Raw genomic sequence first — 71834 nt, 5'->3', positions numbered from 1 at the left:
TATAGGAATTGGAAGAGCAGATGAATGCAAAGAAACATGGCCAAAATAAAGTGAAACCATATGAAAGCGTGTACAGTTAGAATGTTATTCTGCCACTAATGCACTTGGTCTTGTTTACGTGCATAGGATTTTGAAAAGTAGGTCCAGGTGGATGTTTTGCTTCATTCCTTTCAACAAAATGCATGAATAATTGAATAGTAGAGTGCCATTGGAAAATTCCCTATTGCTATGTTTTTCCGTTGAACCAAAATAGCCCTAATGGATCGACATGAATGAATAGTAATAAGTGATGCAACAAGTGTACAACCTCTTTGCCGTAGCCGTGTCGACCTCAGCATCATTGGGTTGGTCGCTGAAGCAGTTGAGGCAGAGGTGGCTATCGGAGGTGTGGAGGAAGATCTAAGGAATCTGTAGACGGTGTCCAGGGCACTGCTCTGTTGTGATGGATCGTTCTGTCGTTGGAGCAGTTCCGGTGAGCCGTAAGACGTCAAGGCTGAAGAAGCACAAGACAGACATTGTCAATCTCAAGTGGGATTCTAATAGCATCTCCAATAGATGATGTAAAATAGATGTAAAATTTACATCACCAAAAACCGCCTGACTACAACAGATGAGGTAAAAACTGTTGACTCTGAACTTAAGTGTCGAAACTGAAATTTACTGTGGAATATGAATGTTATTGTCGAAACTGAACGCAATGGTAGCAGAGAGGCACTTGACATGTAGTTTAGGGAGGGCCTGCAGTTCATATTCAACCTGCACCCCCCCTGAATCGCAAGCCACCACCGGCCGAACCGCCAGCCCCAACGCCGCCTCGCTGCCCCGAAAAAACTCCCCACCGCCGGTCCGCTGTCGCCCCGGCCAGCCCTCTAGGCCTCCCACCCCCACCCTGAACCCTAAGATAGATAGTGGGGTACCTCTCCGGCGAGCCCCCGTCCCCGTTGCGGGTGGTTCTTCCTTAACTCCGGCGAGCCCCCCCCACCCCCTAAAAATTGACTGACCCAAAAGTCGATTCAGTCGACTGAAGTGTAGCTAACTCGGAGCAGAGCAGCAGCACGAGCGAGGGGGAGAGCAGCAGCAGTGCGAGCAAGCAAGAGCAGGAGCAGGAGCAGCTGGGCGAGGGAGCAATCGAGCGAGAGCCGGAGCAGCAGCAGCGCGAGCGAGCGAGCAAGAGCCGGAGCAGCAGCAGCAGATCCGGCTGGTATGGATGCCGCCGCCACCGAAGGGGCCTCACACTGGGGGAGAACCGCCATGGAGATGTCGCCCGCGGCGCTGGCTTCAAGGTAGCCGCTCCATGGGGGTGCAGGATGGAGCACCGTCGGCGCTGAGAGGTCGAGTTAAGGAGAAGGTGTGATGCGATGAGTGTACAACCTCTTTGGTGGCGCCGAGTAGGCCTCGGCTCGTCCGAGGAGTCGGTGAGGATGTTGCGGTTCCGGTGGAGCAGGTTAAGGCGGCGTTGTGGGGATGGAGCAGCCGCGATAGACGAGGCGATCGTCGGAGCAGCTCCTTGGAGGTGGAGGACGAGGCGGCTGAACCGGCGGGATGACGAGATGGACGAAGGATCCTCATCCGGGAAGGTGGACGAGGGACGTCGAGCTGTTGCGGTGGACGACGTCGTCGGGGAAGAGGCTCCGGCTGGGCAGCGGTGAGGTGGCGGATGGAGGAGGGTGGAGTTTCACGGCTGGAGCGGAGAGGTTATGGTGGCCTGGGATTTCGAATGGCAAAAAGGAGGCGATGGGAAGGGGTGAACCATGACTTAGGGACGCGCTTGTCCAAAATGTAGGGTGTGCTACAAAAGTACCCCCACCGATTTGAACTAGCGGCCCTTTCGGGTCGGGGTTAGAAGGGGATTTCGCGTGTCGGGATTTGGCAGCTGGAGGGAGTTTTCGCGCGCGTTGTAATTTCGGGATAGCAAGGCGCGGATTGTGAAGGCGCCAGTTTTGGGAGCACGATATCTGAATTTTCGGGAACAAGGCGCGGGTTGAATTTTAGGGACAAGCCTAACGTGTAATATTGTACTTCTACGTACCAAATCAATTCGCACTTCCCTCAACCAAAAAGAAAACGAAAAACTTAAAACTATTCACACCACACAAAGAGAGAGTCTTGCCCCATTTTACTATAAAAATGCTATTGAAAGCTACTCCCTCCTTCCATCTATATAGGGCCTAATGCGTTTTTTGATGCTAACTTTGACCAAATATTAGAGCAATAATATATGACATGCAACTTACACAAAGCACACTGTTAAATTTGTCTGTGAAAGGTTTTTTCAATGATATAATTTTCACATTGTGCATGTCATGTACTATTAATCTTGTCAATAGTCAAAGGTGGTCTTAAAAAACGCATTACACCCTATATAGATGGAAGGAGGGAGTATGAATCCATGTTATGTCCAATTAATTTTTTTCGTTTGCTGTATAATGCATGTAACCTACTCATACCAACATTTTAGTGCATTCCAAATGTCTATACTACCGCTGCAATTCGAACTGAATTTGAATTCGTTTCTCTATTTCAATAAGAATCTACAATCATGATTGTTGCCAACTTCAACCATCATTCGTGTTTTACCTTAATAACACACTACATGATTACTATAGAGATAGATATGAACTATGTGTACTACATGAACTCAAATTCTATTTTTTGAACACACTTGATGTTGATTCCAAGTAATAGTATATTTAATGTACTAACTATATATTCATAATCTAAACCATGTTCCATACGTACACCGTGTTTATCACACATAATATAGTGCTCCGCCCCCTACATTATGACAAGTATTTAGACCTGAGCTGCAAAAGCCACACATTAGCCCAAATTATAATCAATGTTCTATATATTATACGTAGTACTAGCAAGATGCCCATGCGTTCCACAGAACATCAACGTGATCAAGGGGAGGCCTAATTCGCAAATATGGAGAGGGGTGTGGGTATCTTTTTTCAAAATTGCCATAGTTTTCTTCCTATCCGTTAGATATAAATCGGATGGCCTATATTGTAGGATGGTAGGCACACCATCATCAACAACTTCGTTTTTTATAAGAGTAGAGATAAAATATGTTATATATAGTATAACATGTTCATAACCACACCATGTGTATCACCGTTATATATATTCACACATGCATCAGTTTAAAACACTATGATAAATTCTTCAAATATCCGAATTCGCTTTTTATAATGAAGTATGATCTATATTCGTCTTTTACACCCACACAATCCTCTTATCTTTATAGCTAGCACTAACTTTCTCTCGTGCATGCACACGCCCGCATCCCTCTCACCCTCCCTCAGCATTCTCTAGCTCCATCGCGCAAATTCGTATTTTCACTTTAGGTCGTTCACCCATGGTGTGTGTAGGCCCCCCAGCTCCTTCTTTACAGCACACATCGATCGATATGCCTCTCTAGCCAGGTGTGCCTAGCACAAACACAAGCTTCCCCTCTTCTCTTATCACCGTCCATGCCTCACTCCCACCACTCTTTTCATCGATCTCGTACTCGCACACTCCTTCCCCCTTGATATAGTATGACTCTCGCACCACCTCCTAGATGCATCCCTCTCTCTCTATCCTTCTCCCCGTGCCTCATTTGCTTCTAACACACACATGCATGTATATCGATCGATCTCCCAACATATACCTAGGTCGACTTTAACTATTCCCCCCATCGATCGACGTACCTCACAAGTTATGTCTCTCCTTTCTCTGACAAAGGACGATTGATCTTCCTATGTAGTTACATCTTCTTACCACAGCCATATCGTCCCCCCTCATCATTCGTGCATGCCTCCTGACCCGTCACTCACACGCACGTGCATAGACAGGCAGCCATCCCCTTTCTTATTGATATTGCAGGCGTGCCCTCCATTTGTCTAGCAAGCCTATCCCACCATTTGTTAGAAGCAACTCCACTACCACCCCCTCCAACACTCTAGCTCTGTCTCTCTCCCAACCTTATTCCTCTCCTACACATATGCATGGATGCCGATCGATCTCCCTTAATACATAAGGTAGATCGATCTTCCTTAATACATGAGGTAGGCCTCTCTCCTCCTCCACACATATACCAGCCATTGTACCTCTATAGTTAATTAGGCCTCCCTCCCCCCCCCACCACACACCGATAGTCGAGCATTGTAGGTAGGTATCCATGCCACAGAGACAAACTGCACTTGTCCCCTCTCACGTTCCAGTAGGCCAGCCACTCTATATCTTTGACATGGGCACACACAAATTCGATGGCACTCTTTATCGATCGCGCGCGCACACACACACACATCATCCCTCTCTTCGATTCTATGGACACCTCAAGCCAATGATACCTCCACTCTCTTCTTGTGGATCGCCCCCTCTCTATTTATGATATATCCAGGACTCTATTTCACACACATTGCATATGTTACATTTTTTGATTGACCCCCCCCTCCAAAAAAACTCTCACGAACCCACACACTATATCTCTCTATGTTTGTATCTCCCTCACACAACCCCACGTAGGTGGTGTATGTATACAAGAACAGAATAGGTGCACCGTGCACGTACTCACGCTTCGTGCCCAGCCACACCCGCGCGGGTACACGGTGGAGCTCATTTCTATATGAAATGGCAGCCCACATGCTAATTTGAACGCGTGTAGAGGTTGTTTACCTACAGAAGTCATGTACCACGCGTGCACGAAACAAAGTTCGACTTGATGCGTTGGCGCGTTATTTTTAAATAAAGTTATATCGCTCAATGGCACGTACACAGAATATAAAACGATTTTTATGGAGAAAAAGGTAGTCCGCTCCACTATATACAATGGAGCATGCCTACCTGGTTTGTCTCTCTTCAGAGTATCTCACACAAGGCTTCAGTGGCCTCTCTCTCTCTCACTATTGGTCACTGATCCGGCCGCATCCCGCCCACTGGCGGAAAGGGAGGATGTGCATCGTTTTTCCGTTCGACGGCACCGAGGCAGCATGTCCCGATCTGCGGTACACACCATTCTCTCTGACCAAGCTCCCACGCGGTAGGGCCTACGCCACCTGCTCGATGTCGCAGCATGGGAAGATTCCGCTCGCCGCCGCTCACCTAGTTACTTCCTGACGACCTCCAGGTATCCCCTCCGGCCTTGCTCCACTGCCCGTCTTCCCACGTCGCTGCATGTGGATCTTCCATAGTTCTTTGCCCAAAACGTAGCTCGTCCGGCGTACTTTTCATATTGCAATCTCGTCATCACACCATCTTAGACAAACACAACTGTGTTGTTATCTTCCCTTAGGACAAGGAATATGCTTCTTTTTTGTCGTTGCATGTGTCATCAATTGTTATTGGCCAGTAATTATTTCCTTTCTACCTCTTTTTTGCAAACAGGGCTATCCATTTCACCTCGTTGCTATCGCGACCTTTTGGTGAACTGCACAAATCACTTTGTTCTTAAGAGTGTTTTGTGCAGCTGTACTAAAATGTCACACGAGCAACGTCTCTACATTTCAGTGCGACTGCACAAAGGGAGATTGGTTTTGCTCTATCCTCCTCATCCAACTCCGAGCCAAATCTTCTCCAACTAGTTAGTCTTAAGAGAGACCGCAAAGGTGACCGGCTTCCATTTATGTGTTTATTGTTTCATCAGCAGTCCTCTATTATCGTAATCACACTTAATATCTTTGGAACAGGGACGCTCAGCTCTATTTTAGTGGAACTGCACAAAATGATCGGAATGTTGCATGCTCCAGACAGCTACTTTTTTTCCCAACATGCCTTGTTGATTTAGACAGAGCTGGGGGGACGTTGCTGCCAACGAAAGCATGGATCAATTTTAATTTAACACCTTCTCACAACTTTGTCTTCAGTTGTGATGTAAATATTAGCTCTGATATGCTAATAATTGAGATGCATTAGCAAGGAAGTTAGTTTTTTTATTGTTTCTGAAAGAGCATCGATGGCAAGACACACGAAACAAAAGCTGAAAGCTCACACCATTGTAAGATTTCATGTCGCTGGAAAATTATTTATATAGCACATCAATTATGTAAACAAATGCTGGAAGCTTGATAGCATTGCCAGAAGCCTCTTCAGCATCCGGGTCCATGTGCCATCCACAAAATTATACTCCTTCGTTCCTAAATATTTGTCTTTTTACAAATTTCAAATGGGCATATTTTAGAGTGTAGATTCACTCATTTTGCTTCGTATGTGTACTCCCTCCGTTCCTAAATATTTGTCTTTCTAGAGATTTCAACAAGTGACTACATGCGGAGCAAAATGAGTGAATCTACACTCTAAAATATGTCTATATACATCTGTATGTAGTAGTCCATTTGAATCTCTAAAAAGACAAATATTTGAGTAGTCACTCGTTGAAATCTCTAGAAAGACGAATACTCCATAGTATATTTAAGAACCGAGGGGGTAGTGCACAGCCGCATGGGAGACTCAGCCCGGTCATTGCGCCGCATTAATAGTGAGTAATGAGCAGTCAAATCATAAGCCCCACCTTTCCCACTGTAAGTTGCTCAGAAGAAGCAACTATCAATACGCTCTTCTTTGAATCCGCTCATACTACTCCATCCGTCACTATTTATAGAGCGTGCTTCAGAAAAAGAAAAAAACTCTAGGACCAAGGCGACTAGCAATCGGCCTAAAAAATAGCATTGGTAGTTATAGCACGGCATCTATTACTAGAGGAAATAATGCGTACACACATGCATGCAGTGCTTCCACCCCGGGTACACACAGGCATGCACTTACTCCACTTCGTAGTACATCGAGAGAAAATTTTGGACTTGATTGTGGTAACCACGCCCTAATTAATTGAGCATTAAACCAAACGCGTCTAAAGTCTCTCTGGTGGTGGAAATGCATTGAGAGAAATGCATCATAATGAAGCGCGCCCTATAAACTGTGATGGGGGAGGAGTAGTATGAAGGTGCAAAACCAAGTACGCGTATGGCCAGTCGGTCAACGCACCTCCTCTTGACATATCACTCACATGTGGGACCGGAGTGTGAGCAAACCGATCTCAATTGACGGCAAAATGGCCAACCCACCGTTCCTTGAGAGAGACGAGGAGCGAGAACACACAGACGGGCTCGCACGGAGGCCAAGATATATTCGAGCATGGTTGATCAATATCATCATTACATGTTGGGCTGCCGTTTTCCGCCCTTCTCCGGAATAAATGTGTACTTTATCAGAGATTAAAAAATAAGAGTACAAACGCTCCACCATGCGGTTCTAGTAGTAGTACTACTCATACTACTAAACCTTGCGCTTGGCTCTTCGCCTCTTCGTAAAGTCGAACAATGATGGTACTCCGCATGTTTGGTACTACAGTGTATGCCTCTGGCAATCTGACACTGAATGAACTGATGCATGTCCACCGCCTGGGCGAGGCTAGGTTGCATTAGTCAAAAGGCGTAAGCGAGCTTCACCTTGTCCTGCAAGCTTCTCCTGTTCTGCGAGTTGACGGGACACACCAAAAAGTAGTGCTAGTCCATACTCCCTCCTTTCCGGTTAATATGGCTTAATCTTTTACGGGTAAATGAGAGAGCTTTATTCATATATAATCATTCTTAGGACGATCAGCCAAGACACTGGTCATTAGGAAGCGAGGTACCCCGCAAAAAAAGAAGTAGGAAGCGAGGTGTTTCATCAAGCCAGCTCTCGGCCACATTCAAAGTGCAGCAAGCACGGTTCGCACAAAGATGCGCTGCAAGGTTTGCTGACCTGTTTACATGCTGAATAACAAAAAAAGAGGAAATATTACCGAGCACTCCTATTTGTAACAGGATATGAGCCAGAATTAAGCGAGAATTGTGGCGAGTGTTCCATGCAATCAACTTCCATTATCACATGCGAGAACCCTCGAAAAGAACCAAATGTGTTGAAGATTGCTTTATCACATTTTAAAAATATAATAAGAGTGCAGACGCTCCTCCATCCGGTTCCTAGTACTAGTATAGTACATACCTCTATAGACTATAGTAGTAGTAGTACTAGTACTAGTAAACTTTGCACTTGGTTGTTCGCCTCTTCGGGAAGTCGAACAATAATAGTACTAGTATAGTGTATGTTTTTTGCAATCTGACACTGAATTAACTGTTGCACATCCACCGCCTGAGCGAGGGAGAGCTTGCATTGGTCAAAAGTTTCTCCTTGTCCTGTGAGCCACCGCGCGCAAGCTTCTCCCGTCCTGCAAGCTTCTCCTTGTTCGGCAAGTTGACGGGGCACAGCAAAGTAATGCTAGTCCATACTGCCTCCTCTCCGGTTAATATGGCTTAATTTCAAACGAGATAAATACACTGTATGTCACTATATATTTGTAAAAATACGGTCAGTGGACTTCATAATATGCTCATTGCGCTCAATATATACATTTCCCGGTGTTTATACGGTCACTAGCTCACCCTGGCTGAGTATGTGTGTGCAAGCATGTGTAGGTTGAGCACTTGAGCGTGACCGTGTGTGTTCCGTCGTGTGCTCGGATATGCATGCATTAGGGCGTCGCGCACGTTTTTGCATCCATGTGTACGTGTGACTGTTGCATACACGTAGGGGGAGTACGTGTAGGGGCCACTAAAGGAGCAGTCAAATCACACAGTAAGTTAGTCGGAAGAAGCAATCATCATTTCACTCTTCAATGACACGTACGCAATATAAAATGGTTGATATGGAGAGAAAAAGAAAACTACTATATATACACTAGCAGGAGCCTAAGCTACAAGCCTGCTTGCTTGGGTTGCTCTCTTCACAAGCATAGAACGACGGTGGCCACACCGCTGGTCATATATCTGGCTTGATCCCACAGCTAAGAGAAGGGAACAATGTTCTGCGTAGACGTGGTCGACATCGGCGAGGGAGAAAATCCACAGTCGGTGCGTCCCAATCGGGGGTCACCGCGGTATGGGCCGATGCCGCGTCCCAACCGCCCTTCTAGCTACAGCCCGACGTCCCAGGTAGTCCATCTTCCTTTTGGAGCCGGCTTGCTCCACTGCCACAGCTCCCCACGTAGCTCCATCTCCATGTCGATCTTTCTCTACTTCTATCGGCTTCTACTTGTGATGAGTTTCTGTCTCATGAACTAGTGCCAGTACTATTATTCTAATCACACTTCTTCAATATCTTTGCCATCAGGGATGCTCAACTCGATTTTAGTGGAACTGCACAAAAGCATCGTATGATCCGAGGGTGACAGCCGTCTTTCCTTCGACAGGTTCTACCTGGCCAGGAAATTAAATCCTGTTTAGGGTTTAGGGTTTAAGTCGTAGTGACCCCATTAGTAGTTTTTCTTTCGTACACGCTCTCACAACTTTTGTCTTTAGTTGTGAAGTAAATATTGGCTATGATCTGTGAATCATTGAGATGCATCAGCATGCGTGTTAGTTTTCCTTTGTATTTAATGGAATGGAAACGGAGAGAAACCAACGTTTCGTTTCGTTGGATCGCGCCATCAAGCAAAACCAACGTTTAAATCACGTCTATCGCGTTCGTGTCTCACCCTCCTCCACGGCTCGAACCCACACGGTCGCTCGGCATGCCACTCACCGCAAACCGAGTATACGATAACTTCCCCACCTGCTTGTCGATGGATCGCACCATGGAGTACTAGCACTACTGGAAGAGATTGACGAGTTGGGGGAGGACAGCTAGCTGTAGCACGGACTCCCAAGAACTTTTTACATGCATGTTGTGGCCGGCTATTGCGACCTTTGAACGCGGAGCGGTCGCGTGCACTAGGAAGCGGCACGGGCGACGCTTTCTCGGCCGGCGCGCCGCTTCAATGACGGCGCCAATGAGAGGTCGCGTCCACTCTGGCCGGGCATGAATGCGGCACTGACCGTTTCGGGCGGGAAGCACGCGCGGGTGATGAAGAGGGTTCGGGTTGGTCAGGAGCGGCCGTGGCAGCGGTCCGAACGCCCGCTAACAAGAGATGTTGTATGATACGTCTCCAACGTATCTATAATTTTTGATTGCTCCGTGCTATATTATCTACTGTTTTGGACTATATTGGGCTTTATTTTCTACTTTTATATTATTTTTGGGACTAACCTATTAACCGGAGGCCCAGCCCACATTTGCTGTTTTATGCCTATTTCAGTGTTTCGAAGAAAAGGAATATCAAACGGAGTCGAAACGGAACGAAATCAACTGGAGAAGTTATTTTTGGAAGGAAACCTACCAGATAGACTTGGACCCTACGTCAGAAGATGAAGGAGGTGCTCACGAGGGTAGGGGGCGCGCCCCCCTTCCTCGTGCCCCCCCTTCGGTCCACCGACGTACTCCTTTCACCCATATATACCTACGCATCCTAAAACTTCCAGAACAGAGATTATATCGGGAGTTCCGCCGCCGCAAGCCTCTGTAGCCACCAAAAGTCAATCGGGGCCCTGTTCCGGCACCCTTCCGGAGGGGGGATCCCTCACCGGTGGCCATCTTCATCATCCCGGCGCTCTCCATGACGAGGAGGGAGTAGTTCACCCCCGGGGCTGAGGGTATGTACCAGTAGCTATGTGTTTGATCTCTCTCTCTCTCTCGTGTTCTTGATTTGGCACGATCTTGATGTATCGCGAGCTTTGCTATTATAGTTGGATCTTATGTTTCTTCTCCCCCTCTTTTCTCTTGTAATGGATTGAGTTTTCCCTTTGAAGTAATCTTATCAGATTGAGTCTTTAAATATTTGAGAACACTTGATGTATGTCTTGCCGTGCGTATCTGTGGTGACAATGGGATATCACGTTCCACTTGATGTATGTTTTGGTGATCAACTTGCAGGTTCCGCCCATGAACCTATGCATAGGGGTTGGCACACGTTTTCGTCGTTATTCTCCGGTAGAAACTTTTGGGCACCCTTTGAGGTTCTATGTGTTGGATTGAGTAGATGAATTGAGATTGTGTGATGCATATCGTATAATCATGCCCACGGATACTTGAGGTGACAATGGAGTATCTATGTGACATTAGGGTTTTGGTTGATTTGTGTCTTAAGGTGTTATTCTAGTACAAACTCTAGGGCTGTTTGTGACACTTATAGGAATAGCCCAACGGATTGATTGAAAAGAATAACTTTGAGGTGGTTTCGTACCGTACCATAATCTCTTCGTTTGTTCTCCGCTATTAGTGACTTTGGAGTGACTCTTTGTTGCATGTTGAGGGATAGTTATGTGATCCAACTATGTTATTATTGTTGAGAGAACTTGCACTAGTGAAAGTATGAACCCTAGGCCTTGTTTCAAAGCATTGCAATACCGTTTACGCTCACTTTTACCGCTTGTTACCTTGTTGTTTTTATATTTTCAGTTTACAAAAACCTATATGTACCATCCATATTGCACTTGTATCACCATCTCTTCGCCGAACTAGTGCACCTATACAATTTACCATTGTATTGGGTGTGTTGGGGACACAAGAGACTCTTTGTTATTTGGTTGCAGGGTTGCTTGAGAGAGACCATCTTCATCCTACGCCTCCCACGGATTGATAAACCTTAGGTCATCCACTTGAGGGAAATTTGCTACTGTCCTGCAAACCTCTGCACTTGGAGGCCCAACAACGTCTACAAGAAGAAGGTTGCGTGGTAGACATCATTGTACGTTAATATTGCCGCGTATATAATTAACAACGTAAATAATGTGCCAGTTGGACAAATATGATTGGAGATGGCGATGGAAATGGAATTTTACGTAAACACGGATATGCATGTCTATGTCTATGTGTGTGTGCGCGACGACTCTCGCGACCTGAAAGCGGGGGCCTGTTTTTGATCGAGTTTACTTTCTTGGTACATTAAAAAATTGTCCGCCAGTTTTCGTTTCTTTTTTTCGGGAACGCGCGTATTCTATTTAAAACCACTGCTATGGAGAGATTTTTTACTCCATTATAGCCTCTTATTTGATAGAGTTTCTCGTGTCTCGCTCTCTCACCCTATCCATATCAAAAAAAGATGACAGTGCTCACACTATCTCTCTCCTCACCAGTGGTCATAGATCCGGCCGAATTCCTTCTGCTGCGGGAGGTGAGGAGGTGCAGCGTTGACGTTGTCGCCGTCGGTGATGGAGGAAGCCAATGCGCACCGTCCTCTCGGAGCCGGCGCTGGCGCGTACGAAGGTCCTCCACGCCCTTGTTCGCTGTCGTCGTGTGGGCAGATCCCGCCCGCCCGCCTAAGCGACATCTCACCCACCTGAGGTATAACTTCTTGTACTAGTCCAGCTCCCCAGGTCGCTGCATGCGGGTTTTCTTCTATGCGACTACTCCCCAGCTCCCCATGTATAGTAGCTAGGGTTGTTCTGCTGGTCCAACATCACCTACTATTATAGAGGAAATGTCACTCAAAAAGTTGTCCTGATTTATGCCTCGGTGGAGGTATACATGTTGTTTCGACAAAAAGTACATGGTGGTTGTGCAGTCATTGTCCATATGCTCCTATTGCTGATGCTAATCTAATACTATCACTGGTTAAATGAAGAAATGATTTTTTTCTTGGGTATCCTGGTTTAGTTCCCATCAAGATAATCATGATGCTTCTGTTTGTTGGTGTACTTTTCATAATTCTTATTGACAATTGAGATGTCATTGTTAATCTTGTAAAACAAAGTAACAACACTATATCCCTTTTTATATTTTTGGAAACAACGATGCGTATCTCCATACCCGGTCATGTCTTCCTCAATTTTAGTGGAACTGCACAAAATTGGATGGCCATTGTTGTTCCGCCTCACTGTCCTCTGCCACGTGGTTCTTCCTTCCTCGAGCTTGATTACTGAGAAGAAACAGACCACAGTGAGGATTTGTCAAACTTCATAGGTGCCTCACCCAAACTTGATGCCAAATGGATGATGCATCACCACGATGACCTATCGATGCTCATGGTTGCTCCTCATGGTTGCGTCGGCTGGTGAAGCTGATCGATTTTCAATGAAAAACAAATTGTCTTCCATCAGTGCTCTTTGCTTGTTACCCACAAAGATGATATCCTTCGTCAGTTCACCTTGGTTGCGTTGGAGACGCAGTCGTCTTTCACGTTGGTGCAATTTTATCACACAATTGGCTACGAACCAAATGTTTCCTCGAAGAAGGATCGACGTTGGTACTAAGAGCATAAGTTTTGTATTGATTTCTAAGCCTTCTCACAACTTTGTCTCCATCTCCCCTGTAATTTTATTTGTCCAGCTATTAACTTTGATTAAAAAAATGGTGTGGACTAAAAAGCCGGATGGACGTAGTAGCCCTCCATTTTTATTTACTCTGCATATCAAATTTGACTGAAGTCAAACTTTGTAAAGTTTGACCAAGTTTAGGCCGAACACAACAAACCATAATTATTAGAGAGGGCAAACTATACATACTCTCAAACCTTTCCTATAACCGAAATTAAAATTCTTTATTTGTACACACTCTCACACGTTTTCGATAATTTGGCGCATGTGTGGTTGTTCACTTAAGGGAGGGTAGTGTACCGCACGTGAAGGACAGGAAGTGCGACCAGGACGCGTGGATCGTTAGTTCATCGAAAGTACTCCCTCCGTTCCTAAATATTTGTATTTCAAGTGGTTTGAAATGGACTACCACATACAGATGTATATAGACATTTTTTACAGTGTAGATTCACTCATTTTGCTCCGTATGTAGTCATTTGTTGAAATCTCTAGAAAGACATATATTTAGGAACAGAGTGAGTAGTAGTTTTCTTCACTGGTACGTTAAATAAAGAGTTTCGTTTCGTACTTACATAATTTAAAATGATTATTATGGAGAGAATAAGAAAACCACTCCACTATATATTAGTCGTATACACGAGTACTATATGGACGCAGCTTCATTGACTTTAGTGCACCTGCCTTTGGGTTTATGATAGGTGGGCCAGCCCACCTGTCATACAGCCAAAAGCAGGTGCAGTTAAGGCACCGGAGCTCAGTCCATACTATAGTATATATATAAGCTGGAGCCATAGCGCTTGTTCGCTAGGGTTTGCACTCTCCACACTCTCGCCGCACTACATATATACACACGCCGGAGGCTCAGCGTTCCTTTGCTAGGGTTTGCTATATTCACAGTCTCTCATCCTCTCTTCACCAGATCTAGACAAGACTGCGTTGGCCTCTTGTCTCTCTCTCCCCTCTCACAGCTGGTGAAGGAGGCGTCCGGATCCCGTCGCACCGGGAAGGGGAGGAGGTGTAGCATTCACTCTATCGCCTTCGGCGAGGGAGGCAATCCACTTACGGCTGCGATGTTCTCTTTCACCAAGCGCCTGTGCGGGAGGGCCACCGACCCATTCTTCCTCGCTGCCGTACGTAGTGTGGGAAGATCCGGCCTCCCGCTGCACGCCTTGCCACATCCCGACGACCCTAAGGTATAAGTTTCTTTGAAACCGTCATTGCTCTAGCTGCATGCAGATCTTTTTTGATTCTGTAGTAGAATCTAGGTCTTGGTTCAAAGAGGAAAGAAGGGTGCGGTGGGGTGGAGCATGAATCTAGGACGTGGTTCAATGAGGAAAGGAGGGAGGGAAAGTAGTATAGACTAGCTATCCAGCCGCTTTGTTGGTCGAAAAGGGAAAAGGGGGGTAACCCAGTACACACATCTGTAAGGAACCGATCTCTTTGTTGAAAAGGGAAAGAAACTGGGGGGTTGGGTAGTTTGTGCAGGACTAGATTTGATGCCCTCACATAGGAAAAAGTTTCAAAGAGAACAAATATGGTACCAACGCAGATATGCTGCTTGGCTACATACTCTACATCACCCATTTATACGTGTGGACGCACATGGTGCTGGCATGTCCCATGTCCCATGTCATGTCCCATACAACTATTTTGCTGTTGTTAATCTAAGAATGCTGCTGGAAAATTGAAGCAATGCCACTGTTAAAAGTAAATTACATTCTTAACGAATGTTGTTTTAAGAGAATGTCTCTGTTAATATGAATCAATGCAACCGTTTCAGAAATGCTACTGTCCTACTTAGTTTTCCATCAAGATAAGTTAGATGCATCTTTCTGTCGCCATTTGTTTCATCCTCCTTTATTGGCCAGTAATTGTTTCCTTTTTTGCCTCTGTTAAAATAGGGATATCTATTCAACTTGTTGCCTAGCAAACTTAAACGTCACACCGATGACTTTGCTTGATTTCAGTGCAACTGCACAAAACGAGATTGGATTTCCTATTCGTGTTGGCAGATTCGTAGGTGATCTTGTGTGCGTCATGACAGGTTGGTACTTGCCTTCATCCACATGATCGTGCAGTGTGTTTTGAGATGTTGTGCTACTTGTATTGGTACTGTTTTAAATAAATGTTGAATTGAAGCTATTGTATTGCTCTCTTTTCCCATTAAGTAGTGAACAAAAATGGTATCAACCCAGACATGATGATTGTTGCTTTGTTACAACAAACTCTATTAGGGATTGGCGGGAGTACCATTTCTATTAGGGATCGGCGGGAGTACCATTTCTGTTAGGGATCAGCCGGAGTACATGTTTAAGAAATGTATTGTTCAGATAATGTCTCTATTATTATACATCAGTTACAGCATTTTACAAATGTTACTATCCTGCTTTGTAGTTCTTTCTACATGTTTAACCAAGGTATTGTTAAGATAATGTCTCTGTTAAAATAAATCAGTCGCATTGTTTTAGGAATGATACTTTTCTTCTTTGTCGTTCTTTATACGTGTTGAAACAAGGCATTGTTAAGATAATGTCTCAGTTAATATGAATGAATCACACTGATTGAGAATTGCTACTCTCCTGCTTTGTTCCCCATTAAGATAAGGTAGATCAGTAGATGTTTTTCTTCTGGGAGTACAAGTCATCAACCATTATTTCTCAGTAATTATTTCCCTTATACCTATTGTTGCTTATAGGGACATCAAAATTAAAGCTCGTTTCTATTCTGACTTTTATTTTAGTTGAACTGCACAAAAGGAGCCAATGTGTCTAAGGCAAACTGTTGCATTACTGGGTCCAATTGGTCGTTCCACTTTGCAGAAAGAAGCAGTCACTGTTTGTGCTACATTACAGAAGGAATGATCGAGAAGCTTTACAGAGTATTATTAGACGCTGGTGACATGACTAGTCTGCAAAGAGCATAGACAACTCTACAACACGTGGAGTGCACTGGGCAAAAAGTGTCCAAACAAGTACAAGAAGCCAGGACAGGACTCCACGACCATAGACTTTACATATTTGAATGAGAAAAGCTTGTCAAAGTTTAATCATTGATGTTAGCAAGAAGACATTAGTTTAATATATTGGAATTGGAAAACCTTATCAAATTTTGCTCATTGATGTTAGCCAGAAGACATGCGTTTGATATTTTTGAGTGGGACGCCCTTTGCTGTGAGTAGCGTCGATCGTTTTTTCCTATTCCTGTGTTCAGTTTAGAAGTAAATAGTTACTCCGCTGAGATATTCCTGTGTTAAGAGCTTGTTCTGAATATTGTCTATGTAATGCCAGGCCTTGTGTTTGATTGCAAAGTTGAGCTTGGAATGTTCTGACATGCGGCATCACGAGCTATTCACCGTGCCTCCTGAGAATAATGCTTCGTATTGTTTTGCATGTCGATCTAATGCCAGTGATTTGTTTGTTAAGAAGATCATCCTCTTCTGTTGTTTCCGTGCTTAAGAAGCTCATCGTCTTATGTTTCATTCATAGCCTATACGGCAAGTCGGGTAGGTTAGACGTGAAACCATATGATCTTCCGACCAACTCATCATCTTAGGCTGTGATTGGATCGTCGTTTTCCAACCAAAACCGCTTGTAAAACTGACGCTTGTAAATAAAAGCAGATGGTCTCGGGCGAAGCGCTTGGTTGGTCGATTTTGACTAGTAAAATATACACTGGTCTCTCAAATTACACGCGTAACCCGCCGGTTTTACTTACAGACCTCGGGCCCTCGGTTTCATTACGCCTGTATTTTACACGTTGTTTCCGATGACGAGTAAATTACACTTGTATCTTAACACAGGTGTGAAATAAACCAGAGCTCCCAAGCGCGGCATTACCGTTTCATGCCGTCTCAGTCTCTCGAAGGTGCTCATAGGTGTCCGATGATCCTGGCTTCCTGAATGAGAAGTGGGCGCTGTATCAGACCATCCGTAGGGCCCGCGAGGCCCTCTCCGTCGTCCTTCTAGTTGTTGCGCTCGCCGTGGCGCCGAGCATTGTTAACATGGTCAATGAACATGAGGATTCAGGAGATGACTCTATTTTGACTGGATGACAGTAGGGACTCACTAGGGCCATAGCTGTACGTACGCAAGTGCCTCCTTATTATGTACAACTATATTTTTTTGCTTCCTCCTGGTTTCCTGACATCACGGTCCCACACCATTGTCAACCTATGTAGTCAATATAAACGAGAGAATTGCATAAGGTGCGGCCGACAGCTGGGACCAAGCAGCTCGAGCAGTATTTATGTTTTTGAGGCGTGAGCACAGCAGAGTTGTTCTTGGCGATGTTTTCGTTGTTGTTCAGAGGAGAGCAGGGTATTAACTGGGCGGGCTATGGCCCGTCTAGTCCAGGACAGATATCCAGCCCAGATATTATTATTTTTCAAGATGAAAATGGCTAGACCAGCTATACGTTTTTTGAGGAATACCCATGCAAGGTCAACTTGTTATTCTCTGCCCCGCTGGGGTGCAAATCTTTTCTAGGAGGGATGCATTAGGCTTAACAGGAAAATGGGCTTTAAAAATAATAAATGGGATATAATTATAAAAACTGGACAGTAACTATAAAAAAATGCACCAAACACGAAATTAGTTTATAAAATATTATTTATGGATTTTGAAAAATCTTAATTTTTAATTGTTGCACGCGCAATGTTTCGTTGGATTTTTACATAATACAAATTTATATTTAATCTAACTAGAAATTTCGGGATAAAAATATTTTGGATCCCATCAAAATGTGGGAAATTTTATTGAATTCTGTCTTGAACGGTTGGTTGAAATTATTAATCGTTGTCCTAGCTAGAAAATGGGTTGTACTTTTAACAAACTGTAAATGGACTATAGTAAATTCCATTAGAATTCAAAAATGGGTTGTACATTCTTACAAATCACAAATGGGCTATAAGTTCTCTGCCACACACTTGTGGGCCTACTAAGTTGACGCGTCCCCTAAAAAAAAGTTGACGCGTATGCAAGGCTTTGTCAACTTATTATAGTCAACACACGGTTCTAGCAGCAGTGGCCGTTGGATGTCTATCCAACGGATGTCGTGCTTCTTCTTCAATCTCGAATATTCTAGCTTCGGCCGCCCAAAAAATGATTCCTCCCCTTGACATTTGGGGTGCACTTTTTCAGAGGCTAGCCTGTGGGCCTACTAAGTTGACGCGTACCAATGGCTTTGTCAACTTAGTCAATATAAACGATTCTAGCTGCAGTGATCGTACGATGTCCATCCAACGGCCGTAGTGCTTCTTCAACCTCTGGTCTTCTTGCTCCAGCTGCCCAAAGCAGCGCCGGTTGTGTCGCCTCCTCCTGCCTCCCGTGGCCGGCTGTGTTGTCGCGGAGGCCTCACCGCCCCCTACTACTCCCACCGCTGGCCAGGCCATTCCTCCACTCACCCACGTCCCCTGTTATTCTACGGCGAAGGAAGCCTCACACCGCAGCTGAACCAGTGAACCCTCGTACTCCTCTCTGCGCGGGCTTTCACTGCCGCGTCTTCCCCGGCTCCACATCGTCCCCTTCCTAGGCCTCGCCGTCGTCCACCGCCCTGGTGCTCTCGGCGCGGCGTGGTCAACATGGTCAGGGAACGACTTCCATCGGAAGAGTACTGTACGTGGAGAGGCTGACAACTGGGTCCACGACAGCCGCAAGGAAGTGCCTCCTTATTACGCGCAAAATAATTATTCCTCCACCTGACAGCATGGACCCACTGGACAGGCTACCGTATTTCGCGAAAAAAACGTTTCCCCCCTGACTGCTGGGACCCATCAGCTACATCTTCGCACGTAAGGAAGTGCATCCGGGAAAAAAACGATTCGCCCCCTTGACTGTTGGGACCCACCAGCTACATCTTCGCACGAAAGGAAGTGCCTGACAGTCGGGATCCACCTGGTCGAAGCGTACGTAGCGTTGTCATTCTGGTCGCCAACGTGTACGTACATACTGGTCGATGTAGACGCGCACGTGTCGTAGTAGAGGCGCACACGTAGCATGTACACGTACGTACAACGGCCAGGGTGCAAGAAAGAAAATACGGCCACGTACGTACATACGGACGGGGTCTCGAACGCCTACTCGAGCATACGTACGGCCAGGGATCGTGTACATGGCTGGGTCGGAACGGAGAAACAGCCTCGTCGTCGTGTTCATGGGGAGCCAACCGGCTGGGTCAGAACGGAATGCATCGTCGTGTTCATCGGGAGGGTTTGGACGGAACAGCCGATGGAAACGAGGCCTGGAGTATCGCAGAACAGAGAAAATGGCCTTGTGTTCGACCGGCCACGGTCCAAACGAGATCCTGTTCTTCGAGAGGGGTCTGGCGTAACGCAAAACGGAGGAAACAGACTTGTGTTGGACCTCATACGGTCCAAATGGGGTCCTGTTAATCGGGAGGGGTGTGGCGTACCGCAAAACGGAGGAAACGGACTTGGGTTGAAGCGCTACGGTCGAAACGGGGGGTCATGTTCATCGGGAAGGGTGTGGCATACCGTAAAACGGAGGAAACGGACTTGTGTTGGAGCGCTACGGTCGAAACGGGGGACCTGTTCATCGGGAGGGGTGTGGTGTACCGCAAAACGGGACTCCACGGGATACTGTTCATCTCCACTGTCGACTTCCTCCAGCCTCCACGGGCTACTGTTTATCCACCGTCGACCTCCTCCAGCCTCCACCTGCGACTGTTCATCCACGGGCTCCTGTTCATGCAGCCTCCACCACGCGCTACTTCATCGGCTACTGTGTTGGGGAACGTTGCAGAAAACAAAAATTTTCCTACTCGTTTCACCAAGATCATCTAGGAGTTCATCTAGCAACGAGTCATTGGATGCATCTACATACCTTTGTAGATCGCGCACGGAAGCGTTCAAAAGAACGGTGATGATGTAGTCGTACTCGACGTGATCCAAATCACCGATGACCAGCGCCGAACGGACGGCACCTCTGCGTTCAACACACGTACGGGACGGGAGACGTCTCCTCCTTCTTGATCCAGCAAGGGGGGAGGAGAGGTTGATGAAGATCCAGCAGCACGACGGCGTGGTGGTGGATGCAGGGCGTCACAGAAGCAGGGCTTCGCCAAGACTACGAGGGAGAGACGTAACGGGGAGAGAGGGAGGCGCCAGGGGCTGGTGTGTATCCCTCCTCTCCCCCCCACTATATATAGGGGTGCCAAGGGGGGGGGCGCCGGCCCTAGTAGATGAGATCTACTAGGGGGGGGGGCGGCGGCCTAGGGTGGGGGGCTTGCCCCCCAAGGCAAGGGGCGCCCCCTCTAGGGTTTCCCCTCTAACCCTAGCCGCATGGGCCCTTGGGGGGTGGCGCCCCAGCCCACTAAGGGCTGGGTTCCCTCCCACTTCAGCCCATGGGGCCCCCCGGGATAGGTGGCCCCACCCGGTGGACCCCCGGGACCCTTCCGGTGGTCCCGGTACAATACCGGTGACCCCGAAACTTGTCCCGATAGCCGAAACAGCACTTCCTATATATAATTCTTTACCTCCGGACCATTCCGGAACTCCTCGTGACGTCCGGGATCTCATCCGGGACCCCGAACAATATTTGGGTTACTGCATATACATATCTTCTCAACCCTAGCGTCACCGAACCTTAAGTGTGTAGACCCTACGGGTTCGGGAGACAAGCAGACATGACCGAGACGACTCTCTGGTCAATAACCAACAGCGGGATCTGGATACCCATGATGGCTCCCACATGCTCCACGATGATCTCATCGGATGAACCACGATGTCGAGGATTCAATCAACCCCGTACGCAATTCCCTTTGTCTATCGATATGTTACTTGCCCGATATTCGATCGTCGGTATCCCAATACCTCGTTCAATCTCGTTACCGGCAAGTCACTTTACTCGTACCGTAATGCATGATCCCGTGATCAGACACTTGGTCACTTTGAGCTCATTATGATGATGCATTACCGAGTGGGCCCAGTGATACCTCTCCGTCATACGGAGTGACAAATCCCAGTCTTGATCCATGTCACCCAACAGACACTTTCGGAGATACCCGTAGTCTACCTTTATAGTCACCCAGTTACGTTGTGACGTTTGGCATACCCAAAGCACTCCTACGGTATCCGGGAGTTACACGATCTCATGGTCTAAGGAAAAGATACTTGACATTGGAAAACTCTAGCAAACGAACTATACGATCTTGTGCTATGTTTAGGATTGGGTCTTGTCCATCGCATCATTCTCCTAATGATGTGATCTCGTTATCAATGACATCCAATGTCCATAGTCAGGAAACCATGACTATCTGTTGATCAACGAGCTAGTCAACTAGAGGCTCACTAGGGACATGTTGGTGTCTGTTATTCACACATGTATTACGATTTCCGGATAACACAATTATAGCATGAATAAAGACAATTATCATGAACAAGGAAATATAATAATAATGCTTTTATTATTGCCTCTAGGGCATATTTCCAACAGTCTCCCACTTGCACTAGTCAATAATCTAGTTACATTGTGATGAATCGAACACCCATGGAATTCTGATGTTGATCATGTTTTGCTCTAGGGAGAGGTTTAGTCAACGGATCTGCTACATTCAGGTCCGTGTGTACTTTACAAATCTCTATGTCTCCATCTTGAACATTTTCACGAATGGAGTTGAAGCGACGCTTGATGTGCCTTGTCTTCTTGTGAAACCTGGGCTCCTTGGCAAGAGCGATGGCTCCAGTGTTGTCACAGAAGAGTTTGATTGGCCCCGACGCATTGGGTATGACTCCTAGGTCGGTGATGAACTCCTTCACCCATATTGCTTCATGTGCTGCCTCCGAGGCTGCCATGTACTCCGCTTCACATGTAGATCCCGCCACGACGCTTTGCTTGCAACTGCACCAGCTTACTGCCCCACCATTCAAAATATACACGTATCCGGTTTGTGACTTAGAGTCATCCAGATCTGTGTCGAAGCTAGCGTCGACGTAACCCTTTACGACGAGCTCTTCGTCACCTCCATAAACGAGAAACATTTCCTTAGTCCTTTTCAGGTACTTCATGATATTCTTGACCGCTGTCCAGTGTTCCTTGCCGGGATTACTTTGGTACCTTCCTACCAAACTTACGGCAAGGTTTATATCAGGTCTGGTACACAACATGGCATACATAATAGAACCTATGGCTGATGCATAGGGGACGACGCTCATCTCTTCTATATCTTCTGCCGTGGTCGGACATTGAGCTGAGCTCAATTTCATACCTTGTAACACAGGCAAGAACCCCTTCTTAGACTGATCCATATTGAACTTCTTCAATATCTTATCAAGGTATGTGCTTTGTGAAAGACCTATGAGGCGTCTCGATCTATCTCTATAGATCTTGATGCCTAATATATAAGCAGCTTCTCCAAGGTCCTTCATTGAAAAACTTTTATTCAAGTAGGCCTTGATGCTGTCCAAGAGCTCTATATCATTTCCCATCAAAAGTATGTCATCTACATATAATATGAGAAATGCTACAGAGCTCCCACTCACTTTCTTGTAAACGCAGGCTTCTCCATAAGTCTGCGTAAACCCAAACGCTTTGATCATCTCATCAAAGCGAATGTTCCAACTTCGAGATGCTTGCACCAGCCCATAGATCGAGCGTTGGAGCTTGCATACCTTGTCAGCATTCTTAGGATCGACAAAACCTTCCGGCTGCATCATATGCAATTCTTCCTTAAGGAAACCATTAAGGAATGCCGTTTTGACGTCCATTTGCCATATCTCATAATCGTAGAATGCGGCAATTGCTAACATGATTCGGACGGACTTCAGCTTCGCTACCGGTGAGAAAGTCTCATCGTAGTCAACCCCTTGAACTTGTCGATAACCCTTAGCGACAAGTCGAGCTTTATAGATGGTCACATTACCATCCGCGTCTGTCTTCTTCTTAAAGATCCATTTATTTTCTACGGCTCGCCGTTCAACGGGCAAGGCAGTCAAAGTCCATACTTTGTTTTCATACATGGATCCTATCTCGGATTTCATGGCTTCCAGCCATTTTTCGGAATCCGGGCCCGCCATTGCTTCTTCATAGTTCGAAGGTTCACCGTTGTCTAACAACATGATTTCCAAGACAGGGTTGCCGTACCACTCTGGTGCGGAACGTGTCCTTGTGGACCTTCGAATTTCAGTAGGAGCTTGATCAGAAGTATCTTGATCATTATCATTATCTTCCTCTCTAGTCGGCGCAGGCACCTCAGGAACATTTTCTTGAGTTGCGCCATTTTCCTGTTCAAGAGGTAATACTTCATCAAGCTCTACTTTCCTCCCACTTACTTCTTTCGAGAGAAACTCTTTCTCTAGAAAGGACCCATTCTTGGCGACAAAGATCTTGCCTTCGGATCTGAGGTAGAAGGTATACCCAATAGTTTCTTTTGGGTATCCTATGAAGACGCATTTTTCCGACTTGGGTTCGAGCTTCTCAGGTTGAAGTTTCTTGACATAAGCATCGCATCCCCAAACTTTTAGAAACGACAGCTTAGGTTTCTTCCCAAACCATAATTCATACGGTGTCGTCTCAACGGATTTCGACGGAGCCCTATTTAAAGTGAATGCGGCAGTCTCTAAAGCATAGCCCCAAAAAGATAGCGGTAAATCGGTAAGAGACATCATGGATCGCACCATATCTAATAGAGTGCGATTACGACGTTCGGACACACCGTTACGCTGAGGTGTTCCAGGCGGCGTGAGTTGTGAAACTATTCCACATTTTCTGAAGTGTGTGCCAAACTCGTGACTCAAGTATTCTCCTCCACGATCTGATCGTAGAAACTTGATTTTCCTGTCACGTTGATTTTCAACCTCACTCTGAAATTCCTTGAACTTTTCAAAGGTTTCAGACTTGTGTTTCATTAAGTAGATATACCCATACCTACTTAAATCATCAGTGAGGGTGAGAACATAACGATAGCCACCGCGAGCCTCAACACTCATTGGACCGCACACATCAGTATGTATGATTTCCAATAAGTCGGTTGCTCGCTCCATTGTTCCTGAGAACGGAGTCTTGGTCATTTTACCCATAAGGCATGGTTCACACGTGTCAAATGATTCATAATCAAGAGACTCTAAAAGTCCATCAGCATGGAGCTTCTTCATGCGTTTGACACCTATGTGACCAAGGCGGCAGTGCCACAAGTATGTGGGACTATCATTATCAACCTTACTTCTTTTGGTACTCACATTATGAACATGTGTAGCATCACGTTCGAGATTCATAAAGAATAAACCATTCACCATAGGAGCATGACCATAAAACATATCTCTCATAAAAATGGAACAACCATTATTCTCAGATTTAAAAGAGTAGCCATCTCGAATTAAACGAGATCCCGATACAATGTTCATGCTCAAAGCTGGCACTAAATAACAATTATTAAGGTTTAAAACTAATCCCGAAGGGAGATGCAGAGGCAGCGTGCCGATGGCGATCACATTGACCTTGGAACCATTCCCGATGCGCATCGTCACCTCGTCCTTTGCCAGTTTCCGCTTATTCTGCAGCCCCTGCTTTGAGTTACAAATGTGAGCAACTGCACCGGTATCAAATACCCAGGAGCTACTATGGGCACTAGTAAGGTACACATCAATTACATGTATATCACATATACCTTTTGTTTTGCCGGCCTTCTTATCCGCTAAGTACTTAGGGCAGTTCCGCTTCCAGTGACCGCTTCCCTTGCAATAAAAGCACTTAGTCTCGGGCTTGGGTCCATTCTTTGGCTTCTTCCCGGCAGCTTGCTTGCCGGGCACGGCAACTTCCTTGCCGTCCTTCTTGAAGTTCTTTTTACCCTTGCCTTTCTTGAACTTAGTGGTTTTATTGACCATCAACACTTGATGTTCCTTCCTGACTTCTACCTCTGCTGATTTCAGCATTGCAAACAACTCAGGAATGGTCTTTTGCATCCCCTGCATGTTGAAGTTCATCACAAAGCTCTTGTAGCTTGGTGGAAGCGACTGGAGGATTCTGTCAATGATCGCATCGTTCGGGAGATTAACTCCCAGCTGAGACAAGCGGTTATGTAACCCAGACATAGTGAGTATGTGCTCACTGACAGAACTATTTTCCTCCATCTTACAGCTGAAGAACTTATCGGAGACTTCATATCTCTCGATCCGGGCATGAGCTTGAAAAACCATTTTCAGCTCTTCGAACATCTCATATGCTCCATGTCTCTCTAAACGTTTTTGGAGCCCCGGCTCTAAGCTGTAAAGCATGCCGCACTGAACGAGGGAGTAGTCGTCAACACGTGTCTGCCAAGCGTTCATAACGTCTTGGTTCTGTGGGACGGGAGCTTCACCTAGCGGTGCCTGTAGGACATAATCTTTCTTGGCAGCTATGAGGATGATCCTCAGGTTCCGGACCCAGTCCGTATAGTTGCTGCCATCATCTTTCAGCTTAGTTTTCTCTAGGAACGCGTTGAAGTTGAGGACTACGTTGGCCATTTGATCTACAAGACATATTGCAAAGATTTTAGACTAAGTTCATGATAATTAAGTTCATCTAATCAAATTAATGAACTCCCACTTAGATTAGACATCCCTCTAGTCATCTAAGTATTACATGATCCGAGTTAACTAGACCGTGTCCGATCATCACGTGAGACGGACTAGTCAACGTCGGTGAACATCTTCATGTTGATCGTATCTTCTATACGACTCATGCTCGACCTTTCGGTCTTCTGTGTTCCGAGGCCATGTCTGTACATGCTAGGCTCGTCAAGTCAACCTAAGTGTTTGCATGTGTAAATCTGTCTTACACCCGTTGTATGTGAACGTCTGAATAAAACACCCGATCATCACGTGGTGTTTTGAAACAGCGAACTGTCGCAACGGTGCACAGTTAGGGGGAACACTTCTTGAAATTATTTATGAGGGATCATCTTATTTACTACCGTCGTTCTAAGTAAACAAGATGCAAAACATGATAAACATCACATGCAATCAAATAATAAACGTGACATGATATGGCCAATATCACATAGCTCCTTTGATCTCCATCTTGGGGCTCCATGATCATCTTGTCACCGGCTTGACACCATGATCTCCATCATCGTGTCTCCATGAAGTTGCTCGCCAACTATTACTTCTACTACTATGGCTAACGCGTTTAGTAATAAAGTAAAGTAATTTACATGGCGTTTCTCGATGACACGCAGGTCATATAAAAGAATAAAGACAACTCCTATGGCTCCTGCCGGTTGTCATACTCATCGACATGCAAGTCGTGAATCCTATTACAATAGCATGAACATCTCATACATCACATATAGATCATTCATCATTCATCACAACTTTGGCCATATCATATCACAAACCACTTGCTGCAAAACAAGTTAGACGTCCTCTAATTGTTGTTGCAAGTTTTACGTGGCTGAATTAGGGTTCTAGCAAGAACGTATTCTTACCTACATTAAAGCCACAACGTGATTTGTCAACTTCTATTTACCCTTCATAAGGACCCTGTTCATCGAATCCGCTCCAACTGAAGTGGGAGAGACAGACACCCGCCAGCCACCTTATGCAACTAGTGCATGTTAGTCGGTGGAACCGGTCTCACGTAAGCGTACGTGTAAGGTTGGTCCGGGCCGCTTCATCCCACAATACCGCTGAAGCAAGAAAAGACTAGTAACGGTAAGAAGGTTGACAAATCTACGCCCACAACAAATTGTGTTCTACTCGCGCAAGAAGAACTACGCATAGACCTAGCTCATGATGCCACTGTTGGGGAACGTTGCAGAAAACAAAAATTTTCCTACTCGTTTCACCAAGATCATCTAGGAGTTCATCTAGCAACGAGTCATTGGATGCATCTACATACCTTTGTAGATCGCGCACGTAAGCGTTCAAAAGAACGGTGATGATGTAGTCGTACTCGACGTGATCCAAATCACCGATGACCAGCGCCGAACGGACGGCACCTCTGCGTTCAACACACGTACGGGACGGGAGACGTCTCCTCCTTCTTGATCCAGCAAGGGGGGAGGAGAGGTTGATGAAGATCCAGCAGCACGACGGCGTGGTGGTGGATGCAGGGCGTCACAGAAGCAGGGCTTCGCCAAGACTACGAGGGAGAGACGTAACGGGGAGAGAGGGAGGCGCCAGGGGCTGGTGTGTATCCCTCCTCTCCCCCCCACTATATATAGGGGTGCCAAGGGGGGGCGCCGGCCCTAGTAGATGAGATCTACTAGGGGGGGGGGCGGCGGCCTAGGGTGGGGGGCTTGCCCCCCAAGGCAAGGGGCGCCCCCTCTAGGGTTTCCCCTCTAACCCTAGCCGCATGGGCCCTTGGGGGTGGCGCCCTAGCCCACTAAGGGCTGGGTTCCCTCCCACTTCAGCCCATGGGGCCCCCCGGGATAGGTGGCCCCACCCGGTGGACCCCCGGGACCCTTCCGGTGGTCCCGGTACAATACCGGTGACCCCGAAACTTGTCCCGATAGCCGAAACAGCACTTCCTATATATAATTCTTTACCTCCGGACCATTCCGGAACTCCTCGTGACGTCCGGGATCTCATCCGGGACCCCGAACAATATTCGGGTTACTGCATATACATATCTTCTCAACCCTAGCGTCACCGAACCTTAAGTGTGTAGACCCTACGGGTTCGGGAGACAAGCAGACATGACCGAGACGACTCTCTGGTCAATAACCAACAGCGGGATCTGGATACCCATGATGGCTCCCACATGCTCCACGATGATCTCATCGGATGAACCACGATGTCGAGGATTCAATCAACCCCGTACGCAATTCCCTTTGTCTATCGATATGTTACTTGCCCGAGATTCGATCGTCGGTATCCCAATACCTCGTTCAATCTCGTTACCGGCAAGTCACTTTACTCGTACCGTAATGCATGATCCCGTGATCAGACACTTGGTCACTTTGAGCTCATTATGATGATGCATTACCGAGTGGGCCCAGTGATACCTCTCCGTCATACGGAGTGACAAATCCCAGTCTTGATCCATGTCACCCAACAGACACTTTCGGAGATACCCGTAGTCTACCTTTATAGTCACCCAGTTACGTTGTGACGTTTGGCATACCCAAAGCACTCCTACGGTATCCGGGAGTTACACGATCTCATGGTCTAAGGAAAAGATACTTGACATTGGAAAACTCTAGCAAACGAACTATACGATCTTGTGCTATGTTTAGGATTGGGTCTTGTCCATCGCATCATTCTCCTAATGATGTGATCTCGTTATCAATGACATCCAATGTCCATAGTCAGGAAACCATGACTATCTGTTGATCAACGAGCTAGTCAACTAGAGGCTCACTAGGGACATGTTGGTGTCTGTTATTCACACATGTATTACGATTTCCGGATAACACAATTATAGCATGAATAAAGACAATTATCATGAACAAGGAAATATAATAATAATGCTTTTATTATTACCTCTAGGGCATATTTCCAACATACTGTTCAACCAGCCCTCTCCACGGGCTCCTGTTCAACCACCCCTCCACGGGCTACTATTCATCCAGCCCTCCATCGTCTACTGTTCAACCAGACCTCCACGGGGTCGTCCTGTTCAACCAGACCTCCATGGGGTCGTCCTGTTCATCCAGCCCTCCACGGGGTCCTGTTCATCCAGCCCCAACCGGCTCGATCGATCGGGGTCCTGTTCATCCAGAGGTAACACCACGGGGTCTTGTTCATTCACCCCCACCGGGAACTGTTCATCCACCCCCCAGCAACACTCACTGTTCATCCAGAGGCAGCATCGATCGGCTTCAGTTAGCAGCAGTAACGAAGGAATCGCTCGATCGGGTTCAGTTAACAACCATCGATCGATCGCTCGGATTCAGTAACGCGTAGCCTGCAGTGCAATCGCTCGGATTCAGTAGGCGAACGCCTCGCTCGATCGGGTTTAGTTAGAGCCCAACGTCTCACACCCACGCGCGTGCGTGTATGAGAGAAACGCGCAAACCTCCATGCATCGCTCGGCCCACCACCCACCGTAACCGGGAACACCCAGATATTTTCCTCGCCCTCGCTTCTATCATGATTTTTTCCGTCATGGACGGCCCAAAGAATGTCATCCAGCTGCGTCTCCGGTCCGCCCAGGACGAAAAGCCCATTTTCTGTCATGATTTTTTGTCATAGAAGTAGGAGCCCACCACATCTATGATGATATCGGGTTTTGTCACAATTATCATCATAGAAGTGTCATAAGTATGACAGGAAAAAAATCGTTCGGCCCAAAATGTCACGGATGTGTCTTTTTTTTGTAGTGTCAATTTGTGTGTATGTGTGTTATGTACATTGTTGTGATGGAAAAATAATCAGTATTATGATATTTTTGCATAGTGGTGTTGGATTGAATGATTTATAGTTAACTCAAGCTATTATAACTCACTCACCACGGGCATCCAAACATTGAGCTAATTTGCACATTCAATTGCGAATGTAAAGGAGAGAGAGGGAGAGAGGGGGAGAGAGGGGGGGAGAGAGAGAGAGTTATGGGTTGTCGACGACCATAGATTGGTGATGGGTATTGGATTTGGCGGCGTGGAAACTGTAGTGACATACTATGGTGGTGAGTGCCTTACTGATGAAGTACAATGTCTATTTGGATTTTTCTTTCTCTGTCCTGCTTCGTCTTTAAGAATTATTGGTATGAGTGTGTGTTTTTAATTTATTTTTTTGACTAATATTTGTGATTATACGTCTTAAATGATAGTTAAATAAATTATTAGTCATGTCCTTACTTTCTTGTATACATACACCATTGAAATGGTATAACTTTTCTATAAACTCATTTTAGTAGAAAGTAGATTTTTAATGTTTTAAATTCATTCAGATTTATGTTTTGTATACATGTGGTTTTTCATCTGTATTAAGTTTACAGCACAGCGAGAAAAAGATACTTGAGAGGTATGTGGTGAGTGAGGGTGGAAAGGAGATTCAATTCAAAGTACATGTGTGGTGGAAAGGAGATAGTTGCATGTGTCGTTGACGAGGTGATGACCTTGGAGTAGGAGGCGAAGACGCGAAGAGGGTAGGTGAAGAAGTGTGCTTTAATGGGAAAATTGTAAATAATACTCCTAATGTCCATGAGGGTTATAAAGAAATATACTAGACATGACAAAATTGATGTTCAAAAGCCATAATATGTATGTTTTGTTGTAACGCACGGGCAATTAACTAGTAAGGAATAAATAATGATGATGTGGGTGCATGTCTTCTCGTTTCTTTTGGTCACATGCTGGACTCTCTTGCTTCTCTCTCTTCTTCAGTTGACGGCGTTTCCGGCTGTAAATTTCGCAGACGTAAATGTTGCCGGGCATCTCGTCTTCGCTGAGTGATTCATCCATCGTGTACCCAGCCGCATCCACCCTCCAACGACCAAGGTCAGCATGCCCGTCCCACGCCCGATATCAACAAATCAAGCAGGAGCCCGCTGGCGGCGCGACACACCAATCTTTACCATCATCGTTTTGTCTTATTTTCGGATGTGTTTCGTTGAGTAGTAGTAGAAAGAAGAGACCTTCCAGTGTATCCGAGGAGTACTATTACATATTACTATAAGCTGGGCCGGTCCAACCGAATATTAGGCCCGGTGCAAATCGAAATAAATATAATCATTTAAACTAAACAATAGTGCTTATTTATAAATAGCTTTTTGTGAAAACACAGTTATATATAATTTTAACATATTGCATCTTAAAAGTATTTAAACCAAATTCACTTAAATATTACAAAATAATAAATTAAAAATGTACTCCATCTGTCCGAAAATACTTGTCATCAAAATGAATAAAAGGAGATGTATCTAGATGTATTTTAGTTCTAGATACACCCCTTTTTATCCATTTCGATGACAAGTATTTCCGGACGGAGGGAGTACATGTTTTATCCGATTAATTTGTGATTGTTGCATGAATATAGCATATAGTATGTTTGTACGTGCATTCTTAAACAGAAGCACACTTTTTTCAGCCCGAGGTCTTCTTATAGATCTCTATAGTGTATCCCTAAAAAAATTACTAGATCTCTACAGTGTATGGTATATGAAATATCTTGATAGCGGTCTTTGATTAGACTTAGGCAAATAAAGAAATCTAGATTACGCAAGATGTTTACGAGGACGTTTTCACTTAATCATTGACGTAAATAAAGAAATGTAGATTACACCGGGGCACGTCCTTCTGGTACCATTTTGTTTCTCATGCGAGCAAGTGACACGAATCACGAATGGGGTGATTGGGTTGGGGTCGCTGGTGATGGGGAAAGTGGATGGATGGACGGGTTCGTGCGCGCCACTGCCAGTCATCATTGCGTATAGCCCGGCCGGGACAAAAGGAGCACCGCCGCGATCCGGAGGGGCCCCGTGCGGCCTGGAATCGAGCTTTCCCACGGCGGATCGAGATCGAGATGGAGCCACCACATGTCTGCCGCCGGTTCCCTGAAACTTTCCCTCCCTCTTGGCTGGGCTCCTCCTGCGACGTCAACCAACGGAAGAAACTTCCACCGCTCCCACCCACCAGTGTGCCTCACAAGTTCACTTCACCCCATCTCACCTCATCGTCCAGCAGTAGCCATCGCCGCCTCACCCCCACCTCTTCCGGTCCAGTTCACCCCTGCTTCCAGCCGCTTTCCTCCCTGCTCTGTGTGCACTGTAGCCGCGCACGCGCGCGCCTGCCCTGCCTCTAATGGCGGTGGTCCCCTGGCTCCGGCAGACGCCTCGGTTTCTCTGTTTCTTCACGCTCCCTCCTTACAAACTGACCCCCCACACTGCAAGCTCGCCTCTCCCCACGCTGGCCACCGGGATGAGCTGCGGCGGTGGACACGCGGGTGGCGGCCAGAAGCCGGCGCCGGCAAGGGCACGCCCTCGCCGCATCCCCAAGAGAGGGGCGGTGCTGAGGGGAGCCGTTCGCGGCGCGCTCCGCTTCCTCCTTTCCCCGGTGAACGGCGCACCCGCGGTCGGCGGCCGCGTGCGGCCAGCTCCCCCGCCCGGACAGGGAGGAGGCGACGTCGCGGCGGAGCAGGGGAAGTAGGCGGGCGGCACCGTATCGTTCGCCGGGTTCAGTTGAGTGAGCCAACCATTTGATCCCGGCCGTGTCCGTTAGCCACGATTCGCTTCGTGTTGTGTAAAATGCTGCTGGCTGCTGCCGCAGCGTTCGTTGCTCGCCACATCCATGTTTTTGCTGTTCGTGGCGTTCGTACGCGGTCGGCATCAATCAACTGCTGGCTGCTGCCGCAGCGTTCGTTGCTCGCCTCATAACAAAACTTTCTAAGAAGATTCAGCTAGATGAAGTCGCTCAAAAAGAAAAGAAAAACATATAGTTGCTCGCCTCGTTCTGGAGAAGTTCTTATTTCTTTTTGAGATTATATTGGTATCTGTCTTAGTGCTAAGGAAGCGGAACTTCGAGCAGCCATCTTAGACCTTTACATTGGTATCACTCTTTACAAGCCCATTATTTTGGAAACTGACAGCTCTTTTGTGGTCTCGGTTTTTGCAAATGATAATCTGGACAGGTCAAACCTTGTTGATTTGAAGAATAAAGCGTTGAGTGTCTTCAAGATGATGAGTACTTTAAAAATTATCAAGATTAACAGGAAGGCGAATATAGTGGCACATGAGATTGTAAAATTTAGTTTTATTAATAGATCTGATGGTATTCTTATTAATAGTGTTCCGCCCTGCGTGGCAAGAGCTGTAACGAATGATTGTACGAACATTTGTGTAAATTAATTAATATATGGGTGGGGTTTTTAAAAAAAAAACACATCAACGAAAAAGAAAACAGAAATAAATACGTAGCTGAATTACGTTTACTCTTGAGGCTGTTGCAATTCAGGAAACACAACATACAGTTGACTAAAAGCATAGAAGGTCTATCTGCTGCTGTAAAAGTTTGGTGCAGAGCTCAGTCTAAAAGGAGCATAAACCAACAGAAACAAGGCTTTGTGCAATACATGTACACTTGCGTCGACCACTGTGCCGAATTATGCATGCTGGGGGCCATCACCCTCTGCCGGTGCCGATGCCGGTGCCGTCACCCCGCCCGCAGACTCCCCCCGACCATGGCTGCTGCAATCCCCGTTGTTACCCTCCTCGTTTCCCTCCACAGACACCACCGTGCTGACCGGCGAACCGTCTGCTGTTACCAGCGCCGCCTCTCCTGGAGAACTGCTCGCCGTCGGGAGGACCATGGCCCCTTCGTGGTGATAGTAATCGGCGTTGGCGCCGCCCAAGTACTGTTGCTGCTGCTGCTGCTGATGGTACTGCTGCTGCTGCTGGTGCATCATGAACGACATCCTCCATTGCTGCTGCTGGCGCATCATGAACACCATCGCCTGCCGCTGCTGGTGCGTGGACGCCATCGCAAGTTGTTGCTGCTGCTGCTGCTGCTGCGTGAACCCCATCAGCTGTTGTTGCGACTGCATCCGGAGGTGTTCCTGCAGGTTCTGTTGAAGCACCCGCTTCTCGCGCATCTCATCCGTCTCCGGCTGCTTCTGCACCTGCGGGTTCACCGCTTGGCCGACCGGGGCCGGGCACGAAGGCCGCGTCATCATTGTCGGATTCTGACCATAGACGTTGCGGCAACCTGCGGGCCGGCACGGCGGCGGCCGCACCTGGCCGTTGAACGCCACCTGCTGCTGCCTCACCGGCACCGGCCCGTTGTACGCCGCCGGCTGTCGCGCCATCACGGGCGCCATCACGGGCACCTGGCCGTTGTACGCCACCTGCTGCCGCGGCACCTGCACCTGGCCGTTGTTGTATGCCAGCATTGGCCGCGGCATCGGTGTGCCAGCGTGACACCCCATGAGCATGGGCTGCCCTGATCCACCGTAGTATGAGCATCCCGGCGTGCTGAACGGAGCCTGCATGCCGTTGCCCTGTGGCGATGGTGCTGGTGGCTCGATTTGCATGCATTTTGAGGAGTGGTGAGCCCGCTTCCTCGCGGTGGCGGCGGCGTTCCGCGGCTGCTGGTCCTCCGCGGGCCTCTTGCCCGCCATTTTCTTCGAAAGCTTAGGAAGCTCCGCCGACGTCGCCCCTTCGTCGCCCTCCACCGGCCCGTGCAGGAGCAGCGGCGAGGCGCTGCTGGGCCCTGCCTCCTCGTCGTCGTCGCCTTTGTCGTCTTTGAGGTAAATCTTGCACATCACGTACCTATCCAACTGCATGCATCCAATCAAAGCCAGATATATTTTGAATTGGGTCCGTATATGTGTCAATCAAATGAGAGTAAGCACTTCTCTAAAATCCATCAGGACTTCAAGAAAATTCCAGTTGATTAAGATCCACTAACAATATCTCCCTAATATGTCTCAATCAAATGAGAGTAAATACTTACTACTCCCTCTGTCCCATAATATAAGAACGTTTTTGACACTAGACTAGTTTCAAAAACGTTCTTATATTATGGGACGGAGGGAGTATTATATATGGACTTCCTAGAGAATATATAATCAAAATTGTAAGCTTCGTTATGTAAAATCAAATGATAGTAAGAACTTATTATTGCCAGCAAACAAAATCGATTGTTCATAATTTAGAAATTAGCTTTAAACGAATTACTTTTAGCAAATAGAAAGAAAAAGAAAAACACTTTGGAACGGCAATCTAGAAATTTCATTGATTCTGTGAGCAGGTCTTTTCTGGCGTTGTTCGCGCAGGTGCTCTTTTGTGCAAAATTTTCACGATTTATATGACGATTATAAATAAATTTGGAAAATCATTGTTCATAATCTAGAAATCGGCCAACGTTTCTAGCAAAAAAACAGAAAGGAAGAAAAAAACTTCGAAACTGTAACGTGGTTTGAAATCTCGGAAAACTGACCGTCTTGCCTCCAGGGCCGCCGTCCTTGGGGAGCTTGATCTCGTACGCCGGGACGGTGAGCTCTCTCATGAGCCACTCGGACTTGCGCCCGCCGCCTCTGGGGCTCTCGAAGTAGTTGAGCACGCTCATGCAGTAGCGGGTCGTGCCGTCGCCGGCCACCTTCTTCTCCTCCCCCATGTCCTTCTTGCCCGTCGACACCTTCCACCGGCCGCGGCCGTCGTCCGTGTCCCGCCGCGGCCGGTCCCCGTTGTCGTACCGGCGCACCCTCGGCGACAGGAAGTAGAAGCTCTTGCCCTCGCCCCGGCCCCTGTACTTCCCTGCAGAAGATCCACGGAGACGAAGCAAACGAACATGTCGATGAGTTGATCACCAGAGGCTGTAAGTAAGACGATTAGTAGCAGCGAAATCCGGCGAGAAAACGTACCGGTGAGCTCGTCCGGGTGGCACTGGTACACGTTGTGCTCGATGATGGCCCTGTTGGGCGCGTGGCCCCGGCCCTGCAGCTTGGGGAGCAGGTAGTACCTGATGAGCTCGTCGTCGCTCGGCCTGAACCGGAACCCCGGCGGCGGAATGATGAACTGGCCGTCGCCCCCGCCGCTCTCCTCGTCTGCTGCGGCTCCTCCTCCGCCGTCCACCTCCTCCTCCTCGTACGCTGCTCCAGCGACGACGATCTGCCCCTCCTGCTCTCCCGCTCCGACGACGATCGTCTTCTCCTCCGCGCCGTCCCCTTCCCCTGCCATGTCGGCGAGTAGAGCACGCACTAGCGATTCGCGAAAGAAGAGGAGATCGTTCTGGCCTTCTCGTGCCGTGGCGTGGCGTGCTACAATCGATCTGGTTCTGGTTTTGGCCTTCTTTGGCCGCAGGCTGCATTATATAACGTGGATGTGGTGCAAATCCTGTGTCCGCATCGAATACAGACTCGGGTTCGTTACGAACTCGGATCCGGAAGAGAATAGAATACGCGCCTATGCCGTCCTCCGGCACCGATCGAGTCATGGGGCCTGTTGCCCTCCCTCCGCCCCGCCGACAGCCGGTCCGCCATGAACGCCGCCGCCCTGGTGGTGCTCAAACAGGGGCAACCGCACCGTCGCGTGCCCGGCGGAGGCAGAGGCGACGGAGAAGTAGGTTGGCGAGAGGCCCGCGGAGGAGCAGCCGTGGTGGAACGCCCCCGCCATGCAAAACCGCGTGCAGAGCACCAGCACCAGCACTACAAGCCAACGGCACGCAAGCTCCGTTCAGACCGCCGGGATGCCACGGTGGATCATGGCTGCTCATGGGGTACTACGCTCGCGCGCCGATGTCCGATGTGTCATGACCCATATGCTTCAACAGAAGCTGGAGGAACAACGGCGGCATGGCGTTCACGCAGCAGGATTCGGTTCTACTGCTGTAACATTCCACAAGAAAAGTTTGGTGCTTGCTCAGTCTAAAAGGAGCATAAATCAACACAAACAAAGCTTCGTGCAATACACAAATCAAGTGTTGTCAATAATGCAGGCTTAGATAACTGGACAAACACGACACATGGTAAGGTAGTTGAATTGGCAGAGTTCCAGCCTTTTCTCATGCCTAGCGCTGAACTGAACAAGAGAAAATAGGAGCATTACGGCGACAGATGATAGGTAAGTAAGCAATATGATGTCCCAACTTCTACCACCTCGAACAAACGCAGATCTATGTCGACCACACGCAGTAGATGACGTGATAAGAAACCATAGTTTCTGCCAACTTCAGAACCGGCAGCAACTCATACTACCTGTGAAATCTACCCTTTCCCACCAGCATCCATGCCCACAAAATGGAGTGGCCACTGGCCAGCACATACAAGAGTAGATGACACCTTAAAAGGCTTGGATCAAGTGCATCATCACAGGAAACGGTCGTTAACAGAGGGATCAGATGCTTCGCGGAAGCTCCAACCATTCACTATCTATAAATCACGCACTAGACATGAAAACTTTCTTTCTGCTTATATAGGCTGAATATGTTAAATAAAAAACAAAACATCCTAAAGCAATCAATCCCCTGTCCTTGGCCAGTCACTGCTCCTGTTTGTGTTTGCGATTCAGTTGAGCACAGACAGGTATAGGTGTATGCAGAGAAGTTCTCGCAATTGTAAGGAAAGGGAAGACTTTGTGAAAATCTTCTTCTGTCCACCTGTAGTCCTGATGTTTCCGGTTGTCAGAGCATCATCCATCTACAAATACAAGAAAAATAATTATAGTTTACATCACAAGGCAAGAAATAGAAATAATTACGTTCTCTGACGGGCTGAAAGGTTGTAAAGCTTTGAATTATGGTTCAGTCATGCACGTACATTTCTGTAGCGTTTGCTGAGTAGTAGCTAGCACATCATAATAGTTATACGAACAATGAATAAAGACCATCATGACTTCTGTATATTTCAACTCAATTTATCACAACAGTTTCCCTACTGCTGCAACAGAAAATAGTAGCTGGACTTCCTTTTTCACCTTTTGCAACAGCTAATTTTGGATCTCATATTATGCATGAAGTGAGGCTGCGATTTATCTATTTGGAGAATGCGTCACGTCTTGGAAGGTCCCCAATGGGAAGGACCAACTCTTTGTCAGACTAGATGTTGTGTTCAATAGCCAGAAACCCATCAGGTTGGCCTCAAGACCAATTGGATAAAGATCAGTGGAGTTTAACTCCAAACTACTCCCTCTGTAAACTAATATAAGAGTGTTTAGATCACTACTTTAATGATCTAAACGCTCTTATATTAGTTTACGGAGGGAGTAACAAATTACATTTCTGAAACTAGCAGTGGAATTCCACATTGTCTCCCCCAGTTTGGCCTCGGCCCCATGCAACAGGTATGTGAAGCCAGTTTTCAATCGCGCCCCATGCAGACATGGATAGAAACTATATGTGTCAAATTTTCAAAGTCAGCATGTGACAAGCATATCTTTTTGTGCTTTTAAGTAGCGGGATACTAGATTTAGGTGACTAGCATGAAAATTAAGTAGTAAGATTATTAGAACAACTGAAACATTTGACCATGGTACCGCATCCTTGCAAGTGAAATACCAACATCGTTTGCATAAACACTCAAAATAATTGCTCGTAGTAGTGCTCAGTAAGTATTTATATTACAAAATACTAAGTGTCGAATAACAGTTCATTTCTGCAGTGAACAAATTAAGAATGCAATTTAGCTTCTTCTGCTAACTCGTAAATGCCAAAAGAAACAACTTGATGCTGCAGCACAAGGTAAGCCATACAGCAAAATATATTCACAGCTTGACAATGACAGATCACTTGTATCAACAGAAAAGTGAAGGTGCAATTCAATGTCGTTGCAAGTTCCAACTTCTCATTGTTTTGTTAGATCGGAAGTTCAGTTAAAGTCAATTTTCACAGCTCATACATCCCAATAAGACTTGCTTAATGCACACAACTTACAACTGGTTGTACTGATGTATTGATATTACATTATAAATTTGATGGCTCAATGGCTGGTTACCACCCGAAGGTCTATCCTGAATCAAGCCCAAGTGGGTCAAAACAATCAGCCATTTGCTTCCTCTGATGGACATTTTCTGCCAATTATGCTTATGCCCCACCATTGCCTTAATGCACACAACTCTGCTGACAGCAGCACTGCAAGTGCAGGCCACAGTGTTTTGCATGTGAACTGAAGGTGTTGGTTTCCACTGCTGTAACAGCTTACAAGCACCTCTTATTGGTCAGGCACTTTGCAATTGGTATGTAAGGCACAAAGAAATTATGATACTTGTGGTGACTTGAGTATAAATAGATATGGCCATTTTTAAGAACGGGTCATCATTATGTGGGGATATATAGACCAAAGAACAGAGTGATTTCATATCCCTTGAGATTTTATTCTTACTGCTGAATAACTAAGAAAAGAATAGAAACTATTAATAAACCTTTTTAAGCCGAATCTATGGTTCGTACTTCGGCCTACCAAATCAGCAAAACAAAGTATCTTTTCCTCCTAAACTCTTGCTTACCGGCTCTATTTAAAAAATTACAATGCAAAAATCCCTGAGAGATTTTATAGAAGTATGTAATAAACACAGGTATGCAAAACAAAAAAGAATGGTTAACCCCACAGAGAACACAAACAAGTTTGGCCTAAAACACATTCTTTCAAGGTTGATTCTCAAGATGCTTTAATTGAAAAAGCTGTACTTTGAGCATGGCTAAAATAGTTTTGGCGGAAAAAATACTTATCAAGACAATAGAATTAATGAATTATTGAAAGCACCTTAATATGACCCTAGTCCATGTCAACAACAGCAAGCCTTGCGAGTTTCCTTATCAATCGTAGGCGTGTCATTGCTTCGCCATCAAGTAACAAGAAATGTCACTGACGGCATAGCACTGCAGAAAAGTTGAGGAGGAGCCTGGGAGAGAAAGGAGGCGAGGAGCCCAGCACCGCCTTGCCGCCGATGAGCTGCTGCTTGATCTTGAAAGGGGGAGGAGGCAGGGAACCCACCACTGGTTTGCCGTACGCGAGATGCTGAAGCCTCAGATGGGGAAGATGCGAGTTGCACAACCCGGGCGCTGGAGCTTGGCAACGGATCTGGACCGCTGTCGCAGTGGTCATCGGCAAGCGAGAGGGACTCGAAGGGGGCTGTAACTCCATTAGGTTTGGGGAATTTCGGGGCTGTGCTGCCACTGCGGAGGAAGAAGAAGGATATTGGCTAGAAAATAACTAGAAGTGAGTGTCCTTTTTGCACAGAAGCATGTAGTTATGCGTACAACTCCCTCCACAAAGATCTGTGCCATTCAATTCCAATCCGATGGCTCATATTAATTTTTTGTATCTTTTCACCAGAGGCAATGTTTCTATCCTAATCGCCCCCGAAAGATCACTGGCAGGGGCACAAATAACTATATCAACATGGTGGTGATGCAACGAATAAATCTACTTTACATTAAGGCTTCATTTGGATGCTAGGGGAGCTAGTCCCAGGGAGCAGATGCCTCGGGTGGAATTATCTTGTGCGAACATAAAACCCGGGGAAAAGGTACATGATCCTTTGGCTGACCGGAATAACCGGGGAAGGCCATACCAGGGAAACAAACTGCAGCAGCGAAATTTCCAATCGAAATCGCTCAATGCCACAGGCCATGGCGCATATGCTGTAGATGAGCACCTTCTGGCTTCTGGACGTCCTCCGCATCAATCACAGCCATACTGTCACTGCCGCTCAGTCTCCGTTTGTGGATGATCTGAAGAGGCAACAGCAGCGGCCATGTGTGTGGGAGGCAAAGTCGTCCTCGCCGAACACCATGAGATCTGCGAGACCACGCCAGCAGCCACGGGCAGATAGATCTGAAGCTTTGCTAGGGGAAGATCCTTTGGTGGAGGGCATCACTTAGCTTCATGGCTGACGTCGTTGCAGCAAAGAGTGGATCTTCTAGGCGGAGGGGAGCTCGGGGCAAGGAGGAGGAAGACCACCGGACCCTCACCGTCACTGGCGCCGCAGGGGCTGAGCGCTCGGTGGAGGGGCGAGCGGGCCACATCGCTCCCGGTCGGCTTTCATCAAACGCCGTCACATCTCAGTCGCGAGAGCGAGCAAGACGAGGAACTCCTCCCCGACCAGTGGAGACGTGGAAATCTTAGCCGGGGAAGGGCCAGGGAAAGGGCCGGGATCCCTCCCCCTCGTTGGGAACCAAATGCGCGGTAGACTGCCCGGGCTCGATTCTGCTCGGGGTTTCCTCACCCAGGGAAAGGAGGGGGATCCCGGGAGGATCCCTGATTACCAAATGAGCCCTAAGAGATAAACATCTGCACAGCTAGAGACAAAATGTGCAGGTTCAACAGCGTATATCCTACTTCGTTATCGTTTTCATCACGAGCTATATCAATCTTACTGTTCATTACATTGAATGCTTCACTGTTACTTTCGTATCTATTTCAGTAAATGAAGTAGAGGGCAGTAATAGATGAGTGGCTTCGTAGGTTACCTCATGAAAGCTCCCACCACAAATCAGCTTCCATCAGTCAAGCAATTACAACACAATCTGTTCTAATTGATTACCCTTTAACTTTCTTGAACCTCTTCGGGAAAAGTTCGCGCCCCTCAAGGCGAACTTCTTGGTGCATTTGTTCCCATATTGCTCCAAGCTGGCTCTGATATTTATCCTGGATCCACGCCTGAATCTCGGGATAAAGATAATCTGGGTCAGTATTCCATGCATCTCTTAATGCTGCCCGGCTATATATTGTCTTTTTACTCATCCTGCTAAGAAGATCTCCAACTCTTCTTTGGCTGGCAGGCCCCAGGACAACAGATGGTGACAGAGCCAGGAACTTTTGAACCACCCTTAGACATGGCAAGACATCCCCTTTAAGCAATGCCCATGCAAATATCTGCACCCGACGGGTGGCTTCTTTGATGGGTAAACTGTGCAGTGGAAGCTGCCAATTATGTCGAGAAAAGATGGGACTGACATAGCAGTAGACCTGGTCATTCTGAGGCTCATAGTAGGGCTTTGGATCCTCCAGCGGTGCTGAGAAGGTGCAGAGAGAACTAGCATATTTCAAAAGCCATCCTGGCTTTACACTGGTCACACCATACATGTATGATCTCTTTGTATTTAGTAGTTCGGAGTAAACTACATAGTCTGGTGGAATTTGGGCAACAGAAGATGATCGGTTTAGATATATCATATCATTGAGAGCGCAAGATTGATAACGTGCAGCTCGAACCTTTCGATCCTCTTTTGACAATCCAGAGAAAGTGTTTATCTTCTTTGCAACCCTATCAGCCCACCCAGCACATATTCCTTGCCCCAGAATTTCCTCTTCATTCAGCATTGGCTTTTTGTTGGTTTCACTCCCCCAGGCCTGTTCAACATCTTGAGAGCCTCCAAAATTCCAAGCAAATTCATCACAAAATTTGCTATAGTTAAATATTAATCGAAGAAGCTGCTTTCTCAATTTTGACATCTCTTCCATTGTTTTCAGGTGAAGCGAGTAGTCTCTGCAGAACTCAACTCGGCTTTTAGAATACTCAAATGACCGTAAAGCATGGGAAATGGTTAAAGCATCACTGCTAGGGATGGAAAAATCTTTCCGTGCTTCTCGAACCATGGCTTTGAGCTTCTTCTGGCTCTTCCTTTCATGTCGATCCTTATGTTCTGGATCAGGGCCATCTTCATTTGTTTCTCTATCAGTGTTGCCCTGAACTTGAAAAGGATTGGTATAACTTAAAGCTGATGCAGCAGCAGTTGCATATCCCAATATGAGGTTAGATCTAGCACATCCTTCCTGACTCTTCAACATTTTAATTATTGTCAAAAGAAGACGAGAATGTCGTGGGCTCATTGGGTATTGCGCCATAGCCTTTCCCATTGATGTAAGTTTTTCTTGGTTGTCAACTGCTTCCAATATCTTCAAGCAACGCTGAGCTTCAACCAAACTTTCCTTGTTAGGAGGCGTAGGGAAAGGAAAGTTTTCAACCTGTGATTATTAATATTTTGCATGAAATTTAGCACAAAAGGCAACACATCAGAAAAAGATGATTAATGAAAAAGATAAATAACTTTTAAGCACATTACCTTATCAATATTCATAGACTTGAGCATAAGCACAATGCCTTCAACTGGCATTTTCTTGATCTCCGGCTCAGTGAATTCAGGAAATAAGTCATCTTTACTGTATGCTGCACCTGAGTAAAGACGGTAACAGTGCCCAGGCCCAGTTCTTCCAGCTCTCCCAGCACGTTGGGATGCTGATGCCTTGCTTATCCACTGTACTTCATAACTTGCCATCCCAGTAGCATGGTCATAGTTCTTAACCTTTTCTTTTCCAGTATCGACCACATATGTTATGCCAGGAATTGTTAAAGATGTTTCTGCAACATTAGTTGCCACAACAACTAATCTTTCCCCTTCAGGAATATCGTGGAATACTCTAAGCTGCTGCGAAGCTGGTAGCATTGCATAAAGTGGTAAAACACGGAGCCTAGCACGCGAAGCAGAAGGACCTGACTTTTCTGCAATTGTAGCATTGCTCGCTTCCTCAGCAGTTTCTGGTTGTCCTGATATAGCTTTAAAGGATGCCTTCAGTACAGATGAACTCTCAGCACCTTTTAAAAATGATAACACTGGCCCATCTTCTTCTGCGGTTTCATGTGCAACAGAATCCTCCTCATCACTGTCAGTTTCCATCTCACTCTCTGTTTCAGCATCAGAAGAAGCGACATTTAGCTCATCATCCGTTTCATCTTCACCATATGAGGAAAATATGTCGTCTTGGTGCTCAGGTTCAGTTCTATCAATATCATATGCTTCAAAAATTTCCTTCTCTTCTATTTCTGGTCTTGAACCATTCTCATCTCCAACCATTTCAGGCTTCTTACCAATTTGCCGCTTGGATGCTCTTTGCAATTTCTTACATAAATAATCCACTTCTCGTTGTCCAGTAACAAATACAAGGATTCCACCTGGTGGTAGACTCTTGTGGATCGACAGAACTTTCTTATAAGCCTGCGCTAAATAATCGTCATGTGTCCTCTTTGCGAAGTGAACTGTTACTGGAAATTGTCGTGTAGGCACCTCTACAGCTGGTGGAATCACATCAAACAATCTTCTGTTTGAAATAAAGTCTTTTAATTGCAAGGTAGCACTCATCAGGACCACTTTCAACTGACTAACCATATCTGCCAGGTCAATCTTCATCCCAGAGCGTATTTGTTTCTGTTGGTCTGCGTACACAAACTTTCATATGCACAGAAGTTAGTAATGCCTGTATGTTTTACCTTTCATCAAAATGAAGATGAAGTAAGCTCTTGAGTTTCTACCTTGCGTGCCTTTATAACTCTAGAAAGCATCCCAATAAGTATATCTGTGTTCAAACTCCTTTCATGTGCCTCATCCAAGATGATCACCGAATAGTGCTTCAACAGAAAGTCACTCTGCAGAAGACCACTAAGCCATCTGATAAGGAGTTTCAATCTTTATTACAGACACAGCTTCCATTAAAGTGATGCATATGAATTTCAGAATTTGTTTTACAGAAAAAATGTGCAAATTATAAAATTACGGAAGACAACTGATTGTGAACGGTACAGTTAGGGAAGACAGCTAAATGAGCGATCAGACTTAACCAAAGTTTAAACCTCGCTAAAGTTATTTATAAATTTGAGTCATCTCATCTGCAGTTATGGCTTTTGATGCATTTCAGGTTGTGGAATAATAATTTAGCACCAGTTATCAGTTTATTACAACAAACACGAAACTTTAATGAAGACATGATATTGAATAGAGTAATAAATAGACTGATAGAAGTAACAAGGAAAAGCAAACAGATGCACAACCTGGACCTCTCGTAGCAAAATGCCATCTGTCATGAACTTGATGGAGCAATTATTTCCCACCTTTTTGTCATGTCTAACTTGAAAACCAACCTCCTTTCCTAGCTTAAGTCCTAACTCATAAGATACCCTCTTGGATGTGGCAAGAACAGCAACACGCCGTGGCTGGGTGATACCAATCATCCCTTTTCTATCAGCTCGATTGCTTGTGCCAAAGCCGGCTTCATATAAGAACTGCAGAACAAATAGCATAGAGAGCAATAAAAAACTTGGCAGATTCTTAATACAAGCCTATAGGATCAGAACTCCTAGTTTAAACCAATGTTTAAGAGGCGCCATGTGTAAGCACACTCACCTGAGGGACCTGAGTAGTTTTACCACAGCCCGTTTCTCCGCACAGAATTACCACTGAATTTTCATAGATAGCTTCCATTATTTCCTGCTCCATCATTATTATTGGGAGATCCCTCCTCGCCTTCTCAACCTCATGTGGTCTTGACACATGCACAACAATGGGAGAATTGAAGCACTCCTGTACAGCGGCTTCACCTTGTTGTGGCTCTTTATCCTAACAAAAACAACAGAAGGATAATAATTCAGTTAAGTCAGAACATGGGACCAGCTTTCTGAGATGAATATATTTCAGATGCGGACCAGTCACCTGCATATCAATCTCTACACCAGAGCAACTTGGCACAGATGAATGAACTGTCGGATGTACCAAAATGTCATCATCATCATTAGTCTTTTCAGTTTGTTGTTTCGGAATGCTCTGATGTGCCAAAATGTCAGCATCATCATTAGTCTCTTCAGTTTTCTGATTCACAATGCTCACACCAACACCATTGTTAGGCTTCACTGCGTCACTCTCATGATTCTTACGTTCACTACCAGGATGATAGAGTTTCGCGGCCTGAACTAACTTCACCGGGCTAGCTTCCGGCGCAGCTTCAGTGTTTTCAGGAACTGGAACTCCTGTCTGATCAGAGTTTTTCTTGAATAGCGAAAGTTCTTCAGGGACATCTAAACCAGCCTTGGATAATTGCATGGCACGCCTACGTTTTTCTTTCATAGTCGCAGCCTGCAGTGCAACAAAATACCATGAGGAAAATAATCCTGCAATGCGAAAGGAACTAATCCAGGTGCTAAAGATGGGGCCACCGTACTTGACCAATAGACCCTGAAGTGTGCAGCAGCGAGTATGCCTCATCAGCGATCCTGTGCTTCCTATTGTGCAGGGCGATTGTCATACACAGTCGTCAGAAGAAATACAAACCACCACAGAAAGTAGACATCATAAGTTTACGACATACTGCAAAGTCTCGATGCTTTGAGCTTGCAGCGCCTTCTTTTGTTTGTCCTCCTGCGAACAATCAGACCGGCATCAATATATGCTGATACAAACACCAAAGCTGGATATCAAGAGAAGAAGTCCCAACCTCCAATTTCTGCAGCTTTTTCAGCTGAGTCTTGCTCATCTTAGCATCTTCCTTGGTCTTGTTCTTCTTGCCATCCTAGCAATCCAGAAAACAGAGGTTCACACAATCACATACTAGCATCTGGTCAGAAGGGAAACCAAGGCACGTGGGGCAGATAAAATGCACCCATTATTATTATTACCTTGCCTTTCCCTTGCGATTTGTCCTTCCTCTTGCAGGGCAAAATCAGCACGTTGCTATCAACAGAAGGAGTCCCAACCTCCAATTTCTGCGGCTTTTTAAGCTGAGTCTTCTTGCTCATCTTAGCATCTTCCTTGGTCTTGTTCTTCTTGCCATCCTGGCAATCCAGAGACCAGAGGTTCACACAATCATATACTACTAGCATCCGGTCAGAAGGAAAACCAAGACACGGGGGGCAGATAAAATGTACTCCCTCCGTTCCCAAATAATTGTCTTTCTAGCCATCTCAAATAGACTACAACATACGGATGTATGTAGACATGTTTTAGAGTGTAGATTCACTCATTTTGCTCCGTATGTAGTCACTTGTTGAAATCTCTAGAAAGACAATTATTTAGGAACGGAGGGAGTAGAATGTACCCATTATTACCTTGCCTTTCCCTTGCGGTTTGTTCTTCCTCTTGCAGGGCAAGATCGGCGCGTTGCTATCCTCCTCGTCCATGCTCGAACTGCGACATGAAAAAGCATCAGAAACCGCGGATACAGCGCGCCACGTATGCGAGTAAGGCGGCCGGAAACTCACACTGCAGCTGCCGCCGCCGACGTCTGCCGCGTGGAGATTGGAGCTTGGCCGCGGCACGCTGGAGGGCGGACTCCGGGCAGATAGGCCGAGAGGGGCGACGGAGGAGGGAGGGGGCGGCGCCAACGGAGGAGAGCAGCAGGGGGATGGCGGCGCCGGCGCGGGTGTGGCGCTTGGCTAGGGCTTAGGGCCGTGTTGGGCTTAAGTGTCGCGGAGCCGCAAAAAGAAGAAAACGGCCATAAGGGCCCACTAGCCTACGAACCTTTCTCTCTAGCCAGTGGCCTCTTCCGCCTTCCGGTTCCGGTCAGAGACGAGACGACGACGGCCTCTGCCTCTGCCTCGTCCGCCCCCTGAGTCTCAGATCGCCGCCGCGTCCGCCATGGCGGCCGGCTCCGCGGCTCCCCTCCTCGCGGCCGTCGCCTGCACCGTCCTCGTGCTCCTCGCCCCCGCCGTCTCCGGTAAGTTGGTCCTCCGTGCCCCTCGCCTCATCCAAAACCCTCGTTCTCAAAGCAAAAGCAAAAGTAATCCTCGCCTAGTTCGCCGTGCTTATTTTATGTGAGAATTGAGTCCAGTCGAGGCGATCCCACGCTTCCTTGGAGCCTTCCGTTCGCTGCTGCTAAGCTTTAGGGTGAATCCGCGTAGGGATTAGGTCGTCCGTCTCAACCTATAGGTGAACCAAGTAGTGGACCTTGTTGGCTACTAGTAGTTGTAAGCTTTGGCAAGCTGCTGTGCTGCTCATTAACTGAGCATGGATTGGTAGTTGCTTCGATATGTGTCCGCGGCTTGTGCTGCTATCTCAGTTCTAGAAGTGTTGCTTTGAGCTAGATTATACTAGAGCCACACCACATTTGTAAGGGGAATGCATCGTGATGCCTTACAACTGCAAACGTTTAAGTTTTGGTCTGAATTGAAGGTCATGATTCTGGGACTGTGTTGGCGGAATGAGACTGTGTGCTGTTATTACAGGCGATTTAGTTACAAAACTAGTATGGTTGCTTTGCGTGCTTGCATTGTTTTTCGCTTGTGTCTTGTGCTTGAATAGCTTGGAGATAGATTTGCAAAACAATGTGATAAGTTCTGGCTTCTCTATGGCTAGTGGCTCTGTTAAATTCTTTTTCTCCTCACTTGCTGTACTGTAGCGAAGAGGTTCATGTTGCCTTTATGTTTTTCTAGGAGATGCAGCTACGCTGGAATCTGTTCCAGATCTTGTGAAGGCAATGTATGTAAACATTGAAAGCTTCCCTTGTGTCAGGCTGCTGAATCTTTCTGGTGAAATCGGCTGCTCTAGTGAGTATCTTTGTTTCCCCTAATGCTGTATGCTTATAGAATGGATTTGATGTTCTGTGTCCATAACAATCTTCAACAAGTCTGTGTTGTCTAGTGTAATTGGTTCTCAGTGTCTCTTTTGTTTAATCAGATCCTGGGCACGGCCTGGTTATTGCACCGATTGTAAGATTCAAAAACAGCGATGACCAGTTGGCTCAACCATCTGCAGTTCTTCTTCCCTTGGATCAGATGCCAGCTTTCTTTCTGAGGTATAAGATCAGATTGTTGAAATCCTGTGTTTAGATAATTGCAGATGTTTTTATAGTGTTTGTGCATGCCAGTGAAAAATGAAGTTTTCGTGTCTCTTCCTTGATGGGACAACAGAGATACTGAAGTTACATAATATTTCTGATTGTCTTTCATAGCTGCATTGCACTTGACACGTTGAGAGATGGTAACATTTGGTAGTTTGTATGTTCTTGTGCAGGGTATCCAATGAGCCAGAACTTTACCATAAGGTTGCCGGTGTACTGGTTGAATCAAATGGTGACAAGTTATTAGGTCAGTGGAAATATCTCCCTGTTTTTCGTGTGCTCTTTGTATGTCTTGTTGTCTTATCACCAAGAAAATGTTCTGTTTCTGACTGTAGAGTTGTCACCGGATAGAAAATTTCCACAAGAGGATTTTGCACCATACTCAAATGTCAGCCATGATTGGAATCCTGCTGTAAGTTTTAGGTTTTATTGGAATGCTACCACCCTTCAAGAGTTTACTTTTTCTTTTTTCGAAAAGTAGATTAACCCTTCAAGTGTTAAACGTGCTGTTCAGTTCAAAAATAGTTAAATGTGTAGTACCCCTTTAATGCAAAAGCTCTTATTGTGCTTCCAGTATACCTCTGTTAGCGGTACAGTTTTACCTTGTAGGGGTCAGGTATTATGTGGAACAGATATGATTTTCCCGTGTTTCTACTTTCAGAGGAGAGCACACAGACTCTGCGAAAGGTATTCCATCTGCTTTTATTCAGTTCAAAATTAACCAAAAGTTACAAGCCTATATAATTGGTCATTGCTGTTGATAACAGATTGCGGACAAGAATGAGAAGTCTAACAATTTATATCAAGCAAATGTAGCGGAATTTGACCTTGTTATGCAGGTTCAGAGTTTTTTCTGGCCATTTCTCTTTACTTCTATCAATACATGTTTATTTATTGATAATAGAAGTATTGTCAGTGATGCATGTATTGTATACTTCTAAAATTGCATGAACCACAGACAACTAAAGCTGAAACAAATGGTTCAGAGTCCTGCCTCAAAGAGCAGTCGTGCTTGCCCTTAGGAGGACAGAGGTCGGTACTTCCTTTCTTGCATAAGGCATCCTGCTCTTACGTTCACAATATTATGCATATAGTAGAGTTCCAAGATGTCTACCTCACATGTTGTTTTATCTTCTTTTTTTACGTCAACTTATGATCGTCATGTTTGAAGGGCAGTGTATGGGCTTCGTTACCACCAATGAGCAATGCATCAGCAGAGCATCAGAAACCAATAATAATGGTCGTTGCATCCCAGGATTCTGCATCGTTCTTTAGGGACCGCAGTCTGGGTGCTGCTTCTCCCATATCAGTAAGTAGTAGAGACACATGATTGTCTTGTTTGTATTTCTTATTTGCATTACACAATAATATTAAATTTTACACAGGGATTGATTGCTTTGCTCACCGCTGTTGATGCTCTTTCTCACCTTCATGATCTAGGCAAACTCAAGAAACAGGTACTGTACGACCGAAAATTGCTTTATTAGTTGGTTCCATGTTATCACCGGTGTCCTGTACATCTCATCCGCTTATTTATATTCTTTGCTATATTGAGAGCATGCAGCTTTTGGTATCTTCCTCTACGTTCTTAGTTATGCATTGAATCAGTAGATTCAATGTGTTTGACATATTTGTGGTGAACTGGTGATTGGCTCCTAAGCCATCATGGTTCTTGTTCCTAACATCATCCCATATGTATTGCAGCTTGTATTTGCTGCTTTTGATGGTGAAGCATGGGGTTATCTTGGTAGCAGAAAATTCTTACAAGAACTGGATGAAGGTGATGATTCTGTGAATGGCATTAACAGCTCAATGATTGAGCAGGTGAGTACCTGATTTGATGGCACTAGCAATTGCATCATCAAACTATGATATATGTTTCTATATAGACGAGTTTTCCTAGGGACATCTTTTTCATATAAACTATGATATATGCGAATCGTCTATATGTTTCCATATAGATGAGTTTTCCTAGAGACATCTTTTTCACTCTTCATGCATTTCTGCATATTTTTGTTTATGGGATATAATGAATTTACATTCATGGATTTACTATATGTTTTAACTTTTAAGTCTCTTGAGTGCTATACTGCATTACTGCTATATCTTTCTGTTATTTCACAATTGTCTACCTATCATGCTTAATTTTTGTAACAAGCTGTTTGTGAACATAATTCAGGTACTGGAGATTGGTTCGGTTGGCAAGGGCATACGCCATGGAGATACATTATTTTATGCACATGCTTCAAGGGTAACGATTCTTTGAATCACGCATGACGCAAATTAATATATTGCTAGGTAGTATGGCGATATTTTTAGCTCACCATATTGGCCATAGAGATTATAACTATATTTTTCTTGCTAATTGTTCTTGACATATTATGCAAACTGGTTTTCTAGATTCATGGTGGTGTAGTGGTAAAAACTCATCTTGTACTTGTTAAAATGTTTGATAAACGAATGCCTCTTTTGAGATACATGAGATCCGTGGGGTGTCGTTGTGCATGACTTTTTTTGCCTGTGATCCTTGTACTGTATTGTTTGAACAATATTTGTCAAATTTGTACTGAATATGTTTTTAAACATTACTTTATGAAGATATTTAGCTGTGAAGAGATCTGTCAGAGTAATTGTTGTTTCTTGAGTACAACACACTGGGAGTCCAATTGATAGCTGTGCTTGTACCTGTAATTGGGGTTTTATTTTTGAATTTGGGGACTAGAAACAATAAGAAAAAAGTTCCATCTTGTTCATATGTATCTTCTGCTTGTACAGAATTCATCAATTTCAAAGAAGATTTTAGATGGTCTCCAAAGTGGCAGTGATTCACTTGGCTCTGATAATGTCAAAGTAAAACCAGCAGCTTCATCAAACCCTGGTGTACCACCATCTTCATTGATGTCATTCATGAGAAAGGTAATAGCCATTGGTTTCATTAAACCCTGGGAATTTAACTTTCCAAATCTGATCTTTTTTTTCCTTGCTATTCTCTTTGAAGACTATTGTGTCATAGTCTGTTTTCTGTTGACCCATCCGTGCAGAATACATCAACTTCAGGAGTTGTGTTAGAGGACTTCGATTCCCAGTTTTCCAATAGATTTTATCACAGCCATTTGGACAGCCCTGGTAAGTTGACCGTTCATAGATGTGGCCATTTGTCCCACCAAAGGTAGTTATGAATCTGTAATGTTTTTCTTTTTTCCCACAGCAAACATCAATTCCTCATCAATAGCAGCAGCTGCTGCTTTGGTTGCGAGGTCATTGTACATTCTTGCTACTGGTGATATGACCGTCGATCTCATGACACTGAACACTATAAAAGTGAATGTTACACTGGTAGAAGAATTGATTGGATGTCTACTGACCTGTGATCCCGGTCTTTCTTGTGGCATCGCGAAGAGCTTCATTTCTCCAAGCAATGCCTGCCCGAGTCACTATGTTGGTGTTTTCCAGGACTCACCTTCTAGCACGCAGTCTCCTATATATGCAGATGATACCTCCCGGTTCATATGGAACTTCTTGGCAGACAGAACTTCAACTCTGGCAGTCAACGCAAGCTCTTGTACTGGGAAGTGCAACAACGAAAGTGAAGTATGCGTAGGGGGAGAAGTGGAGGGTGGAGGCCTGTGCGTTGTATCGACAACAAGGTAAAATTTTCTTTTGTGGCACACATGCCCCTTCCGTTATGTAGAAATCAAATCAGCGCTGTGTGTTGATACATTAGCAGTTTAGTGATCATTACACGAAAACTTATAAACTGATGAAGTAAGGCGTCTATAATGCACCTAGTTTTGTGCATCGTGCTCGGCTGCTACGGAAGAACAAGCCATGATACGGAATTACTCTCATTTTACTTGATTGTGATAGTCATCGATCGTCTAGTTTCAACCTTATGTCATTCTTATTTGGTCAAGGTGTTGTTTCCTTTTTGTTTGCTTGTCTGAATTGCTGTACTTTTGGTCGCTTGTTTAGGTACGTTCCTGCCTATTCAACCAGGCTGAAGTTCGAGGACAACGCCTGGCACGTTCTACCGGCAAACTCTTCTGACCCCATGGGTGCCGTCGACCCTGTATGGACCGAGAGCTACTGGAACACCATCGGCCTGAGGGTCTACGCGGTGCAGTCCACGACCTCCGACAGGCTCATCCTTCTTGCAGGGCTTGCCGTCACCGCGGCGTCGTACCTCGGGGTGATCGTCGGCAGAGCGTACATCTCGAAGATCACGAAGCGAGACTAAAAACATGACAACGTGTATCATATAGAACTGACCTGGCAACTTTGTAGGGATGGACCGAGTATGGATGTAATTCTTGAGCGGAGCGATGCAGACTTCCACCAGAGCATATGCATATGCATGTGGCCTGGGTGGGTTGCCGTGCGGATGTTGTTGGTAGGTACTGTAGGTGCTTTGGTAATGTGCTTAGAGCAGACTACTTGCGTGTGTATACTGGACGACAAGTGGTTTTTGTTGTGCACGTCTTCCCTGCGACTAAGACTTTGCCCAATAATTGTCTTCTCTCGATGAGATGGTTTGCTGAAATCAAATGCCTCGTGTGTGGAGTTCTTGTCCGGCACCGGCCCTCGGATTCGCCATGTGCGTGCAGTGCAAAGGTGCAACATGCTTGGTGGGTTGGTTAAGACTTGAGAGTGATATATCATGCGGAGTCGAGCTGCTTTTAGATGATGGCGAGCCCACTAGCCAGAAATTCAAACCTGGTTTTAAGCAGCGAGGTGAGCCGTTGGCCCGTTGCGAGGCGGCCGTGCCAGCTCGGGATAACCAAGCTCTCCATCCGGCGTGATGCGTTCACAACAAACAAGTGGAGTAGTGTCCGTCACGAAGCAAGTTTCAATCCGACCATGAATCCCGGTCAGGAGCCAACTCCTCTACACCCTATTTATTTGCCCTACCCAATCAACTGGCATATTACGTCTTCTACGATCCGAAACAAGCAGCATAGATAGATGGCATCGCCGTCACCGTGGCCTGAAAAGCTCCTCGGTCCCATCATCGCCGGCCTCCGCGCAACGTGCCGTTCGTGCCCCAGCGTTCCATCGCCGCCGCCGTGGTCCGAACTCCCACTGGACCTCCTAGGCCTCATCGTCGCCGAGCTCCCAGACCCGGCCGACCGCGCCCGCTTCAGCTCCGTGTGCCGTTCCTGGCGCTCGGCCCCCTACCCCGACACACGGCAGCTACCGTGGGTCGACGCTGTGTGCCGTTCCTGGTACTCCGTTTCGTCTCCCGGGACACTGCTACCTTCGATCAGCGTCGACCGCCTACCAATATCGTCACCCCCGACCTCCCAACGCCAGCCACCACCATGGCGCCATATCTGGCGCTCGGTCTTCTCCCGGCGGCGGCAACATCCGTGGGTCGTGCTCCCGGGCGGCTTCTTCCTCGAAGACCTCCCTCCGGAGTTGTCCGACGTCTGGCCGGAACCGACCGCCTCCTTCCCCGAGAACCTGCGGTGCGTCGGCTCCACTGGCAGCTGGCTCGCCCTCGACCGCACGGACGGCGAGGGAAGGCATGCCTACTTCTTGCATGATCCTTTCTCTAGGGCAACCGTGCCGCTCCCGGAGCTGGACGCCGTCGTCGGCGACGTCTCGAGTTGTTCACGATCCGCAAGGTGCTCATGCGGTCGACCCCTGATGACCTCATCGTGGTTATGACCAACAACAGGGATCTCCCTATATTTTCAGTGCAGCGAGGGAAAGGTGTGTTGTTACCACAGCCGAAAACAGCTCCCGTGGACTTGGGCACCGTCGTCGACATTGCCTTTCTTGGAGATAAACTCTACGGACTCACCATGGATGGACTTGTGTCCCTCCCCATCACCTTCGACGATGTCCACGACATACCCATGGCTACTAGTATTGAGCAGATCATATGGAGCAACATTGATTATGACGATGTAGCAGGCAATGATGAGGACGAGGACGAGGATAACACAGACGATGAGGGTGCCAAGCAAAACATTGGTGAGGTTGAGAATGATAATGACGAGCTTCGTCTTAGCGAAGAGGATAAAGCCGAACGGCGTAATCACATCAAATTGATGTTAAAAGCTAGGGACGGCAAGGTAGGCCCCGGCTTCCGGTGTGAAGCCGACTATATAATCCTTCGGTACTTGGTCGAGTCATGTGGGAAGCTTTTCATGGTGATTCGAGAAGCGGATAGCGCGAGATTCACTTACAAGGTGGAGCTTCTTGTGCTCGATGTCAATGCACCTGCATGGCTTCCGGTCTCCGGCGGCGGGCTAGGTGGCCATACGCTTTTTATCAGCAAACTCTTCAGCAAGTCTGTTTTAGCTCGTGGGGAGGTAGAACCGGACGCTATTTATTTTGCCGATTTTGGTGGTGAAGTCTTTTGCATGAAATCCTCACAGGCGAGACACATTGGTCATTGTCGGAGGGAGAGATTTCTTGACTTCAATGCCACAACGTGGATCTTTCCTCCACACTGAACCAGTTTATGCATTAGGGGCGAACTGAGTGTAGCTCATAAGGTTAAGTTTCTTATGGTGAACCAGCCCAGCAGGGCACAAATCCTAGACTTGGCACTGATGCTTGCATTTTTCTAGATTTATTTTAGACTTTTCGGTGATATTCGTTCATTGAGAGAAGACATTCCATTCGACTACGAAGCGTGTGTGGCGACTTTGCCAATCACAAAATGTTGTGCCAGCTTAGTATCTCGGAGGTGCTCATAGGATTAGGATGTGTGTGTGCGTGTGCGTGTGCGTGTGTGGGTGCGCGTGCGCGTGCGTGCGTGCGTGCGTGCGTGTGTGTGTTCATAAGTGAGTGTATGTGCATGTATGTGAGCATTTGCGCGATTATATTGTGTTAAAAAAACTTTATGTATTAGGTATCTTTTGCTTTAGAAAAACCATATTTGCCTCATTAGGTACATGCAGAGTTATGAGTAGTGGATGCTGAATTATTTTTAGGGTGTCAGTGTGTCACCGCAATTCAACTGTGTGCCTTTTGCCTATTACAATTGTGTCAAATATAGTTTACACTTTATATTATGGCATTCTAACGTTGGATACAACTAAGTATAGTATAACTTAATCCAGTACAAAACATGACTCTTAATAAAGGGAAAGTTATAACTACATCAAACATCAATTACAATTTGTAACGTTTGTTCTTTTTTGGCTACAGCAACATCAATTCTTCATCAATAGCCGCAGCTGCTGCTTTGGTTGCCAGATCATTGTACATTCTTGCTACTGCTGATATGCCCGTCGATCTCATGACACTGAACACTACAAAAATGAATGTTACATTGGATGTCTACTAACCTGTGACCCTTGTCTTTCTTGTGGCATCGCGAAGAGCTTCATTTCTTCAAGCAATTCCTGCCCAGGTATTTTGCATTTTCCAGGATTCAGCTTCTAGCACGCAGTTTCCTGCATACGCAGATGATACCTCGCGGTTCATATGGAACTTCTTGGCAGACAGAACTTCTACATGGCAGGCAACGTAAGCTCTTGTACTGGAAAGTGCAGAAAATATCATGTCAAAATAATAATAAAGGAAAGTGCAGCTACGAAAGTGAAGTATGCGTAGGGGGAGAGGTGGAGGGTGGAGGCAAGTGTGTTGTATCAACAATCAGGTAAATTTCTTTGGTGGTGCACATAACCCTTTAGAAATGTGGAAATCAAATGATTGATGTTTGGTATTCTTTGCTGTTACGTTAGCAGTTTACTAAGCATTAAATGATGATTTATAAACTGATGAACTAAAGCATCTACTCTCTCCATTCCTAAATATAAGTCTTTTTAAAGGTTTCAAATGGATTACAACATACAGATGCATATAGACAAAATTTTTAGTGTAGATTCACTCATTTTGCTCCGTATGTAGTCCCTTGTTAGAATCTTTAAAAAGACTTATATTTGGGAACAGAGGGAGTATAATGCAGCTAGTTTTGTATATCACCCTCAGCTATTTTTTTATTAGAAAAGAAGGATGACCCTGTTGGGGAACGTAGTAATTTCAAAAAAATTCCTACGCACACGCAGGATCATGGTGATGCATAGCAACGAGAGGGGAGAGTGTTGTCTACGTACCCTTGTAGACCGAAAGTGGAAGCGTTAGCACAACGCGGTTGATGTAGTCGTACGTCTTCACGATCCGACCGATCAAGTACCGAACGTACGACACCTCCGAGTTCAGCACACGTTCAGCCCGATGACGTCCCTCGAACTCCGATCCAGCCGAGTGTTGAGGGAGAGTTTCGTCAGCACGACGGCGTGATGACGATGTTGATGTTCTACCAACGCAGGGCTTCACCTAAGCAACGCTACAGTATTATCAAGGTGGACTATGGTGAAGGGGGGCGCCGCACACGGCTAAGAGATCAATGATCAATTGTTGTGTCTAGAGGTGCCCCCCTGCCCCCGTATATCAAGGAGAAGGGGGGGAGGCGGCCGGCCAAGGAGGGCGCACCAAGGGGGGAGTCATACTCCCACCGGGAGTAGGATTCCTCCTTTCCTTGTTGGAGTAGGAGAAGGGAAGGAAAAAGGAGAAGGAAGGAAGGGGGCGCCCCCCCTCCCTAGTCCAATTCGGACCAGTCCATGGGGAGGGGTGCGGCCACCCTTTGAGGCCTTTCTCTCCTATCCCGTATGGCCCATTAAGGCCCATTACGAATTCCCGTAACTCCCCGGTACCCTCGAAAATACCCGAATCACTCGGAACCTTTCTGATGTCCGAATATAGTCGTCTAATATATCGATCTTTACGTCTCGACCATTTCGAGACTCCTCGTCATGTCCCCGATCTCATCCGGGACTCTGAACTCCTTCGGTACATCAAAACTCATAAACTCATAATATAACTGTCATCGAAACTTTAAGCGTGCGGACCCTACGGGTTCGAGAACTATGTATACATGACCGAGACACGTCTCTAGTCAATAACCAATAGCGGAACCTGGATGCTCATATTGGCTCCCACATATTCTACGAAGATCTTTATCGGTCAGACCGCATAACAACATACGTTGTTCCCTTTGTCATCGGTATATTACTTGCCCGAGATTCGATCGTCGGTATCTCAATACCTAGTTCAATCTCGTTACTGGCAAGTCTCTTTACTCGTTCCGTAATACATCATCCCGCAACTAACTCATTAGTTGCAATGCTTGCAAGGCTTAAGTGATGTGCATTACCGAAAGGGCCCAGAGATACCTCTCCGACAATCAGAGTGACAAATCCTAATCTCGAAATACGCCAACCCAACAAGTACCTTTGGATACACCTGTAGAGCACCTTTATAATCACCCAGTTACGTTGTGACATTTGGTAGGACACAAAGTGTTCTTCTGGTAAACGGGAGTTGCATAATCTCATAGTCATAGGAACATGTATAAGTCATGAAGAAAGCAATAGCAACATACTAAACGATCGTGTGCTAAGCTAACAGAATGGGTCATGTCAGTCACATCATTCTCCTAATGATGTGATCCCGTTAATCAAATGACAACTCATGTCTATGGTTAGGAAACATAACCATCTTCAATTAACGAGCTAGTCAAGTAGAGGCATACTAGTGACACTCTGTTTGTCTATGTATTCACACATGTATTATGTTTCCAGTTAATACAATTCTAGCATGAATAATAAACATTTATCATGATATAAGGAAATAAATAATAACTTTATTATTGCCTCTAGGGCATATTTCCTTCAGACCCCCGGCCTCTGTATCTGGGCGATGCATACGGCCACTTTATTAATTATTCTCACCAGACCTTACAAAGTCATACAATAGTAAGACTAAAGCCGTCGTCTAAGCAACAAACTGTCGTTACACCTATCCCGTTGATGAAGGGGCGCAGATAGCCTGGGCCTAATACCAAACAGACATCGCAGCCGAGCCTAACATCTAAGACCTGAGACCCCAACCTAGCCACTTGCCGGGTCCGGGGCACACACTGGTCCGACGTGCTCTCAGAGGCCGCCGCCGCCAACTGCCACCGCTCCATCTTCAAAACTGCACTGATGCATCAACCTTGCTCGGTCTAGCTATCGTCGACGCCACCACGACGCCCAACGGCACCTCCTCCCTGCGCGCAAACATCTGAGCACGTCGCGGTCACCACTGATACACCTCAGCGCCATGCTGCCAAGTATCACCAGCCGACACAGCTTGAAGTCCTTGGAAGATCTGTCGTGCGTAGCACCTGCCGACCAGGCATGACAAAGCGTAGCACCTGTCGGTCAGGCATGACTTGACATCTCCACCGAAGCTCCGTGCAAGACAAAGCCGCTCCACCTCTTGTGTAGCGACCAGACCTCAAACAGTCTGACCTCTGTGCTCAGGTGTCATCCCTGGATCAGTAATGCTGACACCACACAGTACTTTGAAGGATTTATAACAGAGTAGCAATCACACACTTATTACATCGAATGTCTCAAAGAGAACTTATTACAATAAATATGGCTTAAGGCCATCTAATAACGATAATAGCGGAAGGCTTGGAAGATAAGAGAGTCCATCAACTCCAACGGCATCACTGAGTATAGAACCACGACCTAAAAGGCACCTTACTCGTCGTCTGAAAAGTCTGCAACGTGAAACGTTGCAGCCCGAAACGGGTCAGCACATGAAATATGCTGGCAAAGTAACACATAGAGAGTACTGAAGGTTAAGCCTATACTACATGCATATATGGCTGGTGGAAAGCTCTATGGTTACAGTTTTGCGTAAAACCAATTTTTCCCTACTGCAAAGAAATAAATTTATTTAACTATCATGGTGGTTGTTAAACATTGAGAATGGTTGACAGCATCCTCAATCCCAATTAAAATAAACATCATTAAACCCAACAACATTAATTTAGAGTAACATGATGAGATTCACATGATATCCAAGTACTAGATACTCAAAACGTCCATAACCAGGGACACGACTAACCATGATTAGTTTGTACACTCTGCAGAGGTTTGCACACTTTTCCCCACAAGACTCGATCGCCTCCGTTGGATTTCTCGCACTACATGGTGTTTGAGAAACGGATGACCGAGACACAGTCTTTCAGAAGCGCTAGCACCTTACGATGTGATAGACCGTACCAACCTACATCCCCTACATCTGCTAGTCTACCACTGTAAGAGTTCGCACGACTTAGTCAACTATGCCAGAGCCCATAATGGCTTGTGGCTGCACACGGAAGTTTCTAGTTTGAATAATCTCATGATCCCTTTGGGCCTGGGTGGCGGTCCATAAAAAAACAACAGGCAATCCTGGAATATCCAGGTACCTCAATCCACCCAGATGTGTGTTTAAGTTGCCACCTTAGATAAACCATTAATTAACAATCTCACATCCGTCATGGATGTCACTCACCCAATCCACGTCTACTAGCATAGCATGGCATAATAAGCAAACGTTGAAGTAACTCCCGAGGGTTTGATAATAAAACAGGTAATAGGTACTACCTCAACTACTTCCCATCCCACAATTTAATTTAGATCCTAATCATGCAGTGTTTGAGGATTAATCTAATGCAATAAAACTGGGTAGTAAAAGAGGTATGATCAAAGTGTTACTTGCCTTGCTGATGATCCGCGAAACCTAGAGATTTGAAGTAACAGGCGGCGCACTCCGGGTATTCTATGGCAGACAAACAAACAAGTATACAATAAGTACTCATCTAATGCACAGGTAAAACTCAAACAAAAGATCTAACCAGAAAGTTCAACTTAAGAACTCCGGTTTGCAAAAAGAATCAAATCGAACAAAGAAACGAAAGTCAAACGACGAAAGAAAACAACTTCGTTCTACTAATCTGGACCTAAGTAAAATTTTACAGTAACAAAAACTTGTTTAAGTTGGTTAAACGGAAAGAGGGTTTCGAGATGAAACTCCATGCGCTTGAATCGCCTAATTCCGATAAACGAGCGAAAAGTTATACTAAAACGAAAATTGGATCAGAAATCGCGATTAGAAAATAACCGCGGAAATTCTGAGAAAAAGAAAAACGACGAACGGATTAACGAACGAACGTTCGTTATCCAGATATAAATGGTGAACACGTTCGTTAAAATGAATGAACGAGCGAACGCTCGCTATTTAACTTAAACCAAAAAAAACCGATCTAATAAAAAAACGAAAACTAAAAAAATGAAAATAAAATCGACGGAAAACCGATCGGTTTTTTTTAAAACCGACGGCACGTAAAATGAGGCGCGGCGAACCTCAGGCGGCGTGCGGGCGGGGCGGCGGCTCCGGCGAGCGGCGGCGGGCGGGCGGTGGCTCCGGCGAGCGGCGGCGGCGCTGGCGCGGCGCGGGGCGGCGCTGGCGCGGGCTCGAGGGGCGGCGGGGCTAGGGTTTGGGGCGGCTGGGCCTTCGGTCTGGCTCCCCCGGCTTATAAAGCCACCTCGGGCCGGAGTCCCGGTCGGACACGGCCCGTAGGTCGGTTCGTTTTTTTAAATAATAATTACGCGCAGAAGAAAAATAAAAAGAAATACTAAACGGACTCCAAAAATCCCGAAATAAATTTTCCCGAACTTCTAAAATCAAGCCCGACAAAGTGAACATTTATTTGGGGCCTAAATGCAATTTTGAAAAATGCATATTTTTCCTAAATTCAAATAAAAATACCGAAAAACTCTGAAATAAATCTTATTTGATTTTTTTATTAAATCCTCCATATTTCTATATTTTGGGAAAGTCATTTTATTCTCTCTCTCATATTTTTGTAATAGAAATATTTGATGATAAAATAAATAAAATCAAATGATCCTATGCTCAAAATTTAAGAAAAGTCAAATATGAAAATAACGAAATCGCCAACTCTCTCCGTGGGTCCTTGAGTTGTTTAGGATTTTCTAGGATCGAAACCAAAAGCAAATAAAATATAATATGCAATGATGATCTAATGTATAACATTCCAAATTGAAAATTTGGGATGTTACATCCTGCCTCTGACTTCCTGCGCTGCTCCACAAACGATGCTCCCAAGAGAGAAACGACACCACAGTGCCGCCATCGTCCGATCTGGAACACCAGATCCTAGGGTTTTCCCCGGAGCAGGACGAGTGGGTCGACAGTAGTTACACGATGATGCCTCCATCAAGGTAATGGCAAGAACGCCGCCATCACCTGCTGTCGGCTCGGTTTTCACCGGCAACCATGTCTCCCCTACTCGCAGCCGGAACTAGATGATGGATCTCGAGATCCAATCACCAAGCCTCTGGCCGGCCATCTCTGGAAGAAGATGACCACCACGTCCATCAGCGTCGCCACGCCGGGCACGCGCCGCCGGCACCCCCATGGTGCCTAGAGGCCGACAAGCCCCGACGAACACCACGCCTCGCCAGCCGCCATGGCCCAGGCCCAAGCACCACCAGATCCAGATCGGATCGGGGTCAAGGGCCCCAAGCCGCAGTCGCCGTGGAGGCAGCACCACTGGATGGTGCCCTGCCCTCCGCCCCGCCGTAGGACCGAGTCATCGCCGGAGCTCCGCCGCGCCACGCCGCCAAGCCGCCGCTGAAAGAACTCGCGCCGTCGCCAGGGGAGAGAGAGAGACGCGCCAGGGGGAGGCCCCGCTGATAACCCACAAGTATAGGGGATTGCAACAGTTTTCGATAAGTAAGAGTGTCGAACCCAACGAGGAGCTAAAGGTAGAACAAATATTCCCTCAAGTTCTATCGACCACCGATACAACTCTACGCACGCTTGACATTCGCTTTACCTAGAACAAGTATGAAACTAGAAGTACTTTGTAGGTGTTTTTGGATAGGTTTGCAAGAAAATAAAGAGAGCGTAAATAAAAGCTAGGGGCTGTTGTAAGTAAAGAAGCAATAAAGTAAATATAGCGAGTGCGGAAAAGTGGTGGTAGGAGTTGCGAAATTGTCCCTTAAGCAATTGACTACTTTACTAGACCGATAGCAAGTATTATGTGGGAGAGGCCACTGCTAGCATGTCATCCCTGACTTGAAATTCTATGCACTTATGATTGGAACTATTAGCAAGCATCCGCATCTACTAACGTTCATTAAGGTAAAACCCAACCATAGCATTAAGATATATTGGTCCCCCTTCAATCCCGTATGCATCAATTTCTATGCTAGGTTGAAGCTTCTGCCCTCCAATACATAGTCCTATCAACATACAACTAACCCTAAGGTGTGATCCGCGCGCGCTCATATGATGGGCACCAAAGGACAGCAACATAACCACAAGCAAATTAAATCAATCATAGCAATTCATCAACCACCGATAGGACAACAAAAATCTACTCAGACACCATAGGATGGCAACACATCATTGGATAATAATATGAAGCATAAAGCACCATGTTCAAGTAGAGGGTACAGCGGGTTGCGGGAGAGTGGACCGCTGTAGATAGAGGGGGGTAGGTGATGGAGATGTTGGTGAAGATGGCGGAGGTGTTGGTGTAGATCGCGGTGATGATGATGGCCCACAGCGGCGTTCCGGCGCCACCGGAAGCGAGGGGGAGAGAGCCCCCACTACAAAAAAATACACTTCTGTGATGATACGTGTTTGTCACAGTAGGTCGCGTTTTTTGTCATGCATGTACATCCATGACAAATTTATGACAGAATCAAGATAGTCATACCTGTGCTGTCGTAGAAGTGTTCCATGACATTACCAAAATTATCATCACGGAAGTGTCCACTTCCATGATGATAAATCGCGCGTCACAGAAGTGCTTTCGTCAAGGGTGACCGACACATGGCATCCACCGTAATGGAACGCCGTTAAGCTATCGGGTCGGGTTTTGGATCTGATAACCCGTTAACAACCCCGACCAATGGGGATTTCCCACGTGTAAAATCATCATTGGCTAGAGGAAACACGTGTCGGCTCATCGTTAGGATAGATGTCATCCACTCATTTGACAGGAGGCGCCTATGATAGGTCGACACGTGGCACGGCCCAACAGTGGCCCATTCCGGTGAAAAAGGCCGGCCCAGTAAAAATTAGAAGGCCGGCCCATATAAGGCCTACTTGTGTCAGGTCCATTTAAGCCCACGGCCCATACGAGATGTGCCAATTCGGCCCGTTAAAGATTTGACACCATTGCAGCCCATCGTCGGTTCGAGCCCGTTAACAGCCCGCTATGTATTTGGGCTCAATATTGGCCCGATGAGATTTCGGCCTGTTAACGGCCCATTTAATGGATGGGCCAATTTTCAGGATGTACATCTTTCGGCCTTTTAGCGACCCATTTAAATGTTGGGCTAATTTCCGGCCCGGTGTGTCTTTCAGCCTGTTGACGGCCCATAAATCTGATGGGCCATTTGTAGTCGGACCTGAGTTTCGGCCTTTTAGCGGCCCATTTAAGTGTTGGGCCAATTTCTGGCCCGGTGTCACTTTCAGCCTGTTGACGGCACATAAATCAGTTGGGCCATTTGTAGTCGGACCTGAGTTTTGGCCTTTTAGCGACCCATTTAAGTGTTGGGCCAATTCCTGGCCCTGTGTGCCTTTCGGCCTGTTAACGGACCATAAATGAGTTGGGCCATTTGTAGTCGGACCTTAGTTTTGGCCTCTTAACGGCCCATGCCCTTCATGGTCCAATACCAGCCCGGTTTCTCTTTCAGCCTGCTAAAGGCCCACAACACAGTTGGGCCGTTTACAATACGACCTGACTTTCAGCCTCTTAGCGGCCCACACTCTTCATGGTCCAGTACAAGCCCGCTGTCTCTTTCGGCCTGCTAAAGGCCTACAGTATAGTTGGGCCATATGTAGCCCAAACTTAGTAACGGCCTGTTAACGGCCCGTGAAATAAATTGGGGCCACCTGTTGCCCGCTTCGATGTCGGCCTGTTAACGACCCGGGAGGTAAGAGGGCCAACCATTAACTTTCGGCCTAGTAACGGCCCATTAACTTAATGGGCCCACTAAAGTTCGTTCATGTCTTTAGGCCAAATTAGATAATTTGAGCCCATTACGACGAGCAAAGGTACGACATACAGGGAATAACGTTGCACATCCAGAATATGTTACAGGAAATTACATCCACTGGGCAATCAAAGATTGATGCCAGTGCAAATAAATGAGCAGAACCTAACCATCTACAACGTCACAATCTGCAACCTCAGCACAGATGACGCCCATAAGCATGTGGGCAAGTTCTTGCTGCTTTGCCACACTGTCTCTGAAAACATTGATCAGTTGTTGTGTCGCACGACTCTGCACCTCTGATTCATCCACCATTTCCATCATTGCTTCAACCATTAATTGGTTCACAAACATACATTTATTCCGTTGCATTTGAGACAGAGGATACTAAATAGATTCAGATGGCGATTTTGGCAGGCTTGTATTATTGATAGTGGAGAGTGTCTCGACCACTGCATCATAACATAAATTAGGACGAGAACCAAATAGATTGATCATGAGTTATTGCCATATTACCTGGCCTAGATTTACTGGAAAGAAACAATGGGGTTGCCTTGCTATTTTCAGAGTTTGTCTTCTTATCTTCAGCAGCCTGCACAAAATTAACACACTAGCATTGCTATCATTGGCCAAGTCAGATAATAGGAAAGCAACATTGACACAATGAACGTTTGGGCAACTAGCTTACACCAAATTAACACAATATGGCACAGCTATCATCAGCCAGGTAAGGTAATACGAAAGCAACATTGACACAATGAATGAATGGGCAACCAGAGAAGCACTACAATTCAGTAATGTGCGTGATATGAGATAGTACATTCATGCAGCTCAGTACGCAAAACTACCAGGCAGTTTTTCTTACAAAAATCAACATTGGCGCCTTTAACATTTTGCTACAACTAGTTTTAGATTAGATAAAGGTTAGATTCACGCCGATTAACAAAATACATGCTGATGTAAAAATATAGTGATATACAACAGATACTTACATCAGCACTGGAGCACAGAGAATTCCCGCAAGATATTTTCCTCGAATACGATCCCAATGGAGAAAGTCTTGTATCGTTTGACCTTATTTTCTAAAAGAGAGATGGGTAAGAAACATGTAGAAAATATGATCAGAATGCTATAAAATTTCATGATGCGAGGATACGCACACGCTTCTTAGAATGGAGTTGACATTCTTTTGCTGGACTGGAGCGGACTAGTTCTTTGGCCACTGGAATCTGCTTATTATCAATGGGAGTTGGGTTTCTCTGTGCTGGAGCAGTATCTATGAAAAATGGAGTTGGTTTATTATCTCCTGGCATTTGGATCTTCTGCAAAGACCTAGTTTGTAACCCTTCAGATTCTAACATAGCCGTCTTCCCCTTGCATGCCTTATATAGAAGAATGGTGATTCAGTTATAAAACATGCTACAGCAGAGATGGAATAGGTACTGAAGAATAGAAAGGCATGACATATTAACATGTATTCACTCCATCCAGAAATAAATGGATGGGTCTAGGCGTATTTCAGTTCTAGATACATCCAGTTTTATCCATTTCTGCGACATTTAATCCGGACGGAGGGAGTATGATGTAAGAGCTAGGGATACGACAGGACAACACAGTAAAAAAAACACTGAAAAACCCACTGCAGAACCAATGTATTCAAACCCACTGATATGAGATAGTACACTCATGCAGCTCAGGATGCAAAACTACCAGGCAGTTTTCCTTGCAAAAATCAACATCGTGGCCTTTAATCATACATTTTGCTACAACTAAATTTAGATCAGATAAAGGTTGGATTCACGCCGATTAACAAAATACATGCTGATGTAAAAATATAGTGATATACAACAGATACTTACATCAGCACTGGAGCACAGAGAATTCCCGCAAGATATTTTCCTCGAATACGATCCCAATGGAGGAAGTCTTGTATCGTTTAACCTTATTTTCTAAAAGAGAGATGGGTAATAAACATGTAGAAAATATGATAAGAATGCTATAAAATTTCATGATGCGAGGATACGCACACGCTTCTTAGAATGGAGTTGACATTCTTTTGCTGGACTGGAGCGGACTAGTTCTTTGGCCATTGGAATCTGCTTATTATCAGTGGGAGTTGGGTTTCTCTGTGCTGGAGCAGTATCTATGAAAAATGGAGTTGGTTTATTATCTCCTGGCGTTTGGATCTTTTGCAAAGGCCTTGTTTGTAACCCTTCAGATTCTAACATAGTCATCTTCCCCTTGAATGCCTTGTATAGAAGAATGATGCTTTAATTATAAAACATGCGTCAGTAGAGAGATGAAATAGGTACTGAAGAATAGAAAGGCATGACATATTGACATGTATTCCCTCCATCCGGAAAAAAATGGATGGGTCTAGGCGTATTTCAGTTCTAGATACATCCTTTTTTTATCCATTTCGGCAACATGTAATCCGGACGGAGGAAGTATGGTGTAAGAGCTAGGGATACGACAGGACAACATAGAAAAAAAAACACTAGTTGAATGTAAAACTGTATGCTAGCGGAATACGTACAGAAATAACTAAGGCAACATACACGTGTATGATTGGGAAAATAAGATGGCATTGCAACAGAGCACTAGAATAGCACTTCAATGTAAAAAAACATGGTATGGTAGACAGATGAAGTACATACTGATGAATAACAATGCATAAGATATTCAGAAGCATGATGTCCAAATTAAGCAGATGGCATTGCGATAGAGTAGAATGATAGTACTGAAAAACAGGAAGGCATGACATATTTACATGCATGATCAGCATGCTAAGCACATGGCATTGCAACAGAGTAGATACACTCCAGGACATTATATGCATGTTGTACCCATATCACAGGCCAAGTTAGAGCAAGGACCTTGTGGGGTGAAGAGGATTCATCATCTTTCTGCAAGTCTTCTAAAGAACTGCCTTTACATGTTCCATCATATTGGGTATCATTGACATCAAGTTTATTGGCCTTTACATTGCTCCGTGAGGTTCTTGTGGATATATCAGTGTGTGCAATTATATCTGACATGCATGGAAGACAACTAGTAGTTAGATTTATGTAATGAGTGCCTGTAGGAGACGACATAAATAGTAGGACTGGGGTTAACTAGCAGCAACAGGTCTCATAAACTAAAGGGAGAACACAGATGAAAGTTACAGAATATGTATTGTTTGTACTCGAGATTAACTAGATGGCACACAAAAGTATTAAAGAACAACATAGGTAATACTAGAAGTGGTATAATACTATAATCACCAGCCTGTGGGATAGCATTGGCTGATGGATGATAACTATGGAACAGTGTTACCTAAAGAACAAGTATCTTACCTGAACTATGGAACAACGTTAACTCCTGAACAAGACCCGTAAGAGATCAGCATGAATATACAGTGAAATGTGATGATCTATTTTCCATGCTTAGATGAATAATAAAGCCATAAATGTTGCACACAAGTAAGATGAGGGTACAACCTATCTGGCTGCCATCCATAGGAGTGAGCATCATGTGCTGACTTGTCGATGGCCCTGCAGTTGTTGTGGCTGTGCATGTCGGGCACGTGCATTCGATGCAGGGAACTGCTGAGTGGGGACTATAGCTCCCTTCTGGTGTATGCTTCCCTTGTTGGAGCAGCTGCGGTGAGTCAGAAGACGGTGTGTCTGAAGATGCAGATAACGCATAATGTTAAGAACGACATATCTCTTTGATCTGAAGAAATACACTAAGAGATCAATAGCAAGGTACGAGAGTGGTCACGCGTCTGTTGACTGAAGACTAAATTGGGGTCACACGATTTTATTTTATTTTGGTACTGTCCGATCTACGTCGGATGGATGGCCATCTTGTGCCTCCCGGCTGACACTGTTCGGAATCTTCCCCGAAGAGCCAGTGACCAACGGCAGAGCAGCCTGCTTCCGCCGTCCATGGCCCCGGCCAAAACCCCGCTCCCCGCCCCACCGCACTGCCGTGGTTGCGCCGCCCCCGGGCCAATCCACAAAGACTCCCCATCATCCAGATCCGGCGGCGGCAGTACCTTCAACCCACGCAACTCTAAATGATAGCCATCTAAGCGCTGCTTCCGCAGCAAACTTGCGGCCCCCACCCTTACGTTAGACACCAGCCAACCGACAGCCTAGGAGCTCCGCTGCCTCGAGGGGTGCTGCTTCCCATTGCAAATTGATTGGCCTAGAATAAAAATTCAGACAACTGATGCCTAAAGAATGTGATTTGAGATGAGGGTGCGACCTATCTGGCGGCATGGTGAAGTAGGCAGGTCCAGCTGCCGAGTCGATGAGGCCGGCGCGGTTGCGGTGGCGACCAACGGCAGGGAAAGAGCGATGTCGCGACGGTCGACGGCTACGCCGAAGCAGCGCCAGGACTCTGGACGGATCCGAAGTTGGAGCCGCTCCGACGCCGTGAACAACGGCGGGGGTGAATCAGCTCCGATACGGTTCACGCGGCCGTCGTCGAGGCAGCACCAGCAGCACGGAGTAAGAGGCACACGATCCAGTGCACGACGGCAAATGGACAGTGTCTCCGGCACTAGGGAGGAGGGCGGCTGTGAAATTGGTGCGGTGGGGGGCGCCATGGAGGTGGGGCTGAGGTTTCGCGGCTTGGGAGAAGGGAGCTTCCCGGGGAGAAGGTGATTTGGCACCCACGAGGTATGAATGGGGGCGGGCGGGGGGGGGATTGGGAGGGGAGTGGAACCATGTCTTAAAGACGCATTTGTCTAAAATGTGAGGGGGAGTTACAGTTCTACCCTTGCATATAGGCTTCTCGGCTTGGCTCTGTGTACTGAGGGTCAGGGATAGTAGAGTAACTTTGCTTCTCCCCAAATAGTGGGCGGGAGTGATTTCGGGCGAGGAGGGCGTGTTTTGAACTATAGTGGGCGCAAGCGATTTCGGGCGAGGAGAACGTGTTTTGAAATAGTGGGCGCGAGCTATTTCGGGCGAGGAGAGCGTGTTTTGCCGACCATGGTTTATGAATTATTCGGCACATGTCATTTCGGCCGAGGAGAAGGCGCGCTTGGATGAAGTTACGAACCTACCCTCGATGTACAACGGGCCAATTGATGCGTGTCCCACATAGGATGGTAATTTCGCGTCTCCCATTTATTTGCTCTGGCGAATTCCACCGAGCAGAGAGGATGTTTAACGGTTCATTCAAATTTTGGGAGAACGAGCATCCACGTCTACCTTACCAAGTCGATTCGGATCAAATTTTGAAATATTAGCTTGCCACTCCTTTTTTAGATGGAGAGATGATGCTCGGGAGTAATGTGTTTTTACATGCTCGTTGCTAGCGATTTACTATATGACAAATAGTTGACCCACTCAAAAACACGAATCAAACCCAAAATGAAATAGCTCGATTCAATGAAATAGCTCGTTCAGTAGGTCAAAATAGTGAACTAAATCCAAAATTGAACACCTCAATCGAGTAGCATGTTGTACATTATTATAGTACTCCATGAACATGTTGAAAGTCAAATTAATGAACTTGTTTGATATACGCATATATCCGTTCATGTGTGGATTGCAGACAACATGTTCTCCAATTTAAATATTTGAATGCAAGTTTATATCGAAACATGGTTTATATCAGTCTTGGATGCATAAAACGCGACCTCCCCCTCTCCCGGACTCCTGTTCTCTCTCTCTCTCGCCGACAATCTTCAATTCTGTCGCACGCATCTGACACAAAAACCTTGTTGGTCCCTCTCCCTTTCTCTCCATCTCTCTCTCTCTCTCTTTGTGTGTGTGTTTGTGGGGGAGGGGGTCTTTCTAGTTCGCATGCATATATACACCATCTATATGTCTCTCTCGCACACTATGTATGATACTCTAGCTAGTCCAAGCTAGATATCTTGGGTGCACTCATCGTACGCACACAGGTTCCTTGGCTCTTTGCCCGTAACTCTCTCACGCACCACTATGTCGTCTCGGAGCTCTTCCCCCCTCTCTCAAACTCTCCATCCACCTGGGTCACACATACACATGCATATCTCACTCGCGCTCGATAGGCCCATCTAAAACTCTATCTCTCCCCCTCGTTCTCTCTCCATCTCACACGCGCACACACACAATCTCATGCTCAGCTAGCCAAGTATGATGGTCTCTCACTCAATTGTAGGCACACGCAGTCCCCCCCTATATGTATATGACTAGCTAATCTTAGTCTCCATCACAAACATGTGCATGGTCTATCTCGATTTCTCTCGGGGCATCTTTCTATCGCGCACGCACTCCCTCGATCTCCCACCCATATAGTCCCCTCACGATCTCGACGGGATCTCTCTATCACAAACACACCCTCTCTCCCTCCACATGCGTCCATGCCATCCATGTGTCCCTCTCGACCTTTGTTCCTTGTTGGCCAGACCTCTATTGGACATGTGCTACAGGGGTGTCTCTCTCCGTTGCAAACAATCACACACTAGCTATCTTCGTGTATCTCCTCGCCTCGCTTTTCCATGTCGGAGATGCATGCGTGATATGTTCGCATAAGAAACGAAAAAACACACACTCTCTCTAATTTATCGTTTGTTGTCACTTTCTCTTTCACACACATACTCTTTTTGCACACTTACTCATTCTCCTTCACACACACTTGATCTGTCTCGACTGAGGTACTCTCCTCAGTCCATAGTATATAGATTTATTGAAAAGTCAAACATCACAAAGTTTGACCATGTACGTGGAGAAAAAGAATTACATCTAGTACGGCAAACATATACCATTAGATTCACCATGAGATGTAGTTTTGTATGATGTATCTTTGGTATTGTAGATATAAATAACATTTGCGTAAACCTGATCAAAGTTTCCAAAGTTTGACTTCTAAAAAATTTACATGCACTGCATTATCGAGCGGATGGAATATCTCTTTTCCCCTCTCAGCTATCTGATGCACCACTCAGCCTTATCGGGGCTCCTCAATCTCTCTCAAACTTTATTGGTCAGTTTGGTTCCTGACCTGACCCTCATGCCTTGATGGCCGGTACTGCCTGGTGTGGACGTGAGATGTAAAATATTTCTGCCTGGCCAGGCTTGTGTGGTGCTGAAGCGTTTGGTTCATGCCTGGGCCAGGCAAAGCATCAACGTCCCATCAATCAATCCATGCATCAATTATTTAATGCTAATATCCATCCATGTTGCTGTTAGCCTCGTGGCCACACGACCAGGCATGGCCAGGCGTTCGAAATTGGTCGCCTGGGCCAGGCTACTTGCAGTGTCTGGAGTTCAGCCAGGCTAATTAAAGTGCAAGGGAACCCAGGCCAGGCGGGCTTTCTTTTTCACAGGGTAGCAACCAAACAAGCGTGCATGAAATCCAGCCACAACCCCAGGCCAGACAAAAGATGCTCAGGACGCAAGCCAAACTGGCCTTATATCTCCCTGGTTCACACATACACATGTCTCACTCGCGCTATACATATAGACCCATCCAACACTCTCCGCCCTTGTTCTCTCTCCATGTGACGCACCCCCCTAAGTACCATAATCCCTCAATCCATCATAGGCGCAAGCACTCCCCCCTCCTAAGTATGATTATCTCTTACTAGCCATCAGGAACACACGTATTGTCTCCTTCCATCCATACGTCTATCTCGATATCTCTCGGGGCATCTTCTATCGCGCACACACCTTGTCACTCGATCTCCCACCCATGTAGTCCCATCACGATCTTCAGGGGATCTCTCTATGACAAACATACACTCTCTCCTCCCCATGTCTGCATTTTCTCCGTACGTCTCTCTCGACCTCTCTCCCTTGTTTGTCCGACCCCTCTTGGCCACGTGCTAGGGGTCTTGCTCTCTCGGTTCCAAACAACCACACACTATCTCCTCAACTTGCCTCCGTTGTTGAAGATGCATGTGTGATATGTTTGCATAAG

At 46.1% G+C, this 71834-nt stretch overlaps 3 protein-coding genes and 1 pseudogene across 3 annotated transcripts; 2 read left to right on the top strand and 2 right to left on the bottom strand.

Annotated features, from left to right (window-relative positions):
* Positions 1 to 32970: 32970 nt before the first annotated feature.
* LOC125516882 (uncharacterized) lies at positions 32971 to 35698 on the bottom strand. The gene is made up of 3 exons (XM_087530690.1): positions 35383 to 35698; positions 34959 to 35275; positions 32971 to 34296 (listed from the first exon to the last, which is right to left on the bottom strand). Exons 1-3 carry the CDS (start codon positions 35696 to 35698, stop codon positions 33124 to 33126), a joined length of 1806 nt encoding a protein of 601 aa, XP_087386816.1. The 3' UTR covers positions 32971 to 33123.
* Positions 35699 to 36792: 1094 nt separating this feature from the next.
* On the bottom strand, positions 36793 to 46700 carry LOC125514552 (ATP-dependent RNA helicase DEAH13). The gene is made up of 13 exons (XM_048679891.2): positions 46481 to 46700; positions 46328 to 46406; positions 45899 to 46054; positions 45718 to 45792; positions 45592 to 45641; positions 45445 to 45505; positions 44940 to 45359; positions 44634 to 44846; positions 44282 to 44512; positions 43766 to 43879; positions 42522 to 43682; positions 40926 to 42423; positions 36793 to 37155 (listed from the first exon to the last, which is right to left on the bottom strand). Exons 2-12 carry the CDS (start codon positions 46397 to 46399, stop codon positions 40996 to 40998), a joined length of 3981 nt encoding a protein of 1326 aa, XP_048535848.2. The 5' UTR covers positions 46400 to 46406; positions 46481 to 46700; the 3' UTR covers positions 36793 to 37155; positions 40926 to 40995.
* Positions 46701 to 46710: 10 nt separating this feature from the next.
* LOC125514553 (Zn-dependent exopeptidases superfamily protein) lies at positions 46711 to 52565 on the top strand. The gene is made up of 16 exons (XM_048679893.2): positions 46711 to 46935; positions 47651 to 47764; positions 47895 to 48012; positions 48231 to 48304; positions 48393 to 48469; positions 48667 to 48744; positions 48825 to 48896; positions 49016 to 49089; positions 49234 to 49366; positions 49443 to 49514; positions 49762 to 49881; positions 50237 to 50308; positions 50833 to 50973; positions 51099 to 51183; positions 51266 to 51704; positions 52030 to 52565. The coding sequence occupies exons 1-16, from the start codon at positions 46857 to 46859 to the stop codon at positions 52292 to 52294; spliced, it is 2013 nt and encodes a 670-aa protein (XP_048535850.2). The 5' UTR covers positions 46711 to 46856; the 3' UTR covers positions 52295 to 52565.
* Positions 52566 to 52680: 115 nt separating this feature from the next.
* On the top strand, positions 52681 to 54850 carry LOC125516881 (uncharacterized; annotated as a pseudogene).
* The last annotated feature ends 16984 nt before the right edge of the window (positions 54851 to 71834 follow it).

Source organism: Triticum urartu, chromosome 6A, assembly GCF_056163025.1.
Source record: "Triticum urartu cultivar PI428250 chromosome 6A, HENAU_Tu73, whole genome shotgun sequence".
Taxonomy (NCBI): Eukaryota; Viridiplantae; Streptophyta; class Magnoliopsida; order Poales; family Poaceae; genus Triticum; species Triticum urartu.
The sequence above is the reverse complement of the archived record's forward strand: the minus strand, read 5'-3'. Positions and strand labels throughout refer to the sequence as shown.

Excerpts from the sequence above, each read along its gene's own strand:
- LOC125516882 (XM_087530690.1), bottom strand. The coding sequence starts at position 35,698 with ATGGCAGGGGAAGGGGACGGCGCGGAGGAGAAGACGATCGTCGTCGGA. Across the intron at positions 35,276-35,382 it reads CCACCCGGACGAGCTCACCG|GGAAGTACAGGGGCCGGGGC; the intron begins GTACGTTTTCTC and ends GATCTTCTGCAG. Across the intron at positions 34,297-34,958 it reads GCGGCCCTGGAGGCAAGACG|TTGGATAGGTACGTGATGTG; the intron begins GTCAGTTTTCCG and ends GGATGCATGCAG.
- LOC125514553 (XM_048679893.2), top strand. The coding sequence starts at position 46,857 with ATGGCGGCCGGCTCCGCGGCTCCCCTCCTCGCGGCCGTCGCCTGCACC. Across the intron at positions 47,765-47,894 it reads TGGTGAAATCGGCTGCTCTA|ATCCTGGGCACGGCCTGGTT; the intron begins GTGAGTATCTTT and ends TTGTTTAATCAG. Across the intron at positions 48,305-48,392 it reads AAATGGTGACAAGTTATTAG|AGTTGTCACCGGATAGAAAA; the intron begins GTCAGTGGAAAT and ends TTCTGACTGTAG.
- LOC125514552 (XM_048679891.2), bottom strand. The coding sequence starts at position 46,399 with ATGGACGAGGAGGATAGCAACGCGCCGATCTTGCCCTGCAAGAGGAAG. Across the intron at positions 45,793-45,898 it reads AATCGCAAGGGAAAGGCAAG|GATGGCAAGAAGAACAAGAC; the intron begins GTAATAATAATA and ends CTGGATTGCTAG. Across the intron at positions 44,513-44,633 it reads AAACTACTCAGGTCCCTCAG|TTCTTATATGAAGCCGGCTT; the intron begins GTGAGTGTGCTT and ends TTTGTTCTGCAG.